Genomic DNA, 72089 nt, shown 5'->3' with positions numbered 1-72089 from the left:
TTTTTTTGTCTTTTACTTGCATTCTTATCTTTTGTTTTCATGTAGTGATTATACAGTAAATATAATTAATTTTTGGTTAAGAGAAACTAAACTAGAATTTAGATATCGATGTGGAGCTCAAAATGAGCCTTATTTAAATCATTAGCCCTTACAATTTTTATTTTTATGTCAATAATTTTTAACAATTATTATAATTATAAAAAATTTCTTAATTAGGAAATAATATCAAAATTATTTTAGCAGCACCAAGATTTTTTTAGGCATCAGTCATCACCCTATGAAACGAACGATACTCAATACTCTGTCCTGATGTGGATAAAAATCCTAAAAAATTAAAATCATTCCCTTTAAAAATGATGGGATATTTTCTATAATCGATATTTAAATATTTAAAATTTACAGAACATTTAGATTTACAAAGTGAAAAATAGTAGGTTTTATAACTTATTTGTGAGACTTTGATGTAAAATATAAAAAGATGTATAGAATTATCGATAATTAAATTAATATTGGGCGATAACCAGTCAAAGAAAAAAAAATGGATGATAAGAAATTTAAAGTAAATTTACATTTCATGTCTATACGATATGTTTTCTATATTTAATTAATATTGATAAAGAACTATTGGCTAAAAAATATTAATATAGAACCACACACTATGCTAAAAATATTTTGACGAATTTTAATAAGTCATAACACGGATTGAACTAGTTAATTAGGCTTAAAAAATAATGAATAATCATGATTTTAATTAATAATGTGACACAAAAATTAAACTTCTTGCATTTTTAATTAAATTTAAACCATACGATTCATTCCTCAATTCTTTTTCTTTTTAATATATGATGAAGGATCAAATCCTTGACATCTATATCCACATTCCATATACTACCTGAACAAATTCAAGCGGGATTTCTTAAATTCCTTCAATGCAATAAAAGTAAGAAGTTTTATAGGTTTTTTAAGTAACCTAGTGAGAAGTTTTCTAATTTGATCATAAATATACCATATTTTTCTCTTCTTTTGTTTTTTTTTTTTGGTGTCACAAATCCTTACTTAACTTTAATCTTCCGCAGACAAAATTAAACTAGGCAGATATTTTAGCATGAATAAATAACTTTTGAATAAATATATACTTATGTGTTTCGCTATTTAATTACGTCTGAAAACATGCATATAATTATGTCAAATATTTTGGTGAAACATGTTTGACAAATTTATATTATACCAATGTCAAATGTCAAATGTCAAATTTTGAAAATATTTTGAACAGTAGAATGAGTAACCCGCGCATAATATAGAACATCTCTAACTTTTATGAGTTCAAAATTTTTTTTTTTCTTTTTTCTGGGAAATCAAAGTAGGAGACAAAGTAAAATAAAGAGTATAAAAGATTCCTCATAAATCTATAGTTTTTCTCTACCCTGCTTTTACTTTTGGAATAAAAAAACGTAAATCTTCATTCATTTGCCTTCAATATTTCAAATGTATACATGGTGTATCGTTTTTCTCTCTGTTTCGATTGGAAAATAAAACTAAGACTTTTTTGTTTTTGCATAATTGAACGTTGGATGCGTGTGTATATTGCTAAAACATTGCTCATACAATTCATAATTTCCATCTAGTACGTAAAATAAAACCATGACTTTTTTGCCGAAAGGTTAATTAAAAATATTACTCGTACGTAATATGATCCGTTTCTTGTAAGAGGATGGAAACATAATTTCCAACTAGGATTCACCCTACGGATTGGATTTTTTTTAATAGGGAAAATGATAAAAAAGAATCTAAAAATTAGTAAATCTCAAATCAGGTTTGGTAACAATATTTTATCTGGTGTTGACAACATTGAATTTACAAATGACAACAAATTTTTGTTAACATTTTTTATTTAGTATTTAGTAATTTTCAGCTTCTTTTTTCATAATTTTTTTTTTAATTTTAGACATCTGCGTTTAAGGGGGAAAAAAACCATTTCGAAATGCGTATTAATACAATAAATGTTCTTATTGTTATTTGGATAATGTTATTTAAGCACCTAACCAATCAAATTTGACTATGTTTAAATATGACTGAATGCAATTGAATCTCAAATAACATTATCAAAATAACAATAACAACATTTTTTTTAAGTTATGCCCTAAGGTATCCATTGTTGATAGCAGTAATTTCCCTCACGTCGTAGACTTTCTAAATAAGTTTTAATGTTGACCACAAAACTATTTTCATTCATACTGTTAGGAATTGAACTCCCAAGTAAGTGCTTAAATAACATCATCAAAATAATAATAATAACATTTATTGTATTAATACATATTTCAATATGTTTTTTTTTCTTAAACAGATGTCTAAAAAAAAAAAAAGGGAAAAGCTACAAAAAAAAAAGAAGTTAAAAATCACTAAAACTTATTTAGAAAGTCTACGGCGTGAAGGAAAGTACCGCTATCAGCAGTGAATACCTGCTTGGGCATAACTTTAAAAAAAAAATGTTGTTATCAACAGTGAATACCTTGGGCATAGCTTAAAAAAAAATTGTTGTTATCAACGGTAAATACCTTGGGCATAACTTTAAAAAAAATGTTGTTATTGTTATTTACGATTCAGGGGGTGTTTGGATAGAAACCAAACCATGGTTTTAGAAGTGTTTTTACAGTTTACGAAGTAAATATGTGAAGAATTTGTCTCGTTTCTTGAAAAAATTCTTTTAAAACCATGGTTTGGAGATTGCCAAACACTCCTCAATTGCATTCAGTCATATTAGTATAGTCAAATTTGATTGGTTAGCTTTTTCGAAGACCTTTTTTTTCCAACATTCATGCCGGCTTAAACTCAAAAAAAATCTCGGGTCTAGGAGGAGTTTGATGCAGCTAAAATCAGTTAAAAAAAATGTTTTTTTACAAATCGAAACACAACTCTTTTTATTAATTATCTCGTATTGTAAAATTATTTTTAAAAAGTTAATTCAAACGCCTCTAAACAGACATATTCTCTTTTACTAGGCCCAATTAGTAAATGTTTTGTTTTTATATAATATTTAAATGATTCCAAATATGAATTGGGCGAGTTACAATTACAATTAAAATTAAAACATGTAAATATTACAAAGGAGAAACTGAACAAGTATGCGCGCGTGCACATAATATATATATATATATAATATAAGACCTATTTAACTAATTTGATTAGATTAAGAAAGTTTGTAAATTAGTTAATTATAAGAAATATATTTTTTCTAAAATATCATAATTATCTTTCTTAATATCCTCCCTCCCTCACTTACCTGATTATAGTTGAGAAAGTATCTTAATAAATAATTTAGGACAAATTGATAAATATGAGAAATATTTCTTATATTTGGGACCAAAATTAACTTAAAAATAAGGTCCTATATTAAGGACCGAAGGAATATAACGTAATGACAAAACTAAATTTAAAACATTGATATAGTACTATATGGGGAAAAAAAATCCTCACCATTTTCTAATACTTTATGGGAGATATTTGTACCCAAAAAGTTGGCTAACAAATATCATGAAAGAAAAGCATATGAATAATTGTATTAAGGCCATTATCTATTCTGAATTGGAAATAACAAAACGATGAGGAATTTTAGTTTAATATAGTAAGTTGACATTAAGCTTAATCATCAGGGAGTTTAGTGGGATAATGACGTTTGTTCACAAAAGTCTACTGTCATGATGTAGGCTTTTTAAAAGCTATATCATCACCGGTCATTTTGAACCGTCGTTTATGGGATGATGTGCTTTTTCCTGTGTTTATTTTATTCTTAAATACAAAATCTGTTTTGTCTTTTATAGCTCTTATGTTTCTCTAAATTAGTAATTTACCTAACTTATAAATTAATATATAATATAATATAATATTATTTTTAATTCTTTAATATAAGAGTTAATTGGGAATTTAATTTATTCTTAAATGCAAGATCTTAAATATTTTGTCTCCTAAATTAAAATTTTTTTGGGGTGAATTCCCAAATTCATGATTTATTTTTCAAAAGATTTCTTTTTTTGACCAAATCAAAAGATCCCTTTTAATTGTAGGTGTTTGATAGTTATTAAAAAAATGAGTTAGTAAAGCCTAATTTAATTAATTTTTTAATATTTCTAAATTAATTATCTAATTTTTCTACTAATATTCAAAATTGAAGGCGGAAAAATTGTATTTTAATCAGAACAGGTTATATATGTTATAGAGTAATTACCTAATTTATCTCACCGAATTAACCTACCCAAACTAATAAGTAGAGTATCTCTTTTGTTAAGATAGGACAAACGAAGGTAAAATTGTTCTTCCTACCCATTTTTGTAAGTCTCTAAAAGTCAAAATAGGCAGGTTAATTAAGAATTACGAGTACCTTTTATTTTTACCCTCTCCTTAATATCAAAACGGGAAAGATCATATTTTAAAAGTTGAATCAAAATTCAAAGATAAGGACAAAGAAATATAAAGGAGGTTCCTCGTTGAGGGTGATATTGATTGGACGCACAGTGAAAGGTGAAAAGGTCAGGGGCACGTGCGGAGCAATCCTGCACTGAAACTCACGTGACGACGGCACCCACCCCCTCGTGCCACGTTATTATTATCTTGTTAAACTTATTATTTATAAATTACTCTATAAATTTTCATGCACGGTTTACATATCATGATCTCTTTTACTGTTGATATATCTATCATATATTCACAATATTGGAGGCTTTTTTATCCAGACACGACAAACAGTAAAAATATTTACTCAGATGCTATAAGATCAAAAATATTTACTCAGATACTACACTTGAAATCGTTTAGACGGTGAACGAGTTTAAATTTGTACAGAAGTTGTTCAGGCAAAAAACGACTTCAGTGGGACCCACATCCAAAATATGAAAGTTGTTCTTAGTCTGAACAACTTCAGTGGGACCCACATCACAAAATGGAAGTTGTTCTTGGTCTGAACAACTTCAGTGGGACCCACTATTTGTCTTACACTCCATGCGTTTTCAGCTTTCATATTTTGACCAGACTATTTCTGCCTTTTCCAGCCCCACGTAAAGTGTTCCTTCCTTCCCCAAATATTCCCATCAATATAGAGTAGTCATTCCTTGTCTCTCATGCGTGAGTACTTTATTTTTTGCATGTGAGTGTATAGTATGAATTCTACTTATATAAGGCATTCGGCATTCTTTTTATTTAATTATTCCAAAATTATAACTAAAATTCTAAAATTATAAATAGAATATTATTATTTTTTTATTTAATATTATTTATATTTAATTAATTCTATTTAATTAATAATTAATTAATTAATTAGATATTAATATAGATTTATTAAAAATAATAGTATATTGAGGAAATTTCTAGATTTCACATCTAATTGAATTGTAGAAATATGATAATCTCCTCCAAGAATTTTTAGAAAAAAATCTGTCAGATTCACATTTTATTTTATCCTTAGTTTCTAGTCGAAAGCTAATAATGTATTCTTACTCATCATAAGCCTTCTCCTCACTTAACGGAGTGAAAGGGGCTTTTGTTTTGCATGTTTTGGGTTTTGCAATCAGACCCAGCTTTGTGTTACTTAGGGAATTTTTAGCAAAACGCTGCAAACAAGGAAAAAAAAATCTTCAAATACTACATAGTGAGAATTATTTCCCCAAATGCTACACTCAAAGTTCTTCTTAGCTTAAACAACTTTAAAAGTTCATTTTAATGAGAGCAATTTCTTCGATAAACATTGGTTCCCATGCAGTTGAACTTCATCTTGGCTTGAACAACGTTTAAAATTCATCTCAGCAAGAGCAATTCCTCCAATAAACCTTGTCTTCCGTCTAGCTGAAATTCATCTTGGTGTGAACAACTTTTAAATTTCACCAGCATCTGAACAACTTCTTCACAGTCTCTCACCACATAAATATTCCTACAGGGATGTTAATAATGGTCATATCATTAGAACAATGAGTTAATAATTATATAATGATAGTAGTAATAATTAATATTATATTAATTAAAAAGTGATTAAAGAAAATAAGTAATGATTAAATGTTATAAAATTAATAAAAATTAAAAATTAAATTGACATGAACAAAAATAAGAATTAATTTACCTCACAAATAATGACTCCCCGTGCCACATCTTGGTCTCCTCCGCGCACGCTATGGCCGTTGTTGTATATTTACTTCTTGAGTTTGATCTAATGTCTCATTTGTCTGCGTAGTTGACGTATTTAAATCAAACCAAGGTGATTCGGCTAAAGAAATTGATTGTCAAGGGGTGACAAATGCTTCATTTGATGGACCACCTTGCTCAAAAGAAGAAGTGTTATATTGATCGATAAATAATGCAGGATCATCAAATAAGGACATGAATGACTGAAATTGAGGAGGATTGGGTGAGTCAGAATGGGATAATGTTGATGATGATGGCATGTGATGAGGGTAAAAATGAGTTGGATTGGAAGAGGATGAGGCTTGATGAGACTGGTATGTTATCAAAATGACTAAAATTTTGAGACTCTTGTTCACTTAAATTTTCATTTACAATTGGTGGCTGAGTAGACAAGTAACCGCCTCGCCGTTTGCTTAGTCTATCTCGAGGAATTTGTAGACGGGGTAGCTCAACTGGTGGTGGAGCTGGTTGAGAATTCATATTAAACCGTTGTTCTCTAACTGCAAGTAAGATGTTACGCTGGTCTCGAGCAACTCTTTCTCGATAATCAATACAATCAGAGCATGTTGACGAGAATTAATTGTTAGCCTATATAACTGTTCTGCTATGTCAGCCTGAAATAAATACATTAGGTTTGAAAAAATTTTCATATAAAAGAAAATGATGATATTGATCAGAAAAAACTAAAAAAAACCTTACCACATAGCCAGTATCACCACTAAACGTTACATATTAAAATTTTATTATAAATTCTAATATATCAATATAAAATTAATAATATAAATTACATATTTCAAATATATTAAATAAATAATTTTCTATTCATTCCATTTTATTCAAAAATATTATAATTAAATATTATTAAAAAATTAGCTAAAATCATTACTTCTGTTTTATTATCAAAAAGGATCTTAAAACTATAAATATTTAGAAGGATTAAATATATTTAAAAACATTAAATTCTCCCACAACTACATTCCTAAATTTTTTCTAACTTATGTTCCATTATTGGATATTTTTAATGACTAAATTAGATAAATATTTGATTAAATAAATTAATTTGAAAATATTTCTTATTCAAAAAAATTGCCTCTGCTTCATTTCTCTCTTCTGGTCCCAACTTCATACTTCAAATGTTCAATTTTAATTTATCTATATTATTAAAGAATAATTATATTCCTTTCAACCTCTAATTTCTATATTGCGAATAAATGCTTTTGATGAGATATATACTTTAGTTAACACATAACGGTAAATTTACATTAAATAATAATAAGCTTATAATAAATGTACTTGTGTAATTTTATATTAGGTACCGTTTAAGTGACTCCAAAAAAACATCCTTATGAATGAAAACAAAAATAAATGTTAATAACTATTTCACACTAGTTATTTAAAAATTATAATTACTTAATATGACGAAACAATTAGCTATTACTCTCTCTTAATAAATATAGTTGAGTACTGTTGAGTGATTTTTTTAAATTTATAGTTTATTATTTGGTCTGCCTAAATAATTATAATTTTTAAGATCCTCTTTAATAAATATTGCTTTCTCTAGGTCCTCCTCTCTAATTTTTCCAAAAAAAAACTCATTTCTTTTATTATTATTAACCCCATCATCAGTACTCTTTTTATTAGGAAAATTTTGACACCATTTAGTGCTAGCTTTCATTGGCTAGATACAAGACTAGACTAAGCTCACAACCAGGGTTGTCAAACTCACGAGTTTAAGTAAACTCGTGACAGGTATGTAACTCGAATTTATGAAATTCATACATGAAGTCACTATGCATAATCAAATAATAAAATAATTATAAATTTAATAAAAATTATAACTTGGACCACTGATTTGGATTTTCAATATTTTAAAGGTTTTTATAGTTAAATAATTTAACTGTCTTCTATGCATGCTTTGATATAAATTTTACGTAATTTTAACAAAAATAATTTTATCATTGTATATTAAAATTTTATGAGTGAGGAATATTATTCCATCAATTTTTCTTTAAATATTCAAGTATTTTTCATGACGTATTGACTGGCATAGGAGAAGTTTGATTACCATACTCACAACCAAATATTATCTAACTAAATACATATTTAATCTGACTACATATTTACTCAAACACTATCTACTAAAAAAAAAGATATATATTTAATCAGATTATAAAAAAGTAAACTGTAATTTATTTTATATCTACATTTTTTTAATTAAAACAAGCTCAACATGTAAAAATGACTAAATATAAAATTCTTATCCATCATTTAGCAAAATACATATCAAAATTTTTAAAAAATTAATCAAGAGAATGTACCTTAATCAGAAGAAAAATTAAGCCTCAAGTTGAGATAAAACGTATGCAATATTTGCAAGGCCACACACACCACCAACTTCACGTGAAATTGTGGAAAGAGAAAGAAGAACTGAAGGACCTGCAAATAAAATTCAATTCTTCACGCACAATGCCTTATATATAGAGAAAGAAGAATTGAATTGTATGAAGAATTGAAGTTGAGATAAAACGTATTTACCTACTTCACGGGAATGCCTTACACATAGAGAAAGAAGAATGTGAGAAGTGAAGAGAAGCCTTTTGATGAGTGGGAATGGCGAATACCTTATATAAATAGAATTCATACTATACACTCACATGCAAAAACAAAGTATTCATGCGTGAAAGACATTGAATGACTACTCTATATTGATGGGAATATTTGGAGAAGGAAGAAACACTTTGCGTGTAGCTGGAAAAGGCAGAAATAGTCTGGTCAAAATATGAAAGCTGAAAACACATGGAGTGTAAGACAAATAGTAGGTCCCACTGAAGTTGTTCAGACCAAGAACAACTTCCATTTTGTGATGTAGGTCCCACTGAAGTTGTTCAGACCAAGAACAATTTTCATATTTTGGATGTGGGTCCCACTGAAGTCGTTTTTTGCCTGAACAACTTCTGTACAAATTTGAACTCGTTCACTGTCTGAACGATTTCAAGTGTAGTATCTGAGTAAATATTTTTGATCTTATAGCATCTGAGTAAATATTTTTACTGTTTGTCGTGTCTGGATAAAAAAGCCCAATATTGGATGACCGATTAAATGCTAATTTAATTCTTATATGTGATTTAAATTTAAACATATTAAATTAAATCATGCATACTTTGTATTTAAATTACCATAATATCAATTAAATTTCCATTTTATTTTTATTTTTATTATATTCAATAGCAGAATATCTTTTTATTAAATATTCTAGCCGATCAAAAACAATTTGAAATCCAACACATAAAAAATAAAATGACGCCAACAAAATGAAGAGTTTTTTTCCCCACCAATTCTCATTCATTCATTCGCTGTCTCAATCTCAAACAATGCCTATCTTGTAGGATAGCCTTATTCCATATTATAAATAATAATAATTAGTGAAAGCTTCGGATATAAGCAATTATGGTATGTTAAGTTAATTAATCTTCGTATCCTGTGGATTAGCAGACAACCACGAGACATGCACATTGATTTTCATGCTTATTTATATTTTTAAGACATTTAGTTTGCAAGTTGTTCTGCTTTTAAGGGATGACATTATGCTGATAATATTATCTAATCAGTCAAACAATTTGCACATAAATTATAGTGTGTACTTGAAGAAACTATAGTCCCATAATGATTTCCTAAAATATTGATCGTTTCAAGAGTAGGCAGCTTCATAAACCATTAGATCTCTTTAGCTTTACAAATAGCATAGAGAGAAAAATGGAGAGAGATAATAATGATATTTTCCAAAATGCGGGTTTATTGTGTGTGGTCAACCTATTAGTACCCACACAATAACACAAAAGACCTACATGTTTTGGGTTTAATAATTTTATTTCACTAAGGCCAAACTGCTTAATTGCAAAAAAATTTTAAATAATTAATGCAATTCACATTAATAATTTTATATAATAACTCCCAAGTGAACCACATATAAGTTTATTAATACATTTTAATTCTTTGAATTATGATTGAAAAATTTATTGTAGTTATGGGATAACACAAATTTTGATCCTTTAAGTTTACCCTCATTTTGATTTTGGTTCTCAAGTTTCAAACCATATATGTTTTGGTTCTTTAAGTTTCTTTTTATTTAAAATATTAACCCCTATAATCCAAAAAAAATTTGGACCAGCTTGGACTATTTTGCTCCTTGAGGAACCAAAATCTATAGTTTGAAACTTGAGGAACTAAAACCAAATGAGGACAAACTTGAAGGACCAAAAATTATATTAATCCAATAATTATTGATCTCTAACACATTCTAATGAAATAGCCCTTCAAGATTGGAGGTATTTTGGTACTTTCATTAAAAATTATATGGTGTTTAGTGAATTTGTGGTATAAGTTCATAGGTATTTTTTACTTTTAATTTTTTTTTTATTTGAGTATTTTCGTTAAAACATGGGTCCCACAGTTTTAAAAAAGGACGTTTGTTTATTTTAACGGTGTTAATATTATTTAGCTCTTTTTAAATTTAGATTGGTACATTTGAGCCCAGAGAAAGTTTATTATGTTGGGCGAACTTTTGGTATGCTTTTATGAGTGTTTTTGACCCTCAACTGTTGGTTATATTCATTTAACAGACAATTGTTATCAATTTTATTGTCTATTAAATTAAAATATTTTTCCCGAAAAAATTCAATAATTTTCTGCTAGAATAATGTAACCGTAACGGCTGTGGTATCTAGGTTGAATAATAGAATAAACTTAATATCTCTTAAATGGGAGGGGATGTCTGCTGCCCTTTTTAATGCCCTCCATGCCTGCCCATCATTTTTGCTCTCTTTTCAAATCTCTATTGAATTTTACATGAAATGAGTGATATTTTGAAAAAGCAGTAGTTTTAAATTTTTTATGACTTTTCAAAGATTGCACATGCCAATATGTGCAGTTTCCTTTTAATTTGAGTTTTTTTAATTATAAAAAATTGAAAATTGCTTTATTTTTTTATTTATAAGATATCAGAATGTCACCCATTTTATATAAAATCTAATAATAAAAAATAAAAATATTTGAAAAGAGAGAAAAAGTGATGCGACAGTAGGGAGTGCATTAGAAAGGAACTCTTAAATAAGATCATGGCTTCAAACGTTATAAATAAAAAAAATCATATTAAAAAAGCTTTTTTGGACCGGAATTCATATTAAGAAAGTCGTTCTATTTAAACACTATAATATTTGGATATGACATCTAATATATTATATAGTACTAAATGTGTGGGCAAAAATAAAGGCGTAACATTTTTTTTTCCCCTGACCAGCAAGGCATAACACATACAACACATTATGACTAAGACATTTGTATTTAATACGATGTGTCACGCGGACGGCAACTAATTTTTATAAGATGCACTGAATTGTAGGTGACAACTCCTGCACGTAGCTTCATATCAGGATTACATCAATGTGGCATTAAACAATTGGCACGTTAATGCCACACTTGTGAAAGGCTTAATTTGGTATTATTATTGTTAATATATAACCATACCAAAAGTTTGCAATTCACTTGGGATTGACAGTCCTGGCTCAAAATTTATCATTAATATAATAATATCATAACTTTTATTATTATGTTATCTACAATTTATAAGCTTTGCTTTTCTTTTTTAATGAACAATTTAGAAGTTTTTATGTATGGGTTATATGATGGTTTTTAAGAGATATTTTGAGTTTATATATTTTCTATCTTTCAAAAAATATTTTTTGTTAGTTTTTTATTAATATTAATTTATCAACAGAAAGGAACACTCTTATCCCTATCAAGCTATAGGCATTTTGGTAAAGTAGTGGGATTATGTGCCTCTCATTTCTACAAATGTAGGTAAAGGGGAAGAAAAGAGTTAAAAACATATTTTTAACATCCATAAAAATCAACTATAATATTATGATATATGATGGCAAAAAATTTATGATATGTAATTTTAATTTTAAAAAATAAGTGGCAATTTATTTGCATTATTTTTTATTTTTTAAAAAAAGTTAATTTAATTTCAAAATGGTTTAATATTATTTTGGGTTACTGCAATTTGACTTTATTTTTGTTTTATTTCTTGAAATTTGAAATGAGTGCTTTTGATTCTTAGAACCTTGTTTCAAGACCAAAAACGTTATTTCAGAAACAAAAAATGTTCAAGTGAACTAAAATAAAATCAAATTTCAAGGATTAAAATAATTCATTTCAAATTTTGGGAACCATAAACACAACAATATAAAAATTCATGAGCTAAAAATGATCACCCTTTTAAAATTTGTTAATTATTATTAATCTTGATGATAGATTTTCACTTTCGTTTTATTAAAAATAGAAAAGGGAGAATTACTATGAAATATTAAATAAGAAATATAATTAGTAAAAAATTTCAGTGATAATAAAGCAAATTGCAATGACGAATTTGAAACTAGCAAATGACAATTACTCACTTATCATTTAGACTTATTAGTAATTATTTTATATCATTGAGATCTTATTGTAATTCCTTGCAGAAAAAAATTAGTAATTTTAATAAAACGAAAGATTCATTGCCCAGAGTCAAAATTAATTTAAGAGAGAATTATAATGAAGTTCTAAGTAAAAAAAAAATTACTAAAAAGTTTCAATAACAATATAAATAGTTTGTAATGACAAATTTTAAAATAAAAAGTGACAGCCTCTAAAACTTATTTTGTAATTATTTTCTTTACTTAGAATTTTATTGTAATTCTCTCTTGATTTAAAAGCCTCATAATTCCATAATTCCCACATTCCCAAATTTTAATTTGTTGTACAATTTTCAACTTGTTCTTCAACATGAAAATGTTTTAGGATGACACTTGTCGTATCATTAAGTATCAATTTAATTTATTATTATCACAGTTAAACAAAAGTCATATTGCTGGTCAAAAGAAAAAACATGAGTCATATAAAAAACATAATGAAAGTTTCTCAAGTATAAGATCAATTTATTTGGCATCGCTAGCCATATAACAAATCTGAACCTGTCAAAACCAGAGGAATCGATCGTCCTTACGGAATCTGAAGAATCACGTATCCTATAATTATAATGAGAAAATTATAATTAGGTCCCATTCAAAGGAATTAAATATAAAAAATCCCTTAAAATCATGAAATTATTCTGAAATCCAAAAAAAAAATTGTAATAAATTTTATTTGTTTGATTACCAAATTGTTCTTATTATTATTTTTAAGTTTATATTGACAACTGAAAGAGTAGTCGTTAACAACTTAAGAGGTAAGGATTGACAACTATTACAGCAAGTATTGACAACATATTTTCTCAGCACATTATAAAATATAATGCATAAGTTGTCAATATTTACTGCTATAGCTGCCAATTCTTACACTTTAAGTTGTTAATTATTTTTTCAGTTGTCAATGCAAACTTAAAAAAAAGAAGAAGAAGAATTTGATAATTAAACAAAAAAAAATTTATTACAATAAAGGTCATTAAAATTTCAGAATAATTTCATGATTTTAAAATATTTTTCTGTATTTAATTCTTTTAGATCGACCTAATTGTAATTTTCCCTATAATTATTCAATATTCATATTCAATATTCACACAGGCAAAATTGGGCTTGGCTATTCCTGAGTGGAGAGGATGAAACTCTTTTGTGGGGTCCCATTACGAAAATAATAATAATAATAATAATAAAAAGTAAATTCTTTTCCAAATAATCAATATATAAGGAGACTTCAACTCGTCAGTAGTTTCCATTCCTGATTTCTGATACGGTTGACTCACAAGAAGTTTAAAGAAGCAGAAGAAGAAGAAGAAGATGGTGCAGAAGTAGGATCCTATGGTGGGTCGCAGATACAGGATGGCAATTCCGTGGACTGTCACCGGACCAACAAACTCTGTCACCGGCGGTTAAACGAGCCGTTTTGACTTTGTAAGTATTAGAAAGGGGAGGGAAAAAAATAAAAAAAACGACAATACACTCAAATCCTCCGACATCGGTGTCAGTAACTGAGATGAGTTTTCGATTTGAGTTTTTTTTATCTTGTTAGAAGCAAGTCAAAAGGTTCATAGCAGTCTAGTCCATCTGGTCGTGGGCTTGGTGGATCCGGTGCTGTCAATGATGCGCTGTCCCTGTCCTTCTTTCTTTCTCTGTTTTGCTTTTGAATTTTCTCGGGAAAACTTTCCACTGTTTGGTTGGTCGGAAAATGGGAAAAGGTGGCGGATTTCGAAGGTGGATTAGGTGAAGAAATAGACTTCGGAGAGCAGGGAGCAAAATGGTTGGGGGATGAAAGCCTGAAATGCACAGTTCGTATCCCCTCTTTCTCTCTCTCTCTCTGGGGTTTCCTTTTGGGATGGAGAGTTTGGCTGAAATGCAGTGTTTGGCTGGTCGGAAAATGGAGGAATCCGAGGCGGGTCAGGCGAAGACAGGAACTTTGGAGAAAACGGCATGACGGGTGGGGACTGAAATTTGTTATAACGTTTCATAGTTTAGGTATTGAAATTAAATTTTGGAATGGTAAAGGGGGTAGCGCTGATAATTTAATGCTATAATATACCCTATTTATTATTAGGGTCTTGCCGAGATAGGTGCCATTTGTGCTGTGTCAAGTTTTTACATTAATTGCTGAAGAAGACGGTGAGGGGGGGGGGGGGAGAGTTGACCATTATTTATGGCTATGATTACAACTCAACCCTTCTATCAACCTCTTTACTCTGAAGTCACTTCTTATTATTTTATCTTAATTCTGTTCATCCCTCTCTCTGAAGCAAACTCCTTTCACTTTTCTCTTCGCAAAGCTTTGATTTTTTTTCTGGTAATTTACTCCTCTGCTTCTTTTGCCACCTAAAGTTTCTTTCTGTATTTCATAGTTCAGTTCAACTTGTTTTGAGAGAATCGATGAAGATGAACCATTTTGATTCTATTGCTGCTAGTTTCTCCGACGTCGTCACCTGTTGTGACTCTTTTGTCTCTGCGTGCAGTTAAGAAGTTGCTTGAATTGTCTGTTCTGAAGGAAGGTAGAAGAAGATTGAAAAGGTAGGTATCATATTATATGTTTCTTACATTTGATTCTTCTTATTTTGCTCTTTTCTTTCTTTTACTGGTCTATGAAGGTATTGTTTGGGATCTGAGGCAGATCTCTGGTTATTTTTTTTTTCTTTGTATCTTCCATGGAGATGAAACCCGGCTGAGATATTCACTTTACTTTTATTTATTCCTCTGTGCTAGATCCAATCAGAGCTAGTGGACAAAAAACATTGATAGGGAATTTAAAATTGTGGGTTTTCTTCCCCAGAATAAATTAAAACTTGGGTTTGTAATTTTGTTGCGAAGAGTTTTCAAAGTTCCCAACTTTTCTCTTGTCCTATGTATACTTCGAGAAACTGTCCTTGGATTCTCTTCTTCTTCTCTTGGTTATCCGAATTCTATTGCTTATAATAAAGAAAAAGGCAGATGGTACCTTCTTTCCGGTACTTCCTATACTCCCTTAGCTTCTTCACAGAGGAAAGAAACTAATATTTCTTTAATCAACAATATTTGATTGGTCTTCACATGAGATTAGAAGCTTAAGTTTAATCTTAAACCCTTTTTATATTCTTGAAGTTCTTGGTAAACGCTTCTTTGGCCATTTTTTAATGTGCAAATTGACTTTAGTATGGCAGTAAAAGATTCCTTCAACGTTATGGGAAAACTGGGTATGAATGATAGAATCATACTACAATTCTGTTGGCATTAAAAAAATTACCATCGCTTGTGAACAGTGCTTTTTTTCCCATTCTCTTTTTTCCAATTTAGGTTTATCCTCTGTAGCATTTAATGGAATCTTGTTATTGATGCTAGGCTTCTCCCAAATGATTACTTTCTTTGACCTTCTTATATATAAATCCACAATTGATTTTCTCTGTTGATCTTGCTTATTTTTTTCCAACACAATTAACCAATTATCTGTTGCTTGCTAAACTGGCTATTCTTGTTGTCTCTTAATGGTCAGGTAAGTTGCTGCAGAATCGGATCTGTACTTGGCTTCAAGTTTGAAAATACCTTTCATCTGGAGCGGAGGAAAATTTCCATGTATTAAACCTATGAACTATGAAATTAGGTAACCAGAAACGCTGCTTCTGATCTTTGCATTTGCCTAGTAAACTGCCATTTGAACTCATGACACGATCATATTGATGAAATTTTACAAAATTTTGGAGTCAAATACGGTCTATATCTTCTCAGGATTAGAATGATGGAATCTTACCTGCATCTTTTTTGGGGTTAGGGTTAGTAATTAGAAGTGTTTATTCATTTCCTTTCATTTTCCTGCTTATTACTTGCTGAAGTCTATTGCGGTTTCAATTTCAAATCTTCTGGGTTTATTTTTCACTGGTGTGGAAGTGTATTTGCAGATGGTGAACTGGCATTCTACCATTCAAACATTGGCAAACCTGAATCTCAATCATTTGAATTTGATGTCAATGATCCATACTCTGCTGAATGCAGATCAGAAGAGCAGGAAGCCAAGGAAAATGTGAAAAGAGTCTCAGTTGATTTAGAGCCAAACGAGGGGAATTTAGATCCATTGCCAAATAAGATGGAGGCAAAGGATGCTTTAACTTCATCAGAACTCGATTCTCAGGAGAGCATGGCTGGTCTTAAAAATGAAAATGACGGAAAGGTCAAGGACTCTGATGATCCATGTCCTGATTGCCCTCAGGATATTGAACCAGTTGAGAGTTTGGATCTCCCGGGAGTAGTAAATTCATCAAAAAATCCGGCGGATTTTTATATGGACAAAAGTGTTACTGAATGCGAACCAGAATTGGTGGTTGTTTATAAAGAAAGCAGTGACAATGTTATCAAGGATATCTGTGTTGATGAAGGAATCCCAGCGGAGGAAAAGATATTGTTGGAGAATAAAAATGAAGAGGCTGCTTACAAATTCTCGTCCTCAGAAGATCACAAGAGTGAAAAATTGTCAAAAGAAAATCTTGCAGTCGATGCACCTTTTCCAGTTTTCATAGATTTGCCTGCAATAACAGAGGAATCTGATAAATTTTCTACTAATCCTTCCAAGCTTGAGGATTTGATGCTAAACGATGATGATGATGAAACCAGAAAATTGGCTAATGATGTCGATAAAGAGATGTTATTGGCTGGATACAAAGTTTTACTGCAAGATTTGGATGAAGAACAGTCAATGCCTTTGATTGAAGAAGGAAACAAAGCTGAGCAAAACTATTCACAGGTATTCAACATCCTAGAGCATAACATAAAATTAATCATGGGATATAGATATTCTTTTTGAATGATTGGTTGACTATTTTTAGCATGTTTTACAACCTTTCCTGGTATTAAGAGAAGCTTAATGTTAATGAATGTGAAGGAAAGGGGATAAATATTAGAAAGTGATCATTTTGATTTATCTGCAGGTCTCTTGTGAGCCTGAATTGCCCTCCAAGCCTAAGGAATCTGAAGATAAAGCTGAGGAAGCTGTCTCAAAGTCTTCTGCTAAAGCAGAAGAAGAATCAAATGGTAATGTCAGCGATGCTGGCACACCGGAGAATTGCGGCGTCACTTCTCAGTTTGATCCTCCTTTTGCTGCAGCCAGCACTAAAGAGGAATCTGACAGAGTTGGTGAGCCAAAACACGACGGTGCTCGAAGTTCATCAGAGTCTGTAGATGTGAAGGGCGAGCCTAAACACAATGATGATCGAAATTCATCAGAGTCTGGACGTCACAGCTTGGGCGAGACGAGTTTCTCAGCCGTCGGTCGGGTATCGAGTCGGATAACTTGCTTGGATCCAGTGCCTTATTCCGGCAGCATCTCTCTTAGATCAGATAGCAGCACAACTAGCACGCGGTCCTTTGCCTTTCCAGTGTAAATTGCTATAAACTTGCATCAAAAGCTTTTCATTGGAAACAAACTCAAGTTCATGGCTTTTTGGTTATCAAGTTCTTCTCCAGAATTATAACATGTGGATTGAATTTCTTAAAGGAGTTAAAAATGTCCATATGTTATATTTTTTGACAGGAACTCTATAACAAAATGCTTAAGCAACATTATCTGAGTCTTATTTTCTCTCATGATTATCTTTCATTTAGGAATTTCTTGAGCAACATACTGGTTTTGTTCTTGTGCTTACAGACTTCAATCTGAATGGAGTAGCAGTCCAGTTAGAATGGCAAAAGCCGACCGGAGACACTGCCGGAAGAAGAGGGGTTGGAGGCAGGGCCTCCTATGCTGTAGATTCTGAATGCTCTCTCTCTCTCTCTGTATTTTTGGCCTTATTTTTAAATAGGTTTAGGTTGATAAAAATATATATGATTTAAATTTTGCCTTAGCATCACGAAAATTAATCTACCCGGCTGTTCTACAATTTGCACTAGGTTTTAGGATGATGCCGAGTTAGTGTTCATGCAAGCAAATTCTTTGTTTTCTCTTGCTTGCTGTATCTGATCCTTATCCCCTCACATATTCTATACATGTTGTGATCGATATTAACTTCCATTAGTATTGAAATAAATCATAATATACATATTTGTTTATTTATTTATTTTTTCCTTTTGGGTTGAATAGGACATATTTTACTTCATTGATGTGTTCTTCCTAAATGCTCTCCACCATAAGCAAATTGGTTTATGGCTCCTTTTGGAGCTGGTGAGCTCAACCCTTCAACCTTCCAAACCTCCATGAGGTGGTGCGTGGGATTGAAGAAAATAAGAATCATTTTGATATGGTTTTTTTTAGTCCGCACTCGTTAAGTCGTAACTCACTCCTGCTAGTTCTTATTTTTTTTAAAATTCTTTTACTATTTCTATTTTAATTTTAATAAGAAAAAGTTTTATTATTTTTACTTAATTTATATATAACTTTGTATTTTGTTAGAGATTTTGATTCTAAATTTGATTTTTTATTTTTTAATTTTTTTACTATTTTTGTACTAATAAAATAACTATTAACAATGAATTATATGTTTTTATTTTAATTTTTGACATTAATTTAATTATATAGTTATATGAAAATATACGGATAAGAAGAATTTAGTCTATAAAAATTTATAATTTAATTTTAAAAATCTTCAATATATGTATAAATTTAAAAGGCAAGTGTCACTTTAGGACAGATTTTTGTGTACGACTGTCTACATAGTTATTTACAATTTTTTTAATTTTTTAAATCTGATTGTTATTAATTTAATTGTTTGAACGTGAAATGTCATTCTTTCAAGATGATACGTGTTTTACTTGACAAAACCAACAATAAAGGTTATCTTCCTTGATTGATTTTTTCAGATGATTTTAAGTGGTCATATTGTTTATTGTACGCCGACAATACAACACAAAACATGTTATACTACTTTTGGTTCTTAATATAAAAACTAATTTAATTTTTAATTTAATCATAAATATAAGATTTCAATTCACTTAGCGTATTATATTTATTTATTTTTTAAAAATAATCCTTGTAGTAATTATACATGTTAAATGATCCATTAATTAATAGTTCTAATTCTAGCTAACATACATGATTAGCAAAGGTATTTTAGGGAAGATAACACTTAATTATTACAAATAACTAACTTAACAAACTTTCTTAATCTACTTAAATCAGTCAAGTAGCTCTTATATTAAGGACATGAGGTAATACCAATTTTAATTGTATAATTTTTCCCAATTTTATATAATTGATTATTTTATAATTTTTATATAAAATTGGTTAAAGACTGCGAATATATAAAAACTATATTTTATTTTTTTTAAAATCATGTCTTCATTTATCCATAGAGAGTGTGAGTGAATAATAATTAATGCAAGATATAACATAAAATTAATTGAAGCAAAATTGGAGAATGTGAGTTAGAATTCCAAACTATATCTGATGCCCAACAAACTGTATAGTACTCCTCCGGTCCTTATTATAAGACCCAATTTGACTTTTTATTTGGTCCTAATTATAAGACCCAATCCATTTTCTCTCTTATATTTATGCATTTTTTTCCAAGATAATCTTTTTAATAATGATAGTTTTAGCCAATATACTTAATTAGCAAGGATATTTTAGGAATAACAACACTTATTTATTATAAATAACCAACTTAACTTACTTCCTTAATATCCTCAAATAAGTCAATTGGGTCTTATAATTAGGACCGGAGGAGTATTTCAATTATGCCTAGTGTCCCATGGGGTTTGAATAGCAAGTTACTGTCCATTTATCCTGCCTACTACTTTCTCCGGTTCATAACATACAATATTAGTTAACCTTTTTCACAAAATGAAAAAATTAAAGAATATTAGTTAAATTATTAATTATTAAATGTACTTTAAATTATCATTAATTAGCGTCTCGCAGGGACAGCTGGTTCTTCATGGGTGACTTGCTTTCCCCATCATGACACCCAACAAATTTCAATACCCTTTGTAGTATATATGTTGTGAGGCTTTGTTTTAATGTCTCATGGCGGGTCCGGTCCCAAAAAAAAAAAAAAGGTCTCATGGGTAGCGTGTTTCAATGGTTCTCAAGAGTCCATCTTCGTAAGGTTCTTGATGGGCTGAACTTCTTTAATTGTGCGGGGCAATTAATATGCTGGTGCATGACGAGCCATGGGTTTATTGAGTTTCAGTCTAGGCATTTTGTTTACCATTACTTTATGTTAGGCCAGCCTCTGTCTACTGATTGTTTGGGCTCTACTCAAATAATTTTTCTGTAATAAGCTGACTTTTTTATCTATATCCATTTATCTTTTAATAAAAAAAAATTACAATCAAGTTTTACAGAAGAGAAATAATTACTAATAACAACCTCAACAGTCTATAATAACAAGTCTTATAGTGAGAATGATAACCTCTGAGACTTGTTTTTTAACTGTTTTCCTTACTTGGGACCTCATTGTAATTCTCTTTTTAATAAATTTATTTTTAATTAAAAAAATAATTAATTACTTTGTATAGCTTTGATATTTTGAACTAAATTTTTCTTATTTTTTCTGTAAAACTTTTTATATACGAGAGGGAGTGGTGAGTTATGCCCATTTTCCCATATTATTTCAAATGAATTTTTTTCATAAGCCTTCTTGCCCCTGTGTTCTGCCCAAAAAAAAAAAAATCTTTTCTTAAATTTATGGAAATGAATGGGAAAAAATGGATAAAATTAAGAAGAATAAAATACATTGTTACCCATCTATTTTATCTAAATTATAGAAATTTTTTTCTCTATTTTGAAAATGTATATAACCTTCCATTAAAATTAAAATATATGTTATATAAACCTCTTTTATATATTGGAGATTTTATTTTCACTCATTTAATCATTAATTAACTATTAAGTTTGACTTTCAAACTTTTATTTTGATCAAGATAGCCCTTCTTAACATAAGCGTTATATAAACATTTATATATGTCAAAAGAAATAATTTTTTACACAATAAAAAATAATTGTAATACGAGTACATGTATTTTCACACTTTAGAATATGTTATAAAATTTATTAATTTTAATTACATTATAAAATTCATATAAGATAAATTATGTGAGTTTGGGACATTATATAAATTATTTGAATTTATAATTTTAAATTGTAAATAAAAAATTTGTTGCAAACATTTATAACTTATTTAATCGATTAAATATTTGTTTGAAGAATTAATTAAATTTTTATTCAATTTTTTGTGTTTATATTGACTAAATTACTTGGTTTTTTGACCCAATACTATAAAAATATTTAAAAAATAACTATTTATGAAAATTAAAATTAAAATTAAGTTAAAGTAAAAAAATTTTAAATTCTTCAAATAGTTTTAGCCAAAATTTAAAAATTTAATATTATGAAAGGTAAATTAATAAATAAAAAAAATTTTAACAAAAATTTTAATTAAAAAAGCATCCTTTAAAATATTATTAATGAAAAAGTTAACAGTATAAATTCAAGGGTATATTTTTAAAATAAAAAACATTTTTATAATTAGAATAAAATATAAAGGAGGTTAAAATCCACCTAATTAAAGTTTTCATTTGGTTTTTTTTTTTTTGGATGAAAAAGCAAGGGTTCATTTTCATAAGCGAAATCCGCCAGCCAGTTTGATATATCTGGCGCCGGAATGCTACCGTACAATCTCAGTGACTCAGTCCTCTGTTTCAATGGCGTTTCGCTTCCTTGTCCGCTCCAAGAACAACCGACTCACTATCTCAGCTTTATGTCGCACCATTCCTTCTTGCTTCTTCTCTTCCAGATGCCGAGGACTCCCTTTCACCCTACCTTCACAGTCACCTCCCTCCCCAAAGAAGGTCCCTTTCACCGTCTCAGTGCACGGCAAGACGTGGCAAGACCCTTATCATTGGATGTCCAACACTGAGGACCCAGATCTCTTAGATCATCTCAACCATGAAAACACCTACGCCCAAGCTTTCATGGCCGATACCCTCAATCTGCAATCCTCTTTGTCGTCGGAGATGAGAAGTCGAATACCCACTTCCATTTCCACTCCCCCTGAGCGTTGGGGACCCTGGTCAGTTTACTTTCCGCTTCTGGCAAAATTTAGTTCATGGTTGATACTTGGCAGAATACGGATTTTCCCTAGAAAAACTCATTCATAAGATATTTGAGTATAAAAAATAATTTTATTTTAAAAGAGTGAATTGATATTATTGTAATCACCTATCCCTTTTCAGTTTGTGTACTCAAAATTTGATCTTGTCATTCTAAAGAGATTTCTTCAATGTTTTGTGATGCCAATGCCGTTAAGTTCAAAAATTATTAAAATTGGCAACACATCAAACATGAAACTCAGATCATCAAGTTCACATTCTGCCATAATCTGTCCATTGTAGCCAGCTTAATAAAATGATGGTAGTGTAAAGTGTATATTTAGAAGATCACAATGTCAATTCACCTATTTTAAAATCTTTGTTGTGTGGGTCTTGAGTAACACCTAGGCTTTGTTAAATTCACCAAATAGGAGAGTCAATGCAAGCTTTAGTTGAGTGATAGACTGAGCAATTCAACTTTTAGTTTGCTGTGACTTTCAAACTGATGCTTAACACTAGATTTAAAGAAAAATTACTCCTTTATTTGTTTCTAGCATCAGCTTATATTATCCTTTGTTAGTTAGGCTGTATTACGAGTACATTCCAGAGGGAAAGGAATATCCTGTACTGTGTCGGAGGCGAGGAACAGAGAGAACAAGCTGGTTGAAGACCTTTCTCCATTATTCAATTCTGAGATCAACACAGGAGGAAGTCCTGCTTGATTGGAATGAACTTGCTGAGAAATATGGAGAGTTTCTTATCTAACGAACTATTTGATAAATGTTATTGCCATTGTCTTTCTTTGTATATTTTTTTATGATCAAATCTTTGAGATTGAACATTCTGCTTGAACTCACTTTCCTGTTGTAATTCATTGATTGATATGTTTAATATTGCAGGGTATGTCCATGTTGGTACATGCAGAGTTTCACCTGATCATAACTATCTTGCGTACACAGTTGATATTTCTGGTGGTGAACGATTCATGCTTCAGGTGAAGGATCTCAGAAGCGGATTTACAGATCCAAAATTTGGAGTCGAAGGTGTTGTTAATGTGGCATGGGCACAGGATGGAAGTTCTCTCTTTTATACTCTGTCAGATGAAAACCAGAGACCTTACAGGTAAAATCTTTTCGGGATACATTACAGGTAAAATTTTTAGACGCTCCTTTTTTGGTATTATGGACATTAATTTTCATTCTAACTTTTTTTTTTTTTTAAAAATGAAAACATGGTAGGGTTCTCTACAGAAAACTTGCCAATGATCATGTGAACGATCTCCCTGTATTTACCGAGAGTGACTCCAGTTTTTGTGTGGACATAACAAGCACAAAAGATGGCAAGTTCATAACTGTGAATTCAAACTCAAGGACTTCATCCGAGGAAGGAACTTATAGATCTTCACTTATGAAATTAAAAGGAGATTATCCTTTCCTAGCAACGTGTTGATCTTGATGCTTATCACAGGTTTATGTTATAAATGCTGCAAATCCTATGGATGGACTAGAAAGAATATGTAAGCGTGCATCTGGTGTGCAGTACTTTGTGGAACATCATTATGGCTTATTTTATATACTTACAAATGCTCCAATTTCGGAGGGTAATTGGTCTGGTAAAGACCTTTATCTGGCTCGACGCCGAGTTGGAGATATAGAATGTGCTAGCTGGCAGGTCATGTTTGCTTAGCTTCCATCATCACTCTTTTAAGTTTTTTTTTTTTTTTGGTTCATATGTTTATTTGATTGCATCAATCTAACTCATCTTTGGCGTGCTTATTTATTCTTCAGAATGTCATTCTTCCTCCTAAAGATATGAGCATATGTGATATGGACATTTTTAATGGACATCTGGTTCTTCTCTTCAATAAGAAAGGCGTTCCTGTGCTATGTTCCTTGAATTTACCTGTTAAAAATGATTGCAAGGTATATGAACTGTTGCACTATTGATTGTTTGCAAATTATTATGCTGATATGTGGATATGCCTTATAGAATGCATCAGCAATTCCATGAAATTAAAATTTTAAATATATTATCTCATGCTAATATGAACTTGCTCACGACAGCAGCTAACTTGAATTGTTTTGTAGTATCAGATAGATATTGAGGACCTTAGACCCTGGTACTTTCCTATGCCATCAACTGCATGCAGTGCCGTTCCTGGTTCAAATCATGACTTTATGAATACAGTTTACCGTGTGGTGCTTTCATCACCTGTGGTATGTCATGACAGATGCAGATTTAACAGTGCTTTACATTGATCACCTAATTATGGGGTGCAGATTTGCTTCATATATTCATTATATTATTATTTTTTAATCGTATTTAACTTTAGGTTCATTTGAGAAGGATTAAATTGCTTTTGAATATCTATATCTATATTGTTATCTACAATTCATCAACGTTCCACAATCATCAGGAGTTTAGGACCTATATAAGGTATATATTTGCATTTATTTTGCTTATTTCAGCATGAAATATGCCACCCTAAGGGAAGACAAGCTAATAAATTAACAGAACACTTTTTCAACATACTATGTTGTGTAACGTGTACTGTTATATATGGAAATATTTTATAACGTTATCCCAACTGCTAATGTAAAGCCAAATTTCTACTTAAAAAGTTTTGTTGAAACTCTGCATTGGCAGTAAGGAGAACACAGAACAGGCTGTATGGATTTTCCAATTTATTTTTCAAGCATTTGATATTCGGTTTTCCTCCTTATACTGTATTTAACTGTTAGTTTTGCTTATTGAAACTTGAACCACCATGCTAATACGTATTATGGTAACATGACTCTGATGTTCCCGTATGCATTTTAGGAAAGGGGTTTAAGACACCATTTAAATAGAACATTTTTAAACTCCAAACTTCCCTTTGTATTCTATCTTGAAAACTGTTTAACTTAAGATGTCCTTAATTATTAAAATCCAGTGTTCTACTTTACTATCCTTTTTGTATGCTTCAACTTGATATCAAGGCACAGAAGAAGTCATAAATTCATTTAAATGCATTTATCTTTTATGATTTTGTTGAATAGATAGTGGTTGTGGTACTATATCGAGTTTCTTTAAGCATGGAACTTTTATATTTGAAGTTGACTTGTTTTTCTCGGGGCGAGCAGATGCCCGATGTGATTGTGGATTATGACATGTCAAAGCATGCATACTCGATAGTGCATCAAGAGGAAGTAAATGGTGCTTCTGTTGGTCAGTCGTACGTTCCGATTTTTGAGAATGAGGATAAAATTCAAGAGGCATACAATGTAAGAAATGGTTGCACAACAAATTCTGGTTCCAAGACCTGGAGAGACTTTTCTCATGCATACTGCTGCCAGAGAGAGGAAGTTATTTCCTATGATGGTGTGGGGATTCCTCTGACCATTGTGTACTCTAGAGAATCGTGGAAGAAGGGTGAATCTCCAGGAATCTTGCTAGGTTATGGGGCATATGGAGAAGTTTTGGATAAGAGCTGGTGTGTAAACCGCCTGAGTTTACTAGACCGTGGTTGGGTGGTAGCATTTGCTGATGTAAGGTGGGTTGCCTGATGTTTGTTGTTACAACTATACCAATAAGAGGTTGCAGGCTTGTTTTATATTACTAAGTTGGTATTATCTGTGAAATTAAATGTTATGCACTTTTATGACAATTATATGCTGTTTTACGCATGTGATAATGTTCATTTTGGTAGAGGTGGCGGTGGAGGCACTGATTCTTCATGGCATCAATCTGGAAGTGGATTGAACAAACAAAATTCAATATATGACTATGTGTCATGTGGCCAATACCTGGTTAATGAGGGTTTTGTTCACAGAGATCAGCTTGGTGCCATTGGATGGAGTGCAGGATGCCTTGTTGTGGGCGCGGCTATGAATATGTATCCAGATCTCTTTCGAGCCACCATATTAAAGGTTTTCTTTTTCCTTTTTCTTTTCAAATATTAGTTACCTATAATGTTCTTGTGCTGAAAAATTTTCTTCTGATGAATACCAGGTGCCATTTCTTGATATATGCAACACATTGTTGGACCCTAGTTTGCCTCTTACAATCCTTGACTATGAAGAATTTGGAAATCCTCAAGGACAGTCCCAATTCAACTCAATTTTCGAGTACTCACCTTATGACAATATTTCTGAAGGCCGATGTTATCCTTCAGTCCTCGTCACATCAGCACTGAATGATTCAAGGCAATCTCTGACTTCCTATCATCTATTGCATGCCTTGCGTATTTCCTTGCTAAAATAACGAAGTTGTTCATTTGACATGTGTTACTGCTGAAGATCTGATGACATTCATTTTCAGGGTTGGGGTTTGGGAAGGTGCCAAGTGGGTGGCTAAAGTACGAGATAGTACCTGTTCTAACTGTTCTCGAGCGGCTATCATGAAGACGAGCATGATAGGAGGACATTTTGGTGAAGGTGGTCACTATGGTCATTGCGATGAAGCAGCTTATGAATATGCCTTTTTGATGAAAACTTTTGCCATTCTCTACAATCAAGTAAACTCATCTGACGAACTGTAGTGAGGTTGTCTTGAATCAGTGGAAGTCTTTCCTTAGAGTTGAAGAAAAGATGTCTACAAGATCACATTTGGAACCTACAATTTGCAGTTTGTGCTCAGAGAGGTAAAAAAATATTTCACATTATATAAAGGGAAAATTGCTGGAAAATCCTCTATTGCAAAATTTATTGTCCAAAGTTGCATGAAATTTGTTTAAGATCCAGGTGCAACCGATCTTTGGTGGGTGCAAGTCTTTTTCAGTTTTGCGCAATTCTGTACATAGATGGAGATGTGTTGCACCTGTTGCACCCACTTATGGACCTAGGTTCTTAGGTACTTTTGTGTAATAAATTGTGTAATAGAAGAGTTTTCAGCAACTTTTTCTTATAAAACTTCATAGCCATTTTTTCCTCAGGTTACCAACCGGCAACTGCATTCTGCAGAGTCACTTGTTGGTACTTGAAGAACTTGTTTTAAAGGATTGGTGTATGCACCGTTTGCAGGGGAGAAACTGGATTGGATGGCTGTGAAAACCGAAAAGGAAAAAGTTGAGACTCTGAAGATTGAATGATTTTGATCTCATTCAACAGAAAGTCCTTCCTTGTAACACACAAGGTGAATGAGGGGATGAAACTGACAGTGAAGTTGCGTTTGGGAAGCTGGTCTTTTGATGCCAAATGAAGCTTTAAATTGTGACATGATAATTTCACGACAATTCATACTTTTCACTTTCAAGCAAGAACTCACATTGGCCCTGGACTGTACTTGTAATTTACCTCTTTCTTTTTATAAGAAATAATTATTGGTTATAAATAATAAATATGTAAAAACTGTAATTCTTTTAAAGAAAATGTGCGGCAGAGAAAATGCTTTGGTCTTTGTGATAATAAATATATTAATATTAAAATGAGTAATTAAATGGGGATGAAATGAAAAATTAACCCCAAAAAAAAAAATGAAACATTATGTAAATCTCTTTTATAAATAAGACCAAGCCATTAGTGCTAATTATTTCTTATAAAAAGGAACAAGTGATAATTGTTTCTTATAGAAAAATTGGTAATGACATTTGAGGACCAAAGAGAAACTCTTCATTGTAGGGTCAAAAGACTGTTAAATCTCGAATTAGGACTAAGCTTGTTTAAAGATTTGAATCTCAGGAAAATTTACTAAAATACCTTTCTACTAAAGCATCCCTATTTTTAATTAGATCCATCAAATAACTGAAAGTGATATAGACTTCGGCAATTAAAATTTTTGTCTTATATTTATTTATGATACCAAGGGAGTATGAAGTACAACATATACGACGAGAACTCCACCAAGCTACTGAACAGCAAATTTTTATGCGATTTACATGTATATTTTATACACCATAAAACATGACTATTCTCTTGAAAATTACCTCTTAAATAATTTGTGTATCATTTATAAAAAGAAAGAGCATATAAATTAAAGAACATTAATTACCTTTGACAAGGTTGATGTCTGTCTTGCTTTCAGTACGTTTGTAGAGTGAATTGGACTCCAAATTTATCGTCGACCTTGTGGCCACTGTCAGAATTATTGAATGAATAGAAAACGAAATAAAAATGTGGAAATAAATTAGTTAATTTATATGACTTTCTGGATTTAATTTTCATATACACATTTATTATGAACAAAAATGTTTTCCATCGACATTACTTCTAATTTTCTATATGAATAGTTGATTTTACCCATGGAGCAATGGCCATTTGTTTGTTTTCAACGAAAATGAGAGAATAGACGAAGGTTCCAACCAAAACGTGTTCTTATTTGCCCATATCACTATTATAATGAATCATGAAAATCGTTGAATTCAATGTATTACTTCTTGTACTTAATGTAAGAGGTAGTTAGGAATTGAATTTGATCATATATATAAGATTTTAATCTATTTTGTCTCTTCAAATTTGTAATTTATTCTGTAAAATATATATTTTTTTTTATACAAACTGTAAAATATTTCTATTGCTTATCATATTAAAGGGTTTTCGTCTTAAGGTATGATGATGATTAAAAAGGATATTTTAAGAAAATTAAATTATTTTTGTTACAAATAATTAATTAATTTTTTTAATATACTCAAATTAGTTAAGTAGCTTTTATAGTAAAGGCTGAAGGTAGTATTTCAATTGCATCATGACGCATATACTTTGTTACACTTAGACCAAGGAAAAAAAATTATCATCAATATTTTGTTGATACCTTTGCCTGTAAGATCAGACAAATGATCCTTATTATAACTAACCATGTGGATTGTACCATTAAAAAAAAACTGGTCAGGTGGAATATTAATTGCATTCTTCAGTATTGCTCCAATTTAAAATTTATGCAATTTTCTGGATCAAAAAATTTATGCAATTTTCATTTTTTTTACTTCTCAAATGTAATTTATAATTTTAATGTGGCTAAAAAATTGATGATTTTAGATATAGGTAAATTAAATTCAGAAAATATTTTACTTTTAAATGATTTAAACACTTCCATTGATTCTCGTGAGACAGTTGGAAGTACCTTGTAATAGGAATCCCATAAAATACTTTAAGAGTTGTAATGTATTTTTTTAGGGCAATTATTCATTCATCGCGTTTCTTATTATATTATTCCAAAGGCTAAATACCTAACTTTCTTATGAATTATACTCTAATCTTTTTTAAGTGAGATTTATTTGATGTATAATACTACTAATAAATAATTAGATCCAAGTCACGTCAGGCTCAAAAGAGAGAAACAATGTGCGCTTAAAAGCTGAATAGAGCTTTCACTAGAAATCCAAATAAAAGTTCATTTTATTACTAAGCTCAGAACTTGAATAACAAATCAATCAACTTTATGAAGCTGAAACTCTATAAGTACCTCAAATCAAATCAAAATAAAATACTCATCCAGTCCTAAATATAAGACCATTTTCGTAGTATAAATTATACTACGAAAGGGGTCTTATATTTAGGACCGGAGGAATATAAAATCGATGACAAGACATATATAATGAATAGAACAATTTATTTAATAAACTTTGTGTAATGTATAAAAGAGACTGTGTTTAATTGATCATCACACAATCAATAGTTTGGTGAATATACAAAGATGTATAATTCATGTAATAGTATTAGACTACGAGGCATTTTTGTGTTCTCTTTTGATATGTCAAACATTTGGAATCCAAGAGGTTTTTTTTTTATGTTATGATTTAGAATCCAGGAGATTTAATTTCCAATAAAATGACGCAATGCTTACGTTTTTCTCAAAGTAAAAAACATCTGTTCATCGTATCCTTTCTTTGTGTTTTGCTTATAACTTCCTATTAATTTGTTGATACGAAAAATCTAATCATAGAAATAAATATTTATTACAATTTCCGAAAGAAAATTAATGTCCATCCTTTTCTTCTTTAATGGAGATTGAACAAAAGAACAAGATTAATTAGAATAGAAAAAATCACCATCCGGAAAGGAAATTAAAGTAGTGCGTAATAAACAAGCAATATGACAGTTTCTAAATATGACAAATTCAAAATATATAATTTCATAAATCATGAGGGTGTGTTTGTGTGTGCGGATACATACTTGTGAACAAATATTGTCTAATTAACTAGATATATGAAATTTGAAAAATAAGTTGTGATGTTTATAGTATAGAAGATAGAGCCTTATATTTTATGTTTCTATTACATATTCATTTATTATCTAAAATATTTTGAAAATAAAATTTAAAGTTAAATAATCCGTGGGAAATACATGCTATAAATTGATTTTTCTTCCCTTATAAATGCTTAAGTTGGCTTGGAGTTTTGGATTACCTTTCTTAAATAACCACATCTTGAAGAAATTACCATTTCGAGTTCCTTTAAATGCATTGTTAATCAGCTGAAAACAACTCTACAAGAATATTTTTCTTTTATTTTGGGAGCAAATTATATTAGAGGAAATTATTACAAGGTCTTAAAAAAATATAATCACTGAAAAATCACAAGCGAGCAACATGAACCTTATCATCATAGCTTGTATTAGAACTTATTATTCACTTTTTATGAGATTCCTCTCTCTCTTATTATAAGAAATAACTACCAAAATTACATAGTTCAAAATATTAGCTAAAAGCAATAAATGTGTAAGATTTATATTCCTTCGGTTCTAAATATAAAACTCCTTTTGTAGTGTAATTTATATTATAAAAGGGATATTATATTTAGGACCAGAGGAGTACATGTTTATGAGAGATAATGAGTGGAGATCTCTTGCATAAAGATAGTAAGTGACATATTTAATGGAAGTAAAAATGAAAAGATTAGTTTAAAATTCCAGACAAATAATTTTTATTTTTAGGAATACCACTGTAAGAGAGATTGTTTCTTATAAAAAGAGATGGAGAGAGTATATTCCTTCATTCAAAATACATAGTGATTTTCCCATGATATTATCCAACGGAAACACACACAATCAATGTTTTCATCAATTGTTTTTCCGTACACAACACTCAACGACACATATAATAGCAATGAAAGGAAGGGCATTAATTCATATATTTATTCTCAGAAATTAAAGCATTCTTCATCTTTATAAATATCCTTTAAACATCCCCCTCTAATCACTGCCTTCTCCTTCTTCTTCCTTCAGTCCTCCATTCATCTGAGGGATATTCCATTTCCAATCCTTCATACCCTAAAGCAAAAGTCCTCGTCCCTTTTTGTTTGTTGCCCTCTCTCCAACATATATATAGCTTTATATCATCAACAAGTTAGTAAATTCATTCATTGAAGCAGCATGGGGCATAAGAAGAATGGTTTTGATGATTCAGAAGACGTGGAGGAGAAAGGAGAGAAGGGGTCACATGGGAAGATGAAGTATGTGGGAGTTTTGAACGCAGAAGTGCTGAAAAGTCTGATCATCGGAGGGGTTAAGTCTGAGAAACTGAGAGGTTTGTTATTACAGGGAGGATTATTGAAGGGTGGTGCAAATCTGAAGCTCTTCATGGTGGCAAAGTCAAGATTATCTTCAACCTCAAGATTCAAGTTATGGGTTCTTCTCTTCACTTATGTCTTCATGATTTGGATTTTTGCAGTCCAGTTTACGAATTGTTTCTTCTCCCATCTCCCGCCCCCAAGTACGTATCCTCTCTCTCTCTCTCTCTCTCCACACACACACACACACACACACAAACCGGACATGTGATTACTTCTCATAAATTTACTCTTTCCTCCGATTCTTATTATAACGCTTTTCTCGGAAGAAATAGATATGATGCTAGGTTACCTAGTGGGGAATTAATTACATTTCTGATAAAGTTAATTAATGGCTTGACCATCTCATCTTAGTTAGTTAGAGGTAATTATTATAAGGAGTTAAGGAATGCCTGAAGTAATTAATAATATTATTCAGTCTCCTTAAAAGTTAAAAAGTAGTTTTTTTCCCCCGTGGGGAGAGCACTAAATGTTGTTTTGTTAGTCAAATTGGCTTCGTCCCACTCATGCATGAGTTTTAATTAGGATTTTCTGAAAAGTTAATGGGAATCTAGTGATTCATGGGGATCGGATTATATCCTTTTCATGAATCTTAACAAGAAGTTGACTTAAATACTCTTGATATAAATATATATATATATATATATATATATATATCGTTATCTAAGACATGCCCCTCGGCGTTATTATTCAGCTTATTCCCTTTTCAAGTTCATTAATAAAGTTTTAAATTTTGAATATCTAGTTTTAGAGGATATTATTCCTTTCCCTTATTTCTAGTTTTATAAAAAAAATTTAAGTGCCTTATTTATTTGCTTGCAGGGATTTATGAGAATAATGGATACCTAATGGTTTCTTCCAATGGAGGATTGAATCAAATGCGAGCTGGAGTAAGCATTTTGTCATGTCATCGATTAGGAAAAATATTTCAATCGTTCCATTTTCATTGCTTGAACCCTCAAATATATATTTGTATCAAACGTGACATAAAATATATATTAATATTTTTATTTTCTTTGTGTAAATAATAAATTCCATAGAATGCGTGGTCTTATATGTCTTTCTCTAAATCTCTTTACTATCGTCTCTTTTCTGTGAGGTCCTAGTCTTCTTTACTCTTACACACACACACACACACACACACACACACATCTTTCTTTAATGGGTCATTTTCTTCTTAATTTGGTTGACTTTCGTGCAGATATGTGACATGGTTACCATTGCAAGGTTTTTGAATGTCACACTTATAGTTCCTGAATTGGACAATACCTCCTTTTGGAATGACCATAGGTGAGAGAAATATTTTGTCTATAATTATCGAACATTAACATAGCCAATATATCTCTATCTTATTAACGGGGCCTTCTGACCCAATGACACTAAATAAACACCTCTTTCAAAAATTTCTTAATCATGAAATTACAAGTTCAACTTGTTGTAAGCATGATAGGTGCGTGAGTTTCTTTCTTCAAGTGAAGGATGATAAGGAAAAAAAAAAGTTTATTACTTGTCTAATAAAACTGAATGATTTTAATCGTTTGATTTGGTTAATTTATGTGTTGAAAAGCTAAATTAACATAGTGATCAATAAATTAAATACTCTATGGTTGTGAATATGGCAGCCAATTCCCGGACATATTTGATGCCAATTATTTAATCGCATCGCTGAGAGATGAGGTTAAAATATTGAAGGAACTGCCTCCCAAACAGAAGCAAAAGGTGGAATTGGAATCCCTCTATTCCATGCCACCCATTAGTTGGTCCAACATGACCTATTACTATGATGTCGTAAGTAATACTCCCTCTGGTCCTTGTACATGTTTTATAGGAGTATTATAATATGTTTTGTTTAAAGTATTAAGTTTTTTTCACTTAATATTTGTAACTATAAAACTTTTTAGGTAATTAACTAAACTCCTATAACTAATGACTTTTATTGAAGGTAATAAGGATATTTTATAAAAAAATTAACTAATTTTAACTACTTTCACTAATTTATGTAAAGTTGTCATTAGGTAGTTGCAATAACAACAAATGAGTATTTTCTACAAATCAAGCTTATTTTGCAAAATCTACAACATACATGCACATCGGATAATTATGAAAAATTGATTCCGATGTCAATATTGAATGACTACTTTTCTACATTTATGAATTTCTTGAATGAGTGATGGAATAATTCAATCAAGTGGGACCAGACCAGTTCTATTTTTTTTTCTTGTCTTCTTCTAGATTGATACATCGTATGTACGTATAAATCCCATTTCATATATGAATTATTATGAATTGTACGTTTTGAGCAAGTGGTAGTTATTATTATGACAATGAACAGATTCTTCCTCGTATAAAAACATACGAAGTTGTGCACTTCACGAAATCAGACGCAAGGCTGGCCAACAATGGCCTTCCTGAGGAAGTCCAGAAACTGAGATGCAGAGTTAACTACCAGTCTCTGAAATTCTCTCCACCAATCCAAAAAATAGCAAAGAAGATCGTCAGCATCCTCAAGCAGAGAGGACCTTACTTGGCTCTTCATCTTCGTTACGAAATGGACATGATCGCTTTCTCTGGTTGCAACGAAGGTTGCGCCCCAGAAGAGATCGACGAACTCACTAAAATGAGGTAAATATATATATATATATATATATCATCATATCTATATGCATATTAACAGAATCTGAGTGTATGAGAAATTATATTTGTATATATATATATATATATATCATCATATCGATATGTATATTAACAGAATCCGAGTGTATGAGAAATTATATTCGTATATATAGATATGCGTATCCATGGTGGAAGGAGAAGGAGATAGACTCTGAGAAGAAAAGAACTGATGGTCTGTGCCCATTAACACCAGAAGAAACTGCTCTAACGCTACGTGCATTGGGGATTGATAGTGACATTCAAGTCTATATTGCTGCTGGAGATATATACAAAGCTGAGAAAAGAATGGTGGATCTCAAGCAAGCTTTTCCAAATCTGGTTAGTATTTGGAAGATCAGATCAGAATCGGGTTTCTGATGTATTATGACTAGCTAGCTATTTTTACTACTTAGTTTTGTTTCCTTTGTGTTTAGGTGAAGAAGGAGACGTTATTGGATTCATGGGAGCTTGAACCCTTCAGGAACCATTCCAACCAAATGGCAGCCATAGATTATTACGTGTCAATAGAAAGTGACATATTCGTACCAACTTACAAAGGTCACATGGCAAAACTTGTTGAAGGCCATAGAAGGTATGCGCTTAGTTTCTTCTCTAAATCTTTTAATTACACTCTTTCTAACCATAAAAATGAGAGTCTTTTGTGTTTCGATATCATTCTATGGCGGTTGACTTGTTTAAATGGCATGGAAAGTCACTTTCTACGACGCTTATTTACAAGTCTTTCCTCGAAGCCGATGTGAAAAGCCTTTTCCGCCGTGAAACGGTCTTGTGAATTAGAAAATTGAGGGGTGTTTTTTGTGTATGATGATGTGATGATCAGGTACTTAGGGTTTAAGAAGACGATAGTGTTGGACAGGAAGGTGTTGGTGGAACTGATAGACCAGTACAAAAATGGAACCATAGGTTGGAATGAATTCTCCACTGAAGTGAAGGCAGTTCATGCAGATCGCGTAGGAAACCCTACAATGAGATCTACGGTTCCTGGAAAACCCAAGGAGGAAGACTACTTCTACACTAATCCTCAGGAATGTTTGGATCATCAATGATTCTTTAATTAATTTCATATGCTTTAACATGGGGAATTCTTCTCACAATGGAGGAAGATGATTCTCTGAATATTGATTATACTCGTTTCCCATTCATATCTGTTTTTCATTTTCATTGTGTGAATTATAAACGCATCTGATCATTCTTTTGAGTTGTATTCCATTATAATTCTGGCCTTTCTTTTGCCCTCGCTGAGGATGGGCCGAATGGGCTCGCCGTCAATGGGCCGGGTCCACTTGGATATGCATTTATGCTTATGAATTAAAGGGTTATTGTCATGAAGCTCTAATTCAAGACATTTAGTGCCCGACAGTACCTCGAATAGGATTGCCTCCAATAGGAGGATACCTATATTTTAACAAAAAAAAAAAATTCAAGACAGATAAATCATACCACAAAGATGTCACATGAGGCACTTTATTATTATTATTATTATTATTATTATTATTATTATATTGATGAAACTTAATTTTTGATTAAGTGTACACGTAGTTTAAGATCAAAACTCAAAAGAATAAACATGCATCAAATTTTTTATCATTTGAAATGTTGAGCCTAATTATGAATCCTACAATAACCGCAATTTTATGGATTATAACAACATTGCAACTGCACACACACACACACACATGAGACCGACAATGTGCTGATCATAATTCTTTTATGGTGTGGAAGAATGGTCAAGTGATAAAGATGAGGATGTGATGTAAAATTCTTGAGGTCAAATTGAAAAGGCCCAATGGGCTAGCCCACAATTGTCAGGCCCAAAGATTATTATCCGAATGGCATAAAGTCCTCGAGCTCGTTACATATCGATCAGGGGATTCCTTTTTTTTTTATTCCATTTTTGACTTGTTCAATAATTGATTATGCCTGTTGAACAGATCAATCTGCGGAGCCAGTTAACAAATAAAAACTCAATTATTGAACAAGTCAAAATCTCTGGAAGCACTCCATATAAATCACATTTATGCATAAAATTTTATTTGAATTGTCATGTTTTGGGTAGAATTCATGTAATGGGCTTAACAAGCAAGCACCACATATATTAGCCCCTCTAAAAGAAAGGTTAACAATAACCATCTCATTGTGCATGATCAGATCTCTAATCTCTTTTATAGTATTAGCTTAATGATGATTTGAGGAATGAATCTTTTTTCTGAATAAGATTGAGTGTATAACTGAGAGATTCCTAGGGACCCTTCATCTTAAACTAGAATATTTGCATTAAACATATATTACTTCATATCTTTAATATAAGAGTTAATTAAAAACTGGTTGGTCTTAAATACATTCTTTGGTTTAAGTAAAATTCAAATATTTAATTTAAGCGTAGAAGATGACTATATGTTGTTAATTGAGATGGTAAGCAGCATCATTCTTATAAAAACAAAAGTACAAGTTTGAGTCCTGAGAAACACATTTATTGGGAGAGGCGAAAATCCTTCACTTTATGAAGAATACTTATCCAATAAAAAAAAAAAAAGATGACTATATGAAAAGGAAGCATCCCTAATCCCTAACCAACAACGGTCAAATCTCTCATTTATATATTAGTACTCATGACTGCCACATATACATATTCCTAGAAGTTAAAAAAATTTAACACCATTCCTTGAATATACATCATACGATTTTTGTAGTTTGTCCCCTTAATGGGCTGTTCACAAAAGGTTACTGCCGGTTTATATTAGTATTTTGCAATTATTTGTCACCTTGCGCAAAGTCAAATGTCAGTGCGTATGTATAAATATCTAAGACGACCAAATACACCTCTAAACCTATTTATAAATTAATAAGTACATAGTTTTTAATGCAAATTATTATCAAGAGGCATTTTAAAAAAAACTAACACATGTTTATTACAAATAATTAAATTACTATTTCTCTTAATATGGCTATGAAAGAGCATATCCGTTTACCAAATCAATGGCGAAAAAACAATCTGTTGAATAATCCTTCAACCCTCTCTTTTGTACCCACAACTGCCACATGTATAATACATCATACAAATTTTGTAATTAATCCGACAGGGGACAGCTCACATCACACAACGTCGAATGTGGATGTCCTAAAAGTCCAAATAATCCTTTTTTAAAAAACTGATTTTGATAGCATATGAACTAATACCGAACTGGAAGATAATGGATCTTGTAATTTGTGTTGACATTGTTAGAAACAACAAACCTTTGAGTAACTAAGGTTGTTCTACTATAATTTGAATGGATTTGCAGAGTAGTAGCCAATCATCTTCTTCAACATCATCTTCATTAACTTCTGCAAGTATCTGGAGAAGTGATCATGTCGTGTATCTAAGTTTCATTTCTGAGGATACTTGTTCATTTGTTCGAGATCTTTCTGACGCTCTAAATAGAAGGGGTTTGCCTAATAACGGCTACTCCTGGAAATCCATTAATCCCGACCAACATCCCTTAGAGAAATACAAGATTTATGTGGTTCTCTTCTCCCAAAAATATATTGTCTCAACTAGCCCCCAGCAGGAACTTGCAGCCATGGCGGTTGAGTGCATGAACACACCAGGTCACAGCTTTCTGCCAATTTTCTACAAGTTAGATCCGTCTCAAGTACGAAATAGCTACTTTTTTCAGAATATACAAGAGTTTGAACGAGATTCTCACAAGTTCATAAAGGTGCAAAGATGGCTAGCTACCACTGTATTTACCCAACGTGAAGATTTGGTCGTACGAGATGAGTAAGCAACATTCTCTTAGCTTTCTCTTAGCTGTTGCATTGATTTTAGAGTATAAATCTACTTATGAAGTACTTGCAAATATGCTTTTGGCATCATAATGTTCGCTTGCGTGCAAAAATACCCCATGAAGAAGTGGGCCCCCATCCTTATATATCTGTAAGGTTATCGGACGTTTGCTAATTAATTATTTTGTATCCTTTTAGAATCTTCCAGGGTTTTTTTTTTCCCATCCACGTAAATATTATATGATGTCAGATGAACATTCATGAATATTTTGAAGGTGGATCTGAACTCTTGATTACAAAATCTTCTTATCTTGTCAGTATTATTGCCAGCCAAATCAATCAAATCCTTCAGAATATTTTGGATAGGAAATATTTGTTTGAAATATACCTGGTCAACGATTGTATTTTTAGTAGGAGCACATCGTTGCAGCCTGCGAACGTACGTAACAGTTTTATTAATTTTTCTCTTCATCTTCTTCGGGAGAGATCAGCAACGAGTCATTGGAAAAGTTGTTGTAGAGGCATTGAAAATCTTAGGCAACGAAAATAAGTAAGCACTACATTTTCGATTCTTAATATAAAAACTAATTAAAAATTTAATTTGATTCTAAATATAAAATTCTAATCTACTTTGTTTCTAATATTTATCTATTTTGTCCCAAATAATGCCTATAATGATTACACATCTTAAGGAGTTTCTATTAAGTAGCTCTAATACACATAATTAACAAAGACATTTTAGGGAAGATAATATTTATTTATTATAAATAGTTAATATAACTATTTTTTTTTTAATATCCATAACTTAGTTCTAAATCTTATATTAAGAACACGAGGTAGTAATATCCATTTAGTTCTATGTGTATATATATTTGGTTGGATATGAAGAAATCATATTGATGTTCTGATGATCGATGAGCTTTTTTTTTTTCTTGTTTTGTCCCTTGATCTTTCAGGACAGTGATAAAAGACATTGATCAAACTCTTAAAGAAATGGACAAATCTGGCTCCATATCTCCAGTGGAGATACAATCTCATCGTTTTAAAAAATTAATACGGCTTTTGGATTTAAACTCAACCAATGATGTTGTCCGATCCATAGGGATTTGTGGAATGGGAGGAATAGGCAAAACAGCTCTTGTGAAACAAGTGTTTAACAAGATCTCCCTCTTTAATGATTCATGTTTCCTTGCTAACGTAAGTGAATATGAATTCTTCATGGAAAAAGTACTTCTACGTCTAACCTTAAAACAAGAATGTGTATATTCAATGGACAACATTTGCAGAAGCCTGGGACAACGTAAGATGCTTATAGTTCTTGATGATGTTGATACGATAGAAAAGTCGAAATCTTTTCCTAGAAGCAAAGATGGGTTTGGAAGAGGAAGTAGAATTATCATAATATCAAGGGACCAGAACATCCTTAAGATGATCGAAGTTGATGAAATTCACAAAGTTGAGCTATTAAACACGGAGTAAGCTCTTCAACTTTTTTGTGAGATTGCTTTTGGATGTGATTATCCAATGAAAGGTTATGAAGAAGTGACCTTTGAAGCACTTAAATTTGCTGGTGGCCTTCCATTGGCAATTAAATCATTAGGTTCATTGTTGAGAGGCCAAAGTTTATCAGAATGGCATGTTAGATTGAATGAACCGCAGAAAGTTATTGAGCCTTCAATTTTCATGGCGCTTAGAAGAAGTTTTGATGGACTGAATCAGTTGCAGAAAGAGGTTTTTTTAGATATTGCATGTTTTTTCGGAGGGAAGAAGATTGAATGTGTGAAGGAGATTTTACATAGTAATTATGAAATGTCTTGTGTTGATGAACCAATTACAGTTCTTACGATAAATCATTAGTAACAATATCAGATCAGAGAATAGAAATGCATTTTATGTGCAACAAATGGGTAAAGAAATTATTCGACGAGAATCTGCTGAACTTGAAAAGAGGAGCAGAATATGGTGTTATGATGATTTTTGTCAAGTGATGGAGAGCAACAATGTAAGTATTATTTTTAAAATTTTGCTTATTATGAGTAAATTGTTATTTCATTCATGTGTGTGTATATATTGTTAGTTAGTTAGTTTTGATCTAAAGAAGATAACAATTGCATATTAATTCTTTTTCTTTTTCTTTTTTTAACGTGGACATCTTATAGATGTGAATAACATTATAGAAGAATAATGGTACATCTAGCATCTTGATTCTTTTTCTCAAATGTATCCAGCACCCTGATCTTATTTTTTTAGTACATCCAACACCTTGATCAGGGTGTTAAATGTAAATGAAAAAATGGCATCGAGACGCTGAATACACCCAAAAAAAAAAGATCAGGATGCTGAATATACCTCTATTTTATTATAGAATATAAATTACTCTTTCAGTTTCTTTTTATAAGATATTTTTATGCCAGATCACACAGATTAAAGAAGTTGGATAAAATTAGTTGATTGTTCTGATTTTTTTTTCATAATTTAGTGTGACATTTCAAAGCTGTAATTTGATTGCTTTTAATATAATTTTATCTTTTTACAATTAATATTGTCGCAAACCTTAGTAAATGAAAGCCATTATATTTTTGGAAGAGCAAATTAATAAATGCTTCGCTATTTTTCATAAAAGAAAACAGATCTTATATCATGAAACATGAAAAGCTTGTAAAATATATCTTATGAAAAGGAAGGGGAGGAGAAATTTTATTGAGGAAAGGAATATATTTTGGGATGAAGATAGTTTATTATTCTAAAGTTGTTTATTTTCTTTATATAACATTATTTAGAGTTCCTAAGTTTAGCTTTTCAATTTATGATATAATGTGTTCGTTATATTCAGGGAGCTGCACACAATCAAGCTACAGTGATCTTGAATGAAGAATATCCGAAAGGCCGTCCGTTGAAAGCTGAAAGTTTATGGAAAATGAGTAATCTTAGGCTCCTTATATTTCATAAAATAATTTTTTCTGGAAATATTTATTTTCTTTCTAATTCATTGAGATATATTTCATGGCATAAATATCCTTTTACTTTTTTGCCCTCAAATTTTCAACCTCATCAACTTGTGGAACTAGTCATGTCTGATAGCAGCAGCACAGAACTATGGACGTGTGAAAAGGTGAAGAATGTCATATTTCTTGATTCAAAATCTAACATGTCTTAGGAGTTATACTAGTACTTGTTAAAATCAATTATCAACCCAAAAACACAGTTATTTTATAAGAAATTGTCTTTATATTTTTAACGATTTTTAATTTTGGTACCTATACTTATACTGAGTATAGGGAACAAAACCAACGATTTAAAATTATAAGATCAAAACTAAAATTTGATCAAAGTGTAAGAACCAATAATGATATTAGTCTTGATAAAAAAGAATTGTATTTGGTGGAGGATATCTAATTAATTTTAATCAAAATATAGGTGTTTGGTTAATGATTTCATAATTGATTTAACCAAAATATGAGTGTTTAGATGGGTGTAGGCCAAAACAAAGGTCATGATAGATACTCCCTTCGTCTCTTATTATAAAATCCAATTTTTTGAATAGGTTTGTCTCTTTTTATAAGATCCTTTTTAAGTTTGTCTGAACATTTAATATATTATTACCTATTTTACCCCTAGTTTAATGCATTTAATACATTCTCTTTCTTCATTTATCTTATTATTACTCTCTCATATTTATCTATTTATATATAGGGGTATATTTAAAAAAAATTGTATTTACTACATATTAATTACTTTTAACTAATTTTAACTGTTTTTTTAAGTGTGCAAGTTAGTTACAAAGATTTTATAATAAGAGACGAATTAGTAATTACTGTGCTCCCAAACAGGCACCAACTATTGTTTGATCGCTTTACTCAGATATGGTTGCCAAATTTGAGAAGCTTGAACCTCTCTGGCTCAAAATATTTAAAGAAGCTGCCACATTTTGTGTTGCTCACAAATCTAGGGAGGTTAAATTTCGAAGGATGTACTTCATTATCGCGGCTTGATTCGTCTATTGTGCTGCTTCCAAGGCTCAAGCACCTGAATTTGAGAAACTGCACAAATCTTATCAGTATTCCAAATGAATTATTTGACCAAACCTTCCATGAATTTCGTTGGCCAGGGAAGAAGGCCTCTCTTGAATTCCTAAATCTAGCTGGTTGCTCACAATTTGCCACATGCTTGAATTTCAACAGCACTTGAAAACATTGCTTCCTATCTGACAATACAATACTGGGTTTTTCTTTCAAGTGTTCAATTTCACAGTACTTCGCTAGTCTTATTTATAAAGTAGAGAAAAAAAAAATTTTTGTTTTATTTATAAGTCACTTCATTAAATTTTTAACATGAATGTATCATATTATTCTTCATTTATTATAGTGTAGATAGTTTTTTTTTTAGAAAAAGGTATATATTAAATAAGAGTAAAGTTAGAAAGTTACTTTATTTTAATAAAGAGTTAATGCAGTTTAATATTTTTCTTAGTATGTGTAAAACATGTTGAAAGTACTTTATAAATAGAACCAGAAGAGTATTTTCTAGTGGCTCAATAAGAATGATGATTAAATTGGAGCTTTTTAAGGCTCCGTTCGCTATGAGAGAAATGAAGAAGAAAAGAAAGAAAGAAGAAGTTTTAATGAAGTTGATTTAAAAAATTAAAGTAGCATTGTTAAAAGCTTTTAAGTAATTTTTATCACTTTTTATCTTACAGTTTCTCTTTATTAAAATTTTAAAACCTTATTTCTCCAAAAAAATTTTAGATTAAGCTCATTAAATTTTTTTTCTCCTCTCATACCCTCCATTTCTCTCATATCAAACACAGAAGTATTGTCAAATACTGCTCTTCCGGTTTTTAATATAATACTTAATTATTAAATCAATTTTGATTCTAAATATAAAACATATTTATTATATTTATCAATTTTTTCTAAATTAACCTTATAAATAATCCATTAACCACAATTAAGTAAGAAAAAGAAAAAATATTAGGAAAAATAATTATAATGTTTAAAAAAATCATATTTCTTATAATTAATTAACTAACTCATAATTTTCTTAATATAATCAAATTAGTTCAATAAGTCTTATATTAAAAATCATTAAGAGTATTATCCATTTACTTAAACTAAGAGCACTAAATCATTATAAGTTCACCACTGGTTCTAGGAAAATGGACTTTTGCTGCTCAAATACGGGATTCAAGTTTGAATACGTGTGAATTTAAAAGACGCTTTTAGGAGAATCACCATTAAATCTCATATGACCTATTTACATAGCTATATTAAAAAGAAAAATTCCGCAAATTTTACTGCCCCCGTACATTTGCAAGCCAATGGAATGAAACTCAGTTAGCTCGCTTGAAAAGTTGTAGGGCATAATTAAGATTATTACCAAATGACATCCTCTGAAATTAAATCCACTCCCTCCGCCTTCACTGCAGAGTTTATGAAAGACTGCATTACAAGGAGTCTCCCTTAACCGTACGTAGCAAGGACCTAACAGATTGATAAAATTCCCACCCCGAAAGCTCAATAACAGTGATGAATTAATTATATGTACCAATCAATCTAGAAAACAGATGGCATACCTACACCATAAGAAACCTCAATATCCCCACCAATAATAGTGAGTTCTAAGGCTTGTAGTTCTAAAAGGAACTTCATGAATGGGTGAAAATCCACAAACCCAAAGGAAGGATGTACAGTAACCTCGACAGATATGCCATGTCAGAAAGAAGCTAGGGGAATTCTGGATGAAATATAGGCTCATAAATCATTCTCTACGTTTTCAGCCTCTTCTGAGCTTGATCTGTGTCTTCTCCGTTGCCTGCATCTCTAAATTGTGCCATTGCTTGATTGCTAGATGGCATATTATCATGATTCTGCACAACAAAACGAGATGTTAGCCTAAGCTAAAATGCAAGCATTAGAGTATTAAGTTTTCTAACATGTAATCTACTTCTAATTTACGTTGGCAAAAAAAAAAAAAAAAGAACCTACTTCTAGTTTACATACTATTAAGTCCTAAAACTAGTTTAAGTTTAAAACACAAATACTGAAGTTCATAATTTAATGTATCTTATCAGTGTATCGGTCCATTTTCTAAGTTAGAAAAATCAGAGCCTAACTCTGTCAGACCAATCACAACAAGTCATCTAAAATCTTCAGTTGGTATCTCACACACCAATTAAAATAAACATTTGTCATCAAAATGTTAATACATATTTTCCCTGTTTGGTATACTCGGGTATTTGATGGGAAGTGAAAGTGGAGTTTAAAAACATGTCTGGGATACACATAGAAGTCTTGCATAGTTTTTAATTGGGAAAAGTAATTATAATATGAAATTACTAAAATACCCTTCTCAGGAAGAAAAAAATTCCTCCAACCAAAACCCATCCACCATCAAAAAATCCATCAGGAAAACTTCCACGACCAGCAAAACCAAACCCAGCAACAATCACAGTAAAACACTCAAATGGAAAAACTCATTCACTTTGATGTGAGGAGTGATGGAGGAGGAGGAGATGGCAGCTTGGGTGGTGATATAGCTTCATTCTTAGTCAGGCGGCGGGTCAGTGATTGATCAGCAAAAGTGAAAGAGGGAAGCAATAATAGAAGGTGGGGAGAGGGAAGACATAGGGTTCAATGATTGTCATTGCTCTGTCATCCATCGATGTTGTTGCCATCACCATACGCTGAAACTTCACAATGTGTGAAGCCACAAGCAGATTTGAGGCCAAAGCCATTAAGGGAGAGGTTGAGAGATGAAGACGCAGGCAAAAGATGATGGAGACAACAGAGGCTAAGGAAGGAGGGCGGACGGTAGAGGACGGATAAGGTGGCAACAGCAAACAGAAATGAGGAATTAGGGTTGAAAAATGAAGAGGCCATAGTTGTCAATAGATTAAATTTATAATGGGTATACGGACATACCCAAGCGTATTGAATATTCATGTTTTCCCAAGACACGTTTCCAGCAAGTAGGCAATACCATAACGCCAACAATGTACGGTAGAATAAGAATAATAATCTTGTCACATTTAAGAGCGAGTTATAATACCATAGAAGTAGATGTCCCACAGCCAAGTCCTTTGTTTGCCCGCTTACCAAGATTAATTTGAACAGAAATGCTAGCCTGTGAGAGATCTAAACCAGCACTCTGTAGCGCTTGAGTCAGGTTGTGTAACAGCCTGTTCATCAAATATGTCAAGTTTATCATTAGAGCTGAAAAACCAACCACATTAGCATAACAAATGCCGCATGCTTATTTCACTCAACATCAAAGGCCAGAAATTCAACAAAATTTTCAAAATCAAATCAAAAGAAAATATATATCAGAATCAAGAACTCAAGTTCATATCATTTACTTCAATCAACTGAGATACTCGGGATACCACAAACAATTGCTTGCAATTATCCATCAGTCTACACACACGATTGGTGCTTTATAAACATCAATTACACTTTAAACTTCAGCACAAGGAGGAAACCAGCTTGAAACCCATTTCTCCAACACATGTTTCTTGCATAACATAAAATTAAAATGTTGAACTGAACAAACCCAAGAGAGTATCCCACACACAAACATTCAACTTCTATTCAGATTTTAGCGACACAAAAACTAAGGGAAGAAATGCTGTATGGCTAATTCATAAACAGCAGCTAGTGGTCCTAGAGGTTTTACTGCATTCTTCAAAAAGCAAGGAACCATCACTAGGCCAATTATGCATTAAGACCCACTTGATAATTCTTCTCCTTGATCACATCAAGAATTTCACAACTCAAGAAAGATAAAAGGGGCATGAGATCACGATAATGAATCAATAAGTATCAAATTAAAAAGTAGCAGATCTCAAAACAGAAAATCAGCAGGCTTAGACTTGCAAAATATAACAAGGGAACCATGATTTATAATAATATTAATAATATGAAAAGGAATACCAAATATTTATGGCAACAGATAAAGGAAAATTATCATCTTTTAGCAACCACCCACCCTTGAGAGTATACACTTGAGATGTTGATTGTTCCTCCCTCAATTGTCAGCTCTTCCTGTTGGTTCTGAGGTTCACTATTGGCTGGACATTCAGCTGATTGCCCATCAGAAACAGGCCCCTGAAGAGGATGGGCTAGTGCACCATCGCTTCTGACAGGAACAGACATGTTTGCATGCATAGGCATTGGAAGAGGTACTGCCTTGCATTCTAACTCAGCTTGCCTCTCCACTGTTTTACTGATAATATCCCTGCTCTGTTCAGGGTCGATCGTATTTTGGGAGCCACTGAGCACAGTGGGAGAGACACTAATGTTGCTTTCATCAAACTTCCCGGGAAAAGGTGACACAGGACCAGAACCATTCTTCACAGCTTGATGTTGGCCATAGCCTTGAACACGCCAGTGACTGTTTCTCTGTACCATTGAGGTATGTAAGCAAACTAAACCATTATAAATTTAATGGTTCAACCAGAAAAAAGAGCCCAACAATTAGAGAACTAAAAACCAGTCCGTAACTGATATAATAAAAAAAATTCTGATAAACTCTGGATCTTGGACAAATATAACAAGACAAATTCGATTTTTTTATCCAAATTTCTTAACTTTTTTCTATCTACTCTTTGATTCATCTGCTCATGTGTCCATTCAGATATGTGTTGGTCAAGCGTCCCATCATGGTTTCTGTAGAACAAACAACTATACAATTTAACTCTTTTACATAGAGTTAAAAAAAACAAGAGATGAACACAATGTGGTTTCCACAATTTATTTGGATAGTTGCATCTGCTTTATCCACCTCTCCTCAAGTATAATAAGCTGCAAACTTTAAATTGATGTCACACATATTCTGAACAATGAAAACAGAAGAAAGACTAAGGTTGCTTTCTTTCTTTTGTTTTCTCTTTGCCAACGGCTAAGATTGCTTTCTGAAATAGTATGAAATGTAAAATATGATCAAATAATTTGACCACGCAAAGTACTACTTTCCCCAATTCAACCAAGACATTTGATCTCTTTCTTCCATCTCCCTTTCGTCTCCTCTCATTGAGTAACAATAACAAGGTTGCAAATTTCAAATCAAATCATGAAATGCAATTTCAGAAAATCAAAATGGGAAAAAAAATGTTATGCGGGTAATCGTATTCCAGAACTACACAGAACTAGGATGTTGTATAAATGAATAATATCATAAATCAAATTAAGTAAATTAAAAAAAAAAATAAAGGGCCAAGAAACCATGTAAACATGATTAAATTATCCTTCATTTTATATTCATCCACACATTGTAGAAAAAATATTTAAAAATGAGCACATTAGCTACCGCAGTCGTGTGATGAAGTCAATGGCATATCAAACCAATAAGCAAGCATAAAATATCTTTCATTTACCCAAGGCATCAACTTTGTGGGCTCTTGACCCCAACCCTGATATGAACCTTCATACTTTTGCACCTTCTCTTGTAAGTACTGGACATACTCAATGACCTAAAAAAAAAAGTGAAGAAGAAGAAAAGTCAACACGTAATATGACTGTTAAGTCGATTTAACAAGTTTGAGTAGGCGATTGCCATCTCATAACATACCTCTAATAGGAATGATGCAGTATCCCTCTTTTGATCACTATGAGGTATGAGATCTCTTAATATCTGGAATCTGAAGCAAGGGGTTAATTTTCATCAATCTACAGCGTGATGACTCTTTGCAAGAACTGATACCAGAAAATTGCAGTAAACTTCCCAAGAGAAAAATAAATTCCAAGATATGCTACAGAGTGCTTATGTAGTGCCGGTGCAACATATAACTCTGTTGGCCTCCAAGTCCTATATGATAACATTATATGCTTTGCACCTCATAAAACATAGGAAACTCGATTTGATCTCTATGATTTTGTCTTACAATACATTATTAACCTGCTTTGCACCTCATAAAATACAAATTACACAAACTACATGAGAAACTTGTTCTGACCCTTTTTTGTTTTTGTCCTACAATACGTCGTTAACCTTTTGCAATAATTAAATTAACAGCTACTCTGAAAGTGATTAAATGTCCGAACAAAATCAATAAATTTACGCCTGAGATCTGATGTTTTGAGACTGTTGAAGCTTAATTGAGAGGCACAGAAATTTACTTTCAACGACAAACCTATCAATCTCAGCACAAGCATATATACATTTAGATTAATGGACCATCAAGGATATCACTCGTGCCCAAACACTTGTTTGAAAAATAACAGTCTCATTTATGGTGATGAGAAAGTTGAAATCATCACCATAATCAATGACTTGAATATTACACATGGTCCACCAAATTCTTGAGGCCCAAAGAACAATTTTTTGTACATACCTCTCATTTATCTTGCTCCGCCTTCGCTGCTCAGTAACTGAATGTTTCGATCTTATAGCACTAGCTTTATCAATAGCTTTTGTATCTGTTTTAACACCACGCTTCCCAACATAAGAACTCCAACTAATCCAGAGGCGACAGTAAAGAATTGCGCAAGAACTCAGAAATGATACATACATTTATACATAAACAAGTTAATTCCACCCAACTTTTTCCCAGACAAGGTAAGACAGCATAAAAAGTCGACCAAACATTTCTGATTAACAAACCTTGAAGTTCTAAGCCGATGGCTAATTTCAACATCTATGCCAAAACAACGCCAATGATATTCAGCATATTGAAAAACAAATACAATCTGAAGCTAAAAAGGTCAGAGAGGACAGAACTATTTTGCAACAACAATATGCAGATTTTCTGACAGACGCTGATAGACAGAGCCAAAAAAATTTTAGGACTGTCCAGATAAGATTAACACTTGACTGACAGAAATTGCAACGTGGTTTGTAATTACAAGATAACTGGACAGAAAGAAAATTAATTTAAGGGGGGGAAAAAAAGGTAACATGATGAGATAAGCCTACGAACGGAATAAATCGACAAGTAAAATAGGACCTCGTACCAATAAAACAAATACCCAATAACCGGATCTAACGCTCACGTAAAACTAGATGATAAATAACGAAAAGAACTACCTTTGCCGGTGTTATTGCTATTAGGCGTAGACGAAGGACCTTCCTTTTTAGAACCGAACTCCTCCTCCTCGTACTCATCGTCCTCCTGATTCCCTTTCCCTGCCCTCATTCTTCTCTGTACAAGAGGACGCAATTTCCTCGCTCAAATGTTGAGAAGATTAGCTTCCGAATCTAACGATCAGCCCAAAAGATTAAAAGGCAAAATTCAGAGCCCCAGAAGTGCTCAGATGCTGACCCCAGAAGAAAAAATTGAAGAAAGCAAAAGCTCAACCTGGACTAATTGATCAATTGATTAAAGATTCGAAGAGTTTCTAGTTGTTCGGCGCTGCGGCCACCGCGAGGAGGGGTTGCTATAGTGTTGAAGTGCGAGGCTCAACGGTTGGGAGCATGGCCTGAAAGGCACGAGTCACAGGGACTCATTCGACGGAGTGACGGGATGGGCTGGGGGTGGGGACTGGAGAGAGAGGGGGGAATAGCATGTGGGTTGCCTCATGTGTCTCTCGTGAGGGCAATTATTCACGCATAATCAATAGGCTTGTAGGCTTTTCATTTTTTTCAAATAAAATTTGTTACTTTTTTTTTTTTTGCCCACACTTATTAAATTAACAATAAAAATAAGAGAAACGTCCTGAAAAATTGCTTGTGACAAAATTTTTTGCCTAATGTAGTTATAAGATTCTAGGTTTCTTTTTTAGTGCTTTTATTTTGCCTTCCGTGGGTGGTGTTTGTACTTATTTCTTTGGGTTGTTAATAAAATTGACCTTGTTTGGCAAAAAAAATTAATATATTTTTTAGTTTCTCAAGTTTGTTATCGTTTTACTTTTAGTCTTTTAAGTTTTAAATCATAGATTTTGATTTTTTTTAAAAAAAAATAGTTCAAATTTTTATTAAATTATAAAAACTAATATTTTAAATAAAAAGAACTTAGTAGACCAAAAGTTATAGTTTAAAAGTTAAAGGACTAAACCTAAAATAAAAACAAACTTAAAAGGCTAAAGATTATATTAACCCAAAATATCTTAAGGACAATCTTTTTTAATTTGTGCAAATTTCTTTCCTTTACATATATAAAAAAAAAGAAAGGAAAAAGTATGCTAGTTGAAAATAGGTTTATGAATTTTTAAACAAATTTTAAGTATTGTGGTAAATTTTTCCCCAATTTTCCTAAAAGTAATAATTAAAATTTCTGTTGACCTTCCACAATAATTAAAATTTTAAAACTTATCAAACATAAAACAAAAGGAGCGCTGAACATTGACATGGGGCGGGGGAATGAGTCATGCCGCTCATAGTTTATAAATAATCGGCCTTTTTTTTCTTTTCTTTTCTTTTTATACAAGTTTGTGAGTAATTAATATTTTTATTAAAAATTTAATTAGGAATATATTACAATTAATTTCCTATCATAAAAAAGTAATTATACTTGGTATTAAATAAAGATAACGTTTAAAAAATATAACCATAGCTATTTAATTATAGAGTAAAATACATTGACTACCCTTCTATTTTACTTAAATTACAGAAACCTCCTTTCTATTTTGAAAATGTATATGAATTTTTCTTCGAATTAAAATATATGTTACACAAACCTCTTTTGTATTTTTAAGATTTAATTTATATCTATCTAACCATTAGTTGACCGTTAAGTTTGAGTTTTAAATTTTTATTTTGACCAAAATATCCCTCTTTAATATAAATGTTATTTAAACATCTATATCTATAAAAAATAATTTTGATACAACAAAAATAATTATAATACATGTATTTTCCAAATTTTTAATTTCAATTATATTATAGAATTATATAATTTTAGTTTCTCAAGAAACATTGAAACTTAATATTTTTTAAATGGCTAGAAAAAATTTTGAATGTTTATTTTCTTATCACATAATATATATTGCGAGTTTGAAAACTTATATAAATTATTTAAATTTACGTTTACATTAACTAAATAACTTAATTTTTTGTAGGGGTGTTCATGGGCAGGACTGGGCAGGCCATGCCCCCTGCCCGATGCCCGGCCCGAAAGATGAGCGGGCTGCATTTTGTAGCCCACTGCCCTGCCCTGCTCATAGAAGCCCTAACCATTTTCGGGTTGGGTAATAACGGGCTGGGCAGGGCGGGCTTCCAAGTCCAAATAATGATACCCTGGTGAAAAATTTTTTAGTTGAAGTAAGGGTATCTTATAACAACTATAAAGAAATAAATACTTGAATAAACAATAAATTCAACAAATCAATAACTTTGATTTGTGTTAAATAGATATATCTTTTAATACAACACTAAAGTGAGTTTGTTTTTGCATCTTTGCAAGACAACCAACAATGAAAAAAAACTAAAAGATACTAAACCAAATTAGAAAAACATTAAAAAGATACTAAGAAGGAAGAATTACACATACTACTAAATGTATCTAGGGCAAATGGAAGAGGGGAAAATAATACATATTATTATATATATTATATATCATTATAAGTATTTCTGGCAAAAAAAAAGAATTATAAATATATATCACAGGCAGGCCAAACGGCAGGGCAGCATATCTTGCCCGCAGCCCAGCCCTGCCCATAATATGCCCAGTCTAAAAATGCCCATGGGCAGGGCTTTTTTTTTGCGGGTTCAGGCGGGCATATTGGGCTAGCGGGCTTGATGAACACCCCTAATTTTTTGGCCCAATACGATAAAAACATTAAACAAACAAAAATTTTCAAAAATGAAAAAATAAAATTAAGGTAAAGGAAAAAATCTTAAATCCTTCAATATAGTTTGAACCAAGATTTTGAGATTTAATATTATGAAGGGTAATTTAGCAAATAGAAAGTATTTCAATATAAATTTAAATTTAAAAAAATCTTTTTGAAATATTCTGAACGAAGTTAACAGGTTGGATTTAAGTGTATGTTTTCAAAATCAAGGAGACGTGTATGTAATTAAGACAAAATGCAAGGGAGGTTATAGTATTTTACTCCTAATTATAATAGTTGTGTTTTAAATAAAAATCCACTTACATTTTTTAACTAGAAAAATGCCTTACATTTGAACCAAAGGGAATTGGTTATTCTTCATATAAAAACTTAATTAAATAATTTGGATAAATTTAAAAAATTAAATAAAGCACTTACTTGCAATAAATGTTATCTAATCTTTCTTAACTATTTATATTACGTTAGATTTTTATAAATATATGTATAAAAATTTATAAGGTGAGCTAATAGGATTGAGGGAAAAAAAGATAAATATAAAAGATAAAATAAATTAATATCTTACTACCTCTGGTTTTTAATATTAGAGTTGGTTGACCAAGTTGAGTCGAATAAAAAAATTAGTTAAGTTAATTATTTATAATACAAAGTGTTGTCCTCTTTAAAATATCTTTGCTAATCAACTTTATTAGCTAAAACTACAATTTGATGTAACATTTAATATGTGTAACTATTATAAGAATTATTTTGATAAAAATAAATAAATATAAGAGACAAAATAAATTACGATCTTATATTTAAAATCAAATTAAAAATAAAACTAGTTTTTATCCTAAGAATGGCAAGTAATATATTCTTTTATTAATTCTTCATTTGTGGATAGAGGGTTCTTGCCAGCCCCATTTTCGATTACACCAGTGATAAAGGGCTATCAATCGTGAAAAAACAAGACACTGCCTCTAATTTATGACAGATTAACCAAATTTGACTTTATGAGGCATCCAGAAATGTTTCATGGCGGCGAGCCGCCACCCCACCACACGGCGCCGCAGCCTTACTCATGATGGCGTCTTCAGTCAAAAAACCTGACTGAAAATAGTTTGGGAATGATGGACCAAAATGACAAGCTCTTCTTCTTCATCGTCTTATAACCCGTCGATCTTGCTCTGTGAAATTGGAAACTTTGGATAAGCTATTAATTAATTAAGCTCTCGGCGACCGGTTCACCTCGATTTGTTTGTGACTTTGGTTCATTAACTAACTACCTGTACGCATGTGTGTGTGTGTGTGTGTGTGAGCATATACAAAATTTTGATGGATATTTCTTTTTCGTTCAAACTATTTCTTCAACTTTGACTCTATTCAGTCAAAGCACTGAATTTCTGGGAATCTGCATGCGTTTTAGTTCCTGGATTACTCCTGAGGCTACTGTTCTGGGTGTGAAGCCGAACTGCCATGAAGATGAATAAGCTAAGCGGGAGCACGATGACTGGCTAGCCAATAAGAAGCAGCCACATCAAGATTCGACCTCCAGCTTTTGAATTAGTTTGATATTTAAAATAATAATCCTAAATATAAAACTCCAATTTATTTTATTTTTTATATCTATTTATTTTTTTTAAAGTAATTCATATACTAATTACACATGTAAAAGTTTCATCGAATTGTAGTTCTAGCTAACACACTTAATTAATAAAGATATTTTAAGGAAAACAACACACTCATTTATTATAAATAACTAACCTAACTAAAAAAATAGTAGTATAATTATTATATATTGCTTTGACCTATTTATTTTATATATTTTTGCATTTGATGTTTTTGCCACGTTTCTTATATGCCTCATTAGTCATTATTAGTCATTAAATTAATTAATCCAAACACCATGGTCAAAAAGAGTGATCCAAGCACATTCATTTAATTTGGACCATGATCTAATTGCATGCTTTATCAGCTTGGAAAATTATTTGTCGTCCCATAATCAAGCTATTATTTAACACGTGGTATATAACTTGAGATAAGAACAAGAAAGTGGAGGAACACTATTTCTGAGGCAAAAGGATCCTGTGGGAAAAAGGTGGTAGGCGAGCCACCCTTTGGGTGTTTGGAAACCTACCTCAAAAGTATTTTTATGTCTTAGGATATAAAACTTTCATCACGTATTTAACTGTACAATGCAGAATTACTTAAAATAAGCTAACAAATGAAATTATCCAATTATTTTCTGAAGTTTATTAAACTTATAGCTCAATAAACCTAAGCATGGAGCCACGCCGAAATGTGATAGTATATCAAAGCGGGCTAAGCCATTAACATGTTATTTGTTCAACCTAATATATACTAACTCCAATCTTAATTATAAAATATTATTTATAATCTATAAACAAAGTCTTATAATTAGAATCAAAAATAGTATATACACACACACATATATATAACAAATTTTATCCCACGACATGAGATCAGTTATATAGTTACATAGATCTCATGATGTGTCACTCTCTCAAATCCTTAGAAAAATCATTAAAATAGTACTCCTCCGATCCTTATTATAAGACCCCATTTGACTTTTTATTTGGTCCTAATTATAAGACCCCAATCCATTTTGTCTCTTATATTTATACATTTTTTCCAAGATAATCCTTCTAATAATGATAGTTCTAGCCAATATACTTAATTAACAAAGATATTTTAGGAATAACAACACTTATTTATTATAAATAACCAACTTAACTTACTTCCTTAATCTCCTCAAATAAGTCAATTGGGTCTTATAATTAGGACCGGAGGAGTATATGGTATGAGAGATTGCTTGTCACGTGGGATTAGTCAAACCCATATATGTAAAATTGAGGAATACCATCTCTCCTCATGATATTATATAATCCTACATCTATAGGTTTGATTAATCCCATATAACAAGTAATCTCTCATTCAAAATCCCTGTCCTTAATTTTTAATACTTCTTATCAAATGAAACCATACTGTCTAAGATATATCAAGTCCAATATAATAGCCTTCTTTGTAGTTTATACAAGTTTAAATCATCACAAACAATTTTTTATAATTTTCTCTTCAATATGTGCCATGACAGCTCTTTCTTAAATATTTTCACTACAAGTCTTATCTTTTCTTGCATAACAATAACACATCTATCTCAACATTTTGGTCCCATTTACCCCCAACTTGACACTATTTAAAGCCCAATATTTACTACCATGCAGCTAGTATTGCTAGTCTCATAACAGATCAATGAAATTTCATTTTATTTTATTAAATAATTTCTTATTATAAATAACTCTGATAACTGTTTTCCATTCAAGCCACACAGCTTGAATTCTGTAAGTACCATCTTTGTTAATTTCACTACCTTTTGTATAATTGATTGATTCCAAATATTTGAACTTTGTCATTTGTGGAACAATTTAATCCCCTATTTTAATCTTCAAGTTAATTCTGGCTTGCCTCTTATTTTGTACTACCTCTGGTTCTATTTATAAGACTTTGTTTATAGTTTACAAATGAGGTTTATAATTAGAACAGGAGGTAGCAGTACATATATGATATCTTACTTCTTTTTTCCTCTTTTATTCAGCCAATGGATATTCTATCCTACTTCTACTCATATGAAAAACCTTGAACTCTGGGTCTTTTTAATAACTTAAGTTTAAAGTTAATTAACTTAAGTTTAGAGTTAATATAATCTCTCAAATGACTAGTCACCATATCATCATTAAAAAGCCTGCATTTATATAAGTTAAAACATCTAAAACCAAGTTAAGCAAATAAGAGCTAAGATATGATTCATGATTGCCCAAAGCAATTGTACTCTTAACTCCATACATGATCATGCAAAAGGTCCTGATATTTTAGGGGAGAGACCCAACGAGCAATCTTGCAAAACTGTTTCCAGGAGTTAAGCGATGAGAATATATAACCCATGGACTCACCAAGTCTGCACCATCAGAGTTGTAATAAATTAACTTTATGATTCCGTTAGTATTGAGACTTTTTGATATTCCATTCCTTTTATTTTTATAATTCTAAATTGATTCCTTAATTTAATACTCCTCCGATCCTTAATATAAGACCCATTTAACTAATTTGATTAGATTAAAGAAGTTAGGTAAGTTAGTTAATTATAAGAAATATGACACGTCTTTTATAAAACAGCATAATTATCTTTCTTAATACCCCATCCCCCTCTTCTATTTGATTATAGTTGAGGGAGTATCTATAGGAGTAATTTAGATAAAATTGATAAATATGATAAATGGGTCTTATATTTAAGACCAAAACCAACATAATAATTAAGTCCTATATTAAGGACCGGATGAGTAGTATGTAATAAAGATAGTGTATAACTACTCTAGTTATATAACAGAGCACCTGATTAACGAGGATCCACTTGTGGGGTGACCGGGCTACTACCTATTAGCTAGTTGACTTCAATATATTATTTGCCATTTTCATGGTTACCCAGATCAGTCAGCAGCGGAAACACTGAGGAAAGCAATAAAAAGTAAAGCAGATTCCCAGAAAATAACAATTGGTTTGACTGAAGAGAGTCAACAAAGCAACATCGAACGTTCTTCAAAAGTTTAATTAGTTTCAATGAAAATATTATTAAGAAACTTGATCAACACGGTTTTAACTTATACATCAAGAAAAAAATGCACACGCACACATATATATAAAAGATAGTTGACGAATCCCAAGTCGCAGATAAATCGATCTGAATCAGCAGTAATGGAGAGCTTTTTAATTGATAGTTGGCTCTGGCTCTGTTTGGGTCAGCGTTTGCTGACCCAAAAGCAGCTTATATTATAATTTATGCTGACCCAAAAGCAGCTTATATTATAATTTAAGCTGGGTTGATCATACAGGTTTGTTTGGGAGAGTTTAAAACCTATTGAGTTTATTTATTTTTCAGCCTCCTAAACGCTCAATGGAAATAAGCTCCACACAGGAGCTTATTTGAGAAGAGCTTTTACCAAATGTGCGTGTCAGGAGCTTACCAAATGTGCGTGTCAGGTCCTTTCTTTTTCACCTGCAAGTCCTCCTTTCTTTTCCCAGACTCAAGTCCCACGCGCAAGTCCCACCAGCTTTCCTTTTTTTTTTTTATCATGTTTTATTTTATACTCAAAATATTTTTTATGGTTTCTCTCAATTTTAATTCAGTCATTAAATTTTACTTCTTTATTATATTATCTCAATTCTTTTTTTATGTTTCAATTTATATTTAAAATATTTTTTATGATTTCTTTAAAATTTTAAAATTTAATTCACTCATTAAATTTGATTTCTTTATATTAAATTATTTTAATTTCATTATATTATATGAAATCAATTTTTTTTATGTTTCATTATTTATTAAAACTCATACCCATTTTGGGAATTTTTCAGCCAAACTTATTTTTACTTAACTATAATCCAAACAAACTTTTACCAATCTGACTTTTGCAAACTAACTTTTCTGAACTCCAATCCAAACACAATTCAGCATATCCAATTTAACTTTTACCAACTTCACTTTTTCATAAGCTACTTTTCTTATAAACTGCTTCTCCAATCGCTAATCCAAACGGGTACAGTATTTCACAAAGTCCTGGGCTAAATGTGCTACAAGGTGGAGAAGAAAAGCTTGTCTTTGTCGGCCATGTTTTATGGGTTATTTTCTGTTAGGCCCTCAGTGGGTGGAAACGATGAGCAGACGAGCAAAGGCGGAGCAGCGCCTGGTAGTGCGGCGGAGGCCACCATGGTCGCCGCCATGAAGCATTTCTCTTCAACTACACGCAAAGTAAGGTTCGGGTAATTCAAGAAGACAAACCAAACCGTGGTTTGGAAAAGTGATTCTGGAGAATAGATTCTGGGAAAAATAAATTCTGGAAAGAATAGATTTTATAAAAAAGTGATTTTGAGAAGTGAGAGTGTTTGGATAGTTTTTATCAGAAGCACTTTTTATATATACAAATTACTAAAAAAAAGACCTAAATTAATATGATAATTACAGAAAAAATAGATTTTATGATATATTTTAATTTGAAGGAATGAAATTGTTAATAATAAATTTTTTATTAACATAATTAATAATACATAATATAATATAATTAATAAATAATTAATATGTATATATTTATAAAATATAAGATTAAATATGCTTATAAAAAAATATGTTTATAAAAAAATAACAAGATACATATCCTATAGGCTCACACACTCTCCATTTTTTCTCCAAAAACAAAATTTTTTTGCTTTTTCCAAAACCATAGTTTTGGAGCCAAAACCATGGTTTTGGTTTTTGAGTGGGTGTTTGGGTGATTTATTCCCCAAATCATGGTTTGGGGTGTCACCCAAACACAGCCATAGAATTACAAGACAGCTGTAGGTTTGGCCTGGCCTGATGAGACCGCCATAGTTAATTGCTGCAATCATAGACCGCCTGATGAGGTAGACCGTGAGCCTTGTAAAATAGTTGGACTTATAGATTTCCAGATGAGATAAGATAATTAATAATACATAATATAATATAATTAAATAATTAATATGTATATATATTTATAAAATATAAGATTAAATATGCTTATAAAAAAATATGTTTATAAAAAAATAACAAGATACATATTCTATAGGCTCTCACACTCTCCATTTTTTCTCCAAAAGCAAAAAATTTTTGCTTTTTCCAAAACCATAGTTTTGAAGCCAAAACCATGGTTTTGGTTTTTGAGTGGGTGTTTGGGTGATTTATTCCCCAAATCATAGTTTGGGTCTCCAAACCATGGTTTGGGGTGTCACCCAAACACAGCCGTAAAGTTACAAGACAGCTGTAGGTTTGGCCTGGCCTGATGAGACCGCCATAGTTAATTGCTGCAATCATAGACCGCCTGATGAGGTAGACCGTGAGCCTTGTAAAATAGTTGGACTTACAGATTTCCAGATGAGATAAGATAGAGTTTTTGTTCTCTCGTATCCTGGGCTTCGTTTAACAGTATTAGTTATTTGTAAAAAAAAATTGCGCGTACATGAGTTTTTTTTAAAAAATGTGTTTTTTAATTATTTACATTGAATGCTACTCATTTAATTTAAAAACCCCTTAATATAATAGTCTCTTTTTCATTAGTTGAATTCTATAATATTCAAGCAACTAATTAAATCATGAAATTATACACATATTTAAAATACTAAAAATAATCATTTATCCGCACACCAATTGAGAAATTTAAAAACACAGAATGAAAAAAAAAAATACTGATAACATTATTTTCTAATCCCTGAACATAATAAAAAAATGACAAAAAATTAAAGAGATTGAGAAAAGAGATTAATTCAGCCCCAGTACTTTAAAACTTACTAGCTCCGATCCTTAATATAAAAACTAGTTGACTAATTTGAGGAGATTAAGTAAATTAGTTGAGTTAGTTATTTGTTATAAATAGGTGTTATCTTTCTTAGAATACCTTTGTTAATCAATAATCATGTATATTAGTTAGAATTATCATTTGATGAAACCTTTAACAAGTGTAACTATTATAAAGATTATTTTCAAAAATAAATATAAAAGACAGAGTTGATTGAAATTTTATATTTAGAACCAAATTAAAAATCAAATAAGCTCTTATGATAAGGAACAGAAGTGGCATTACCCTAATAGCGGAGAATTGCTGGTAAATTTTATTCTTATTATGAATTAATAAAAATATTATGATTTTTTTAGCTGAAAAAAATATTATGAATTTAATCAGATAAATTTCAAAAGCATGTCATTGTTTTTGTCCTTTATCCAAAAGTATAAAAGAGCAGACGGCTTCTAGAGAATTCTCAACAGCCTTCATACGCTGCCGTTTTGTGCATCACGTCCAGACTCATCCACAGTAACCTTAACGGTAACGACCGGGTTTTTCTAATCCTGCCATCGTCTTCCTCCCCATGAACATCCAAGGGCCGTACCTATCATCTGCCGGCGGCGAGCTCAGAATATCGGACGGCATTGACGCCTGGTACACTTGTCCTTCACTTGTTTTATTTCTTTTATCTGTCTGTTGAGCCTGCTTCATGGAATCCATGTTCGCTTGTGTTGTTCTCTTCACTTATTTTATTTCTTTTATCTGTCTGTTGAGCCTGCTTCATGGAATCCATGTTCGCTTGTGTTGTTCTCTGATTTTTTTGTTGCGTGTTCGTGGATACCAGAAGAATGTACTTGTTGGTTTTGAGATTGTTATTGGTTCGGATTCTTATGGAAGCTCTCTGTTTTGTCTAAATTAACCGCAGAAAAAGAAAATCGGATTAAGCCCCTCATATACAGAATCCAAGAATTCATCTGGCACTTATTCCTCCATCAACTTCAACGCAGATTCTAGCATAGCTACCTCGATTTTAGTATCAATCTCTCTAACGTAAGTAAGACTATGGAGGTCAACCATAATTGTCTCCGCAACTAAATCCGTGCTTTCTCTGGGCACTCCTTATTATAACAATGCATTGTTAGATTATGAATTGTTATCCATATTGCCATTTTTCCCGGTTTGTTGGTTAAAGGATTGAACTCAGGAGGCCAACGTTGAATGGCTAATGTGATGCTGCAAGATGTCCCAGGGCCCTTCATTTTATGAGCTTGGGAACCTCGCGACATACTAATTGTTTTCAAGGTCTGTTAACACAAAGTCAGGACCATTCCCCATAGAGGAGAGCCAACCTTTAAGTAACGATAGTTTAATTTGATTCCTAAGATGGTATAGTAAATACAATAGATTCCCTCCCTGTCTTACAACAACTTTTACAATCTTCATGTGATATTTTAAGAGAAGGATAAAGAGCTTCATCAGTTTCCTAGTTTCCTCTTTGATTGCCACTTATGATTGTTGTTACTTTTGTCGGATGACTCTGTATTTCACTCTTTTACTTGACTCCTGTTAATGACTGAAAGTTGATCACTATAAGAATTATGTTGATATTTCTCTGCATCATCTTGCTTCTTAGGAGAAGCAGGAGCAAACAAATTCTTCCTGTTTCTCCTCAGAAACGAGAGTTTCTTCTACAACTTCATCATTCTCACATATGTATTTGAACCATCCGCTTCATATTTGAGCCAATTATATTGTCTCCTTTTGTAAGAACCTGATCTTTCTGTTTCATATCTCAAAGTTTCGTCCATTAATCCTCTGGTATTCTTTTATCAAACATGTTCATAGATATCTTAGGTGAATCTCATAACCAACTCATAGAAAGTGCTAATGCTCGTCATAGTTACAAACTACTCCTCCGGTCCTAAATGTAAGACCCTTATACATACTAGTATAAGGGTCTTACATTTAGGACCGGAGGAGTACTTCTATAATTTGTCTTTTCTATCGATGATGATCCATATTTGTTTCGGTCATCGTTTATCTGATTTGGTCTTTATTCACAACAACTATTAATTTTCTGAAAACCATTTTATGCAGATTACCAATGGGAAAGAATGAGTTTCTTACACCAAAGGCTATTGCTAATCGAATCAAAGCAAAAGGGTTGCAAAAGCTTCGATGGTACTGTCAGATGTGTCAGAAACAATGCCGAGATGAGAATGGGTTCAAGTGTCATTGCATGAGTGAAAGTCACCAGCGCCAAATGCAAATCTTTGGACAAAATCCAAATAGGATCATTGAGGGCTACTCTGAAGAGTTTGAGAAGTCTTTTCTAGAACACATGAGGCGGAGCCACCGGTTCAGCCGGATAGCAGCTACAGTAGTTTACAATGAATACATTAGTGATAGACATCATGTTCATATGAATTCCACTAAATGGCTTACGCTAACTGAATTTGTCAAGTATTTGGGTCGGACTGGCAAGTGTAAGGTTGAAGAAACACCCAAAGGTTGGTTTATAACATACATTGATAGAGATTCTGAGACACTTTTCAAAGAGAGGATGAAGAACAAGAGGTTAAAGTCTGACATGGCTGAAGAAGAGAAGCAAGAGAAGGAGATACAGAGACAAATAGAAAAAGCAGAGCAGTTGATGAAGCAGCCATCTACCATTGGATCCGATCAACCTTCACAGGCTGAGCTTCCAAGAGAATTAAAAGTGGAAAATGGGGCTAAGGTTGGGTTTTCTCTTGGTTCATCAGCAAAACTTTCAACCGAGGAAAAACCAGAGGGACCAAATATAGTGTTCGACGAAGTTGAGGATGCCAAGAAGGAAGCAAGGAACCCCGTTGGCTCTTTGAAGAGTAAAGAGAGTGGTGGTGGGAAATCGACATTGGATGAACTGATGCGAGAAGAAGAGAAGAAGAAGGAGAAGATTAATAGAAAGGATTACTGGTTGTATCAGGGAATTGTTGTTAAGGTCATGAGCAAAGCTTTGGCTGATAAAGGGTATTACAAGCAAAAAGGTGTTGTATTAAAAGTGATCGACAAGTATGTTGGGGAAATAGAGATGGTTGAAAGCAAACATGTGCTCAGAGTTGATCAGGCTGAGCTTGAAACTGTGATTCCTCAAATTGGTTGTCTTGTCAAGATAGTAAATGGAGCTTATAGAGGATCCATAGCAAGATTATTAGGGGTTGATACCGATCACTTTTGTGCCAAGGTGCAGATAGAGAAAGGTCCTTACGATGGGAGAGTCCTCAAGGCAGTGGAGTACGAAGATATTTGCAAATTGGCCCAGTGAGTTTAACAGCAAAGGATAAGTATGTGTGTCATCTTGTAATGAAATATGTACTTTGCATGAACATTTTTGGTAATTTTTTCACTCTGACGAGTATATCATTGCCCTATTCATTTCTTACTTTGTTGATCTTAACAAGATTTGAAAACTGCTTTCTTGATTCTTCTCAATTAAGTGATAAGTGACAACTGAAGAATGCTTTGCGAGACAGAAAACGAAGAAAAGAAAACAGTCCATTTCGACATGCAATATTCTACGCTACATTTACTCTCTTCTCGAAAAAAAAAGTTTTAAAAGCTGTTTCAGACTCGGCACATTCTTGCAGAGGAAAACTGATCGCAACCATAGTAGTGATGAGAGTAACGTAAATAAGGTTGGGGTTAATATGTAAATTTATTTTAAAAGTTTGTTAAAATAATGACGTTGATTATTAGTATTTTAACAATAAATGGGTAATGTTATTACGATTTTAAGCTTTCAGGATAAATTTACACCTTAATCTACATGGTTAAGACAGCTATTTATTAAAACTCCAGATTTTGCATATTTTAATTGACATTTGACATCATAGAGCAACTCTTCATATTATTCCGAGGTGACCTCATGTAACTCGTAAATTTTTCTTACATTAATATGTCAAGAAAAACAACATTCATCTGTAGATGCATAGCTGTCATATTCAATTATTTGTAAATAACAAATACTACGGTCTTAAATATAAGACTTGTTTTATAATGTAAATTTTATACTACAAAATGAGTCTTACATTTAGGTTTAGAATTGGAAGTATCACACTGATTGAACTAGACTGTACAATGATTCCATATAACTTCCAAATGTGCTCATGACTGGTTGAATCTTGAGACCTATTTTGGCTTCGGCTTTAACTGGTCCCAGGACCATCTTCCCTAAACTAAGGATTCCCTTCGTGGATTAGCCCAAGTTTACTTTGTGAGGCAGAGAGAAATGCTTCATGGCGGCGACCATGGTGGTTTCTGTCGCAACAACCGGTGCTGCTACAGTCTTACTCGTCTTTGGGGTTCCACAGAGGAAACTGACTCCAAATAATCTATGAATCATTGACCAAAATGACAAGCTTTTCTTCTTCTTCGCCTTATAACCCATCGATCTTACGTTATGGATTCTGTGAAATTGCAGAACTTGATAAAGCTCTTAACTAAACTCTCAGCTTCTTGTTCAGATTGAGTTCTCTGCTGATTTTGGTTCAAGAGCTATCCTTTATTTATAGATCAAGTTCTGATATATTTCTTGCTGAAAAAGTAAACTAAAACCGTGGTCATAAAGTTTCATGTCGTTCAAAGTAATAAAGCTTCCGAAAAATATTGCTTTTGACTCTTTTCAGTCAAAGTAATTGAATTGAATTTCTGGGAATCTGCTTACATTTTGGTTCCTCCATGTTCCCATGTGGTGGGTGTGGCGAAACTGCCATTGAAATGACAAATAGAAGGGGACGTCTCTGTGAGGCTAATCTAATATTGAAAGCATGACTAGCCGGCCAATAAGGGTTAGCCACATTAATACCTGTCAAACTCAGATAGTCCGCTCACATCCACGACGTTATGGAGGATAGTTACGTTCCAAAGAAAAAAATACAAAATAAGCCTAAAAAATTATCATTTTTTATTATAAAAATTTGTCATTATATATTACTTAAGTTATTATTAAGACTTTTTAATAATTATTTTTTAAAAAAAATTCATTATAATTCTCCCATGTTATTAATCCAAGGCTCATGTTCAAATGAGGTGATATTCACCGGAATTGGAAAAAAAAATTTAATTTTATTAATTTTGTCTTAAAATTTAATAACTTTTTAATTTTATCTGCATTTAATATATGCTTTATATTTTAAGGTCTTATTTTCATCAATAATAAATTTATAACACTGCTTTTTCGCTTTGTTTTTGGGTGAAATAAACTGCTTTTTCGCTGTACGAATAGAAACAGAAGAGTACGTGGATTTGTTTTTGTGTGAGCAAGTTGCATATCTTCCAATAATCCTAAACGAGTCAGTAAGCATTGAAAATATGGAGGTTTATGAGGAACAATGGAAGCCTAAACCTTAGTTTCATTATAAAGCGTCGTTCATCAAGCGGAGTAATTAAATTTAAAAATTATATTGGAGGTCCTTAATAGTAATAATTGACTTCCTAAATTAGTCCCTAATTAAAATTCTCCCTAAATTTGTTTTGGAGACTGATTATTAAACATGGCCTACCCAAGTTTGCCCCTTCTTCTTCCTCATATGTTTTCTTGTTCAAGTTTTAATTGGCTATAGAAATAATTTAGAATAAAATAATAAAACATAATTGACCACCTTTTTCATTCAATGGAAGGATTAATTTCCTAAAAAATTGTATGCTCAATGCTACAACAGCACTTTCTACATCAGTCGGAAAAGAAATTTTATGTTGATTTTTGGATAAACATTAAAAAAAATGATGTCATAGTAAATAAGCTTATTCAGGTTGTAGTAAATCGTTAAGAAAAAAGTTGTGCCCAAAAAATGGCAAAGGAATTTTGAAGTGGTAATTGTTGAATAATGACACATATATACACACAATAATTGAAATGAGTGGCTTCTTGCCAACCCCATATTCGATTTTATTAGCTCATAATGTGGATAAGACTGGAAGATGGTTCCTCTCTAATCATGTGTAATTATCTTATGAGGAAAGAAATCCTCAATTTTTTTACCCAAAAAAAAGAAAAAAACTTCCTCCTCCGATTATTAATATAAGACTTAGTTAATTAATTTGAAGAGATTAAAAATGCTAAATAAATTACTTAATTATATAATGTGTTACATGATTTTTTTAAAATACTTTCGTGTATTATTATATTCATTTTATGAGTTAAACAAATTAGTTAAGAAAAAAAATAAATATATAAACAACAAGTTGTAGTGCTTATTTTTTAAATTTTGTGGAGTTTTGAAAATGTTACATATGCATCTGTTACAGAAGTATGAAGACCAAGACGTAGCATTTTGAAAAGCGCTATAATATATGTATTTTTAAAAAAAAATTCATAATATTCTTTTTTTGGTAAACTGCTACAGAAAAATGGACATTCTATACATATTTATATTTTTTTTAAAAATGTTGTAGCGCTTTCTTGAGAAATCGTTCCAAAACATATTTTTTTGGAAAAATTTTTTTATTTATAACAATTTTACTTACAAACTTTTATTGTCGCCCATAAAAATTTAAACAATATCACAATTAACTTACTATAAACACACAAACATGTCTATTTATTATATAATTACAATAATTTTACTGAAATCAATTTATTTTAATTCTATAATAAATAACGACTAAAAACATGATTACAACTATCAATATTAAATCAAACCATACAACTTATTAGTACTATACTCTTATTAACTTTTTAAGTATAGCCAAAATACAGACAAAAAAACTAAATAAAGTAGCCTACATAAGTGGTAGCAAGGAATATAAAGAAATCTTATAAATATAAAATTATAGATAAAAACATACTATACCTGAATTATATATGCTTAATGTATCCAAACTTCAGAAGATCTACCAAAAAAAAAACAGAAATCAATTTAGATCTAAAAGTTAAAGATAAAAAAAGTTACCGTCTCTGCCTCAAAAGTGCAAAAGAAGCAAAGTTAGAGATCTTTGCTAACCTGTTTTGTTAGGCATCTCAGGAATGACCCAAAAAAAAAAAAAAAGCAGAGTTGTAGCTCTCTTCCTTGCTTACTTCTCATGAACATGTTTTGAAGAAAAGATGACGATTGATTTTGATTGGATAGGAGAAGAGAAGTGTCAAAAAGACTAGAAGAGAGATAAAAAAAAAAAACAGAGAGAACCGGTTATGGGGAGAGTGAAAAAAAAAATGTGAAATATAAATAGAGGCATGGAATTTTTAAAAAAAAATAATGAGTAAGCACTACAAGTATAAATTTTTTATAAATATATATTAACACACTTTTGTAGTGTTTTCTCAAGAAACGCTGTAAGAAGTATTATACATTTTATAGTACTTTCTTAAAAAAGCACCACAATTATTTGATATTTAAAAAAAATAAAAAATATATATTGCACTACTTATTTAACATTTTATAGTAGTGAAATACTTTAAAATAATTTACTTAATTTCTTTAATCTCTCTAAATTGGTCAGGTCTTAATATAAAAGTCATTTGATTAATTTAAGTAGATTAATAAAACTAGTTAAGTTAGTTATTTATAACAAATAGGTATTGTCATTTTTCAAATATCTTTGCTAATTAAGTATATTAGCTAAAACTACTATTATTATATAAACTACTTTAAAAAAAATAGATAAATATGAGAGACAAAATGAATTAAAATCTTATATTTAGGATTAAAATAAAAGTCAAACAAACTTTCATATTGATCGGAGGTAATATATGAGAGCAGAGGGATTGGATTAGATATAATACTGAAACTATGTTTATGTCTATCTCTCCCTCTCTTGAGCTGCCGATAATATTTAGCCAAAGGTGATTGACATGTTAACAACCTTAATTAATTATATTACATCAGATTGATTTGTCTGCGATCCTTTTTTTTTTTAATTATATTTGTGTGTTTGAGTGAACCTCCAATATTATACTATATTTGTTGCTGAATAAGCTTAAAACGTGGTTATCAAGTTTCTTCTCTCATTCATTCAGAGTGACTGAACTTTAGAAAGTGATGCTCTTTTGACTTCTTTAAGCGTGGCATTAATTATTTATAAATTTCTGGTGGGAATCTATCTGCTTAGTTACTTTCTGCATCATCCTTAATACTCTGTGTGCTTGCTTATAATCTGGGGGTGACGAAACTGACTTAAAAATGGCAAATAATATAAGAGATCAACACACATACATCGGTCTCGTATATATAGTAAAAAGCATACGTAAGGTCTAAATTTATCTTGAAAGTTTTCACACAAGAGCGTTAAGTACTTGGAAGAATTTTTTGATATAAATTTATCTTAAAAATTTAAAATCATAGTAATATTGGCTTTTAATGTTAAAAACTCTAACAGTATCTGCCACTATTTTACCAATTAATGTTAGTTTTTTATGATAAAGGTCAAAAAAATGTTACGGAGACACGGGAGTTGAACCCGTGACCTCAAGGTTATGAGCCTTGCGAGCTACCAAGCTGCTCTACCTTGCGATAAAGCAATATTCTTATAATTTTAAACTTCAGAAGTAAATTTGCACTTAAAAAAACTTTCAACCACTCAATATTTCTAAGTGAAAACTTCATGAACAAATTTTCACCTTAACCCTTTAAATAATGAGCCGTACTAATAATACACCTACTCTAAACTGATTTTCTCAATTTACGGCGTATAAGTTCGTGCTTGAAATTAAAGTCTACAAATGTGAAAACTAACAGATTCAAATGGCAAAATGGCTTACTTACTATCTACACTGAGTCTCATTTTTTGAGCTTCACCATGAAGACATGAGGCAGTTCAAAAGATCCTCTTGAAGAAGAATCCTTAGACAGAATAATTAAAGCACTGAGTTGAAAGTAATTAATTGAATCGAACTTTGTGAGGAGAAGAGAAATGCTTTGAAGCAGCGACCATGGCGGCCTCAGGGCCTGCCTTGTAATGACCCTCCACCGTCGTCTTCTTCACCTCCCCGCCACCATAGAAGCAGACCTTAAAGGATCTGAAAATGGATGAAACCCAGCTTCTTCTTCTTCTTCTCTTACTCTCACCATCATCACCTATACTTGCTTCTCTGGTCATCTCTGGTCAATCCAAATTATAAAGTAAAAACCCAAAGAGAAAGATCGTGTCAAGTTCTGCAAGAAGAATATATCAGAGTAATGATAATTATATGCTGATATATATGAATCAACGACACAAACTGCAGAATCTGACATGAGTTTAATGAATAAACTGCTGGGTGTATTATATTATTCTTATGATAAACGACGACGTATGTTTGTCGTTGAACTGGAAAAGGTTAATTAAGACTTGGTCAACAAGTATTAAACTTGGTCAACAAGTGTCTTTGACCTTGTCGTGGTTTCAAAAAGATACTTTCGCTTTCTTGAACTTGTCTCAAGTTTTATTCTATGCCGCGTGCTAGGCATTGTTTGAAAATCATATCATATTTGCACAACTTTCTGATGGGGTCCTTTGTTTCGTTCATACTACTGTAATTTGATGGAAAAGGCGTGGTTTAATTTGAAATCAATGATAATGCTCTTCTTTTAAAAGTAAAAAGATTAACATTCATTCAATACCTTGAAATATTTTTATAGATACCTTTATTTTGTGATTTATCTAATAAATACTTTGAAATATTATTCCAGATATGTTCAATATTCTGAAGTATGTTATGGTTTATCCAGCATCTTTTAGAGTTATTTTTTTTTCAATCACATTCTTAGAATATTTAATGGTGTAAGTTTGTCCAAAAAGTATTAAGATGCTAAAAACATGCATAGAAAGATACTTCTAGGTACTGGATGAATTATAAAATATTTTAAGATGTTGGATATATCTAGAAAAATACTTCAGGTGTTGAGTCAACTATAAAATACTTTAAAACATCAGACAGATGTGAAAAAAATATTTGAGAATGTTAATTAGCTCAGGGTGAAATAAATATTATTAGTCGTGGTGCTGCAATCACATGTTAGAAGGAATTATATGTGGCATCAATCCTGGAGTTTTTTTTTTTTAATTTGTTGGTCAAGATTACATATTATGAATATTTTGAAAGTTAGATTGATTATTATATTGAAAATAAAGTTGACCCAAAAAAATATTGATTATTGAAAAGATGAACATTAATTTAACGTTATAAGATCTAATTGGTCTATGATTTGGTTGTTTCAAGTTCTATTTAAGGCCGCGTGGCATAGTAATAGTTTGATAATGATGCCAATTTTTATCAATTTTCTCACTACAAAAAAATATGTATTTTCTAACAACTAAATTATGACGTTTTTAGCGGTTTTAACCGCAACAAACAACATTGATAGCGGTTAGCCACACCGCTAGAAAATTAAGTGTAAAAAACAGCTTTCTAGCAGTTAAAGGAACCACTATACAGTATGGTCAAGACGTCAAAAACTTTCTAGTGGTTAACATAACCGCTAGAAAAAACAAGGAGGCACAGGTAATTGAGAAGACATTTGTAGAGGTTAAAAACTGCTAGAAAATTTCAAAAATATTTCTAGCAGTTATGTAAACCATTAGAAACTTTTGGACGAAATTACATTTTGCCGGGAAATGAAATTTTCATATTGGTGCAAAAAATTTCTAGCGATTGGTAACCGCTAGAAAGTTTGGTGCAAAATTATATTTTGTCAGGAATCAAAATTTTCAAATTGGCACAATAGAAATTTGGCACCAGGGGGAACCAAATTTAAATTTTACGAAATTTTTCCCTCTTATTTAAAATTTCTAGCTATTTTAAACCACTAGAAAGTTCATTCTAGACCCAAAAAAAATCAAATATTTTATTATTAAAAAATATAATTTTATAAATTAAAAAACCATTAAATCGATTATATCAGAGAATTTTTGTTAATATGTATATTTATCAATGTATTACATGTTATATATTTGAATTTTGTGATCCATAATAAGTAATTAAATTATAATTATGTCAAATGAATTGAATTGAATTTAATAAGATGATTGAATTGGAGGTGGAATAGTTTATAATATTAATCCTTAACTCTTATGTTGAAAAGTGGGTGAATCAGTTGAGGATGACATGATAAATTTGAAAAAGAAAAATCTGAAAGAAAAAGATAAATAAATATGTTAGTAAATTATAAATAAAAAAAATTAAAATTTATAAAATGAGTACCATCTTACAATATAAAGAAGAGGGAAAACTCACCATATGAGAAAGTAAGAAGAAAAGAGAGAATTATAAAGAAGAAGATGAGAGAAAGGAAAAGAGATGTGATAAATGAATAAGGAGATGATATGATATTTATAGAGATCAGTGGGACATTTCTAGCAGTTTTTTACAATTTGCAGCGGTTTTGTTATTTCTAGTAGTTCTGTAACTGCTACAAATTGCAATTTTTAAATTTTTAAAAAACTGAATCAATTTTAATTTGTACATATTTATTTATAAAAAAAATTATATGAATGATAAAAATTATTAAAACTGATATTCTTGATCATCATCTTGCCTAAGAGGAGATATTAAAAAAATTATTGTTAGAATTATAATATATTTAGAAAAAATCAGTAATTAGTAGTTAATTATTTAAATAAATTAAGAAAAGACATATACCTGATAATAGCCAAATTATCGTCTCTTTGAGGAAAAAAGTTTTCAAAATTCGTGAGTTGGAAAGATTCGCTATTGTAAATAATGTCATCATTACCCATATCATAAAGATCTCGTGACTTGAGCTTGACTAATAATAAAAATTATTTTTTCAAGAAAAATTAAAAGGGCAAGTATTAACAATTTGATGCTATAAATGAAACAAGAATATGCTCTTTTTAAGTTTTGGAAAACTTAGTAAAAACATTCTCTTAAGTTATTTTGGTTTGAGACCATTAAGTTGCTTCCCAAATAGTCTAACATTATGCATGAAAATTTACTTACATAAAAAAAATCATGAACATTTACAAGAATCAATATAAGTGCTGAAAACATATGAAAGATATAAATATTAAACACTATTAAAAATTTAATTATTGAAAATGCAAAAAATTGTACAAGGAAAATGTGGAAGATGAGTGTTGAAAAAAAAAAAACTCTAACCTCCCTTGCAGTTTGCCCTAGTTTCATAAAATATTTCTCTATTTTGAAATATACATTTAGATCTAAATTATTAACTCCATTAAAAATATTCTAAAAATTTTTTTTAATTAAAAATTTATTTTGACATAATTTTTATTTACTAATTTATCCTTCATAATACTAAATCCCTAAATTTTGGCTAAAACCATTTTGAAAAATTTAAGATTTTTTTCCTTTATCTTATTTTTATTTTTTATTTTTACAAATAGTTATTTGTTTAATGTTTTTATCATACTGGGATAGAAAATTAAGTAATTTACTTAAAATGAAAATCTGATTAATTTTTTTAAATAAATACTTAATCTATCAAATAAGTTATAAATG

The 72089-nt window shown here is 31.2% G+C and overlaps 6 protein-coding genes across 13 annotated transcripts; 5 read left to right on the top strand and 1 right to left on the bottom strand.

Moving 5' to 3' along the window:
• Nucleotides 1–13936: 13936 nt before the first annotated feature.
• Nucleotides 13937–18700, top strand: LOC114758617 (uncharacterized). 4 transcript variants are annotated; one of them, XM_028947682.1, is made up of 6 exons: nucleotides 13937–14090; nucleotides 15140–15194; nucleotides 16150–16257; nucleotides 16647–17391; nucleotides 17576–18024; nucleotides 18292–18700. In XM_028947682.1, exons 3-6 carry the CDS (start codon nucleotides 16241–16243, stop codon nucleotides 18398–18400), a joined length of 1320 nt encoding a protein of 439 aa, XP_028803515.1. In that variant the 5' UTR covers nucleotides 13937–14090; nucleotides 15140–15194; nucleotides 16150–16240; the 3' UTR covers nucleotides 18401–18700. The 4 variants fall into 4 exon arrangements, with proteins under 4 accessions (XP_028803515.1, XP_028803512.1, XP_028803513.1 ...); XM_028947679.1 differs by having other exon boundaries at nucleotides 16553–17391; XM_028947680.1 differs by lacking the exon at nucleotides 13937–14090 and adding an exon at nucleotides 14403–14613 and having other exon boundaries at nucleotides 16553–17391.
• Nucleotides 18701–22275: 3575 nt separating this feature from the next.
• On the top strand, nucleotides 22276–27987 carry LOC114758616 (protease 2-like). 4 transcript variants are annotated; one of them, XM_028947676.1, is made up of 12 exons: nucleotides 22276–22651; nucleotides 23255–23418; nucleotides 23570–23792; nucleotides 23909–24053; nucleotides 24138–24341; nucleotides 24458–24592; nucleotides 24764–24886; nucleotides 25793–26202; nucleotides 26359–26578; nucleotides 26661–26854; nucleotides 26970–27500; nucleotides 27671–27987. In XM_028947676.1, exons 1-11 carry the CDS (start codon nucleotides 22284–22286, stop codon nucleotides 27187–27189), a joined length of 2406 nt encoding a protein of 801 aa, XP_028803509.1. In that variant the 5' UTR covers nucleotides 22276–22283; the 3' UTR covers nucleotides 27190–27500; nucleotides 27671–27987. The 4 variants fall into 4 exon arrangements, with proteins under 4 accessions (XP_028803509.1, XP_028803510.1, XP_028803507.1 ...); XM_028947677.1 differs by having other exon boundaries at nucleotides 24758–24886; nucleotides 26482–26578; XM_028947674.1 differs by having other exon boundaries at nucleotides 24758–24886.
• Nucleotides 27988–31862: 3875 nt separating this feature from the next.
• On the top strand, nucleotides 31863–36153 carry LOC114758656 (rhamnogalacturonan I rhamnosyltransferase 1). Its single transcript, XM_028947723.1, has 8 exons — nucleotides 31863–32294; nucleotides 32974–33041; nucleotides 33353–33441; nucleotides 33774–33939; nucleotides 34484–34773; nucleotides 34938–35142; nucleotides 35238–35395; nucleotides 35645–36153. The coding sequence occupies exons 1-8, from the start codon at nucleotides 31955–31957 to the stop codon at nucleotides 35868–35870; spliced, it is 1542 nt and encodes a 513-aa protein (XP_028803556.1). The 5' UTR covers nucleotides 31863–31954; the 3' UTR covers nucleotides 35871–36153.
• Nucleotides 36154–38093: 1940 nt separating this feature from the next.
• On the top strand, nucleotides 38094–40068 carry LOC114758627 (TMV resistance protein N-like). The gene is made up of 2 exons (XM_028947695.1): nucleotides 38094–38584; nucleotides 39546–40068. The coding sequence occupies exons 1-2, from the start codon at nucleotides 38094–38096 to the stop codon at nucleotides 40066–40068; spliced, it is 1014 nt and encodes a 337-aa protein (XP_028803528.1).
• Nucleotides 40069–43927: 3859 nt separating this feature from the next.
• LOC114758594 (transcription factor BIM2) lies at nucleotides 43928–50043 on the bottom strand. Its single transcript, XM_028947649.1, has 8 exons — nucleotides 49880–50043; nucleotides 49609–49779; nucleotides 48917–49001; nucleotides 48154–48223; nucleotides 47960–48055; nucleotides 46573–46985; nucleotides 45637–45766; nucleotides 43928–44455 (listed from the first exon to the last, which is right to left on the bottom strand). The coding sequence occupies exons 2-8, from the start codon at nucleotides 49715–49717 to the stop codon at nucleotides 44354–44356; spliced, it is 1005 nt and encodes a 334-aa protein (XP_028803482.1). The 5' UTR covers nucleotides 49718–49779; nucleotides 49880–50043; the 3' UTR covers nucleotides 43928–44353.
• A 10207-nt stretch (nucleotides 50044–60250) lies between these two features.
• On the top strand, nucleotides 60251–62979 carry LOC114758660 (KIN17-like protein). Of its 2 annotated transcripts, none has more exons than XM_028947727.1 (2): nucleotides 60251–60307; nucleotides 61751–62979. In XM_028947727.1, exon 2 carries the CDS (start codon nucleotides 61758–61760, stop codon nucleotides 62955–62957), a length of 1200 nt encoding a protein of 399 aa, XP_028803560.1. In that variant the 5' UTR covers nucleotides 60251–60307; nucleotides 61751–61757; the 3' UTR covers nucleotides 62958–62979. The 2 variants fall into 2 exon arrangements, with proteins under 2 accessions (XP_028803560.1, XP_028803561.1); XM_028947728.1 differs by lacking the exon at nucleotides 60251–60307 and adding an exon at nucleotides 60754–60955.
• The last annotated feature ends 9110 nt before the right edge of the window (nucleotides 62980–72089 follow it).

The sequence above is a fragment of the Neltuma alba genome, unplaced genomic scaffold (genome assembly GCF_004799145.2).
Source record: "Neltuma alba isolate B1F8T4 unplaced genomic scaffold, ASM479914v2 tig00010740_pilon, whole genome shotgun sequence".
NCBI lineage: Eukaryota > Viridiplantae > Streptophyta > Magnoliopsida > Fabales > Fabaceae > Neltuma > Neltuma alba.
Note: the sequence above shows the minus strand (reverse complement) of the source record. Positions and strands in the feature narration are given on the sequence as shown.

Coding starts and splice junctions, on each gene's coding strand:
- LOC114758617 (XM_028947679.1), top strand. Junction 17,392..17,575: donor CTGAGCAAAACTATTCACAG/GTATTCAACATC, acceptor ATTTATCTGCAG/GTCTCTTGTGAGCCTGAATT. Junction 18,025..18,291: donor CGGTCCTTTGCCTTTCCAGT/GTAAATTGCTAT, acceptor TTGTGCTTACAG/ACTTCAATCTGAATGGAGTA.
- LOC114758616 (XM_028947674.1), top strand. CDS start 22,284: ATGGCGTTTCGCTTCCTTGTCCGCTCCAAGAACAACCGACTCACTATC. Junction 22,652..23,254: donor CCTGAGCGTTGGGGACCCTG/GTCAGTTTACTT, acceptor TTTGTTAGTTAG/GCTGTATTACGAGTACATTC. Junction 24,054..24,137: donor ACTCAAGGACTTCATCCGAG/GAAGGAACTTAT, acceptor TGCTTATCACAG/GTTTATGTTATAAATGCTGC.
- LOC114758656 (XM_028947723.1), top strand. CDS start 31,955: ATGGGGCATAAGAAGAATGGTTTTGATGATTCAGAAGACGTGGAGGAG. Junction 33,442..33,773: donor TCCTTTTGGAATGACCATAG/GTGAGAGAAATA, acceptor TGAATATGGCAG/CCAATTCCCGGACATATTTG. Junction 34,774..34,937: donor GACGAACTCACTAAAATGAG/GTAAATATATAT, acceptor TCGTATATATAG/ATATGCGTATCCATGGTGGA.
- LOC114758627 (XM_028947695.1), top strand. CDS start 38,094: ATGGATTTGCAGAGTAGTAGCCAATCATCTTCTTCAACATCATCTTCA. Junction 38,585..39,545: donor GATTTGGTCGTACGAGATGA/GTAAGCAACATT, acceptor TTGATCTTTCAG/GACAGTGATAAAAGACATTG.
- LOC114758594 (XM_028947649.1), bottom strand. CDS start 49,717: ATGAGGGCAGGGAAAGGGAATCAGGAGGACGATGAGTACGAGGAGGAG. Junction 49,002..49,608: donor TAGCAATAACACCGGCAAAG/GTAGTTCTTTTC, acceptor GTGTTAAAACAG/ATACAAAAGCTATTGATAAA. Junction 48,056..48,153: donor CTGCATCATTCCTATTAGAG/GTATGTTATGAG, acceptor TTTTTTTTTTAG/GTCATTGAGTATGTCCAGTA.
- LOC114758660 (XM_028947727.1), top strand. CDS start 61,758: ATGGGAAAGAATGAGTTTCTTACACCAAAGGCTATTGCTAATCGAATC.